At 40.5% G+C, this 72,089-nt stretch overlaps 1 protein-coding gene and 1 long non-coding RNA gene across 2 annotated transcripts; one reads left to right on the top strand and one right to left on the bottom strand.

Annotated features, from left to right (window-relative positions):
- Window positions 1-8,975: 8,975 nt before the first annotated feature.
- On the bottom strand, window positions 8,976-56,603 carry LOC109912176 (BMP and activin membrane-bound inhibitor homolog). The gene is made up of 3 exons (XM_048614633.1): window positions 56,195-56,603; window positions 29,311-29,595; window positions 8,976-9,817 (listed from the first exon to the last, which is right to left on the bottom strand). Exons 1-3 carry the CDS (start codon window positions 56,268-56,270, stop codon window positions 9,402-9,404), a joined length of 777 nt encoding a protein of 258 aa, XP_048470590.1. The 5' UTR covers window positions 56,271-56,603; the 3' UTR covers window positions 8,976-9,401.
- LOC125486583 lies at window positions 53,704-55,059 on the top strand. The gene is made up of 3 exons (XR_007265229.1): window positions 53,704-53,747; window positions 54,396-54,536; window positions 54,976-55,059. It is a non-coding gene; the product is annotated as an uncharacterized LOC125486583 (long non-coding RNA).
- Window positions 56,604-72,089: the final 15,486 nt, after the last annotated feature.

Raw genomic sequence — 72,089 nt, forward strand, 5'->3', positions numbered from 1 at the left:
GCCTAGGCTATGCAAATTGTGCTTGTACATTAACTCTTTTAATCCTGATATTTTTTCTGATGAACTGCACCCCATTCAGGGCTAATATATCGTTACTGAAGTTCAGTAACCTGAACTAAATGCAATACTCATGATGAACTCTGTCCAGACATTGAGTTCAATGAGTTGTCATTTATTAAGTGTCCATGTCTTTCTAAAAGTGTTGTCTGTAGCTAGCATTTAGCTGATTTTTATATTGGGTTAAGTATTAAAGTAAGGTAAGAAAATAAAGTAAGATTATTCCAGTCTTGGAAGGTGTAAATAAACTCTATTGAAGGATAACTGGTCAGTTAACTATTTAAAGCATTCAATCTAGTTATTGTTAGAGTTGTAGAGCCAAAACATATAAACATGACCCAGGTGCTAGTGAGGAGAGGTATAAGTTTGCAAGTAGCGTAGATTTCAAACAGTGAGTTTGATATATGGGGACTTAAGTTAAGTGAGAGGAAGGTGCTGTTTTAGTTCTGCTTTTTTTAAATTTGCTGTCTTCACCACCCACTGTTTGGCTTGTACTTCACTGTAACTGAATTGGTGAGTAACTGGTAAACTACTCATAATAATTAATACAGTTAGAATACAGCAGGGCAGTTTGGCTTACTGAACTGTACAACTTGCAGAATGTGGAATTTCCAGAACTCACTGTGTGTCCAACATGAACACATCTGCAGGATTTCACTGTCTGTGCAAGATTGAGCACAAGGTTTCAGAAGTCGAATGGCAATTGCAGTCACTGTTGAGCATCTGTAAGGCAGAGGGTTACCTGGATAATACATTTAGGGAAGTGGTCAGCCTGCAGCTTAGGCATGTGCAGAAAGATAAACATGGATGACAGTTAGACAGCACAAGAGAACCAAACAGGATCTCAGTTGCAATTTGGCTTTCTGCTTTGAAAACTGGTCGGGCCAATGGATTCTTATAAGATTGCATTCTGAGCTAAGTCTGTGACACCGTGGCTCAACTACACAGGATAGGAGGAAGAGTGGAAGAGCAGTGCTGACAGATAATTCTTTAGTTAGGGGAACAGATGGGCTTTTTCATGGCTGTAAGTGTGATTCCAGGATGGCAATGTTGCCTCCTTGGTCCCAGGATCTCAAATGTCACAGAACAGCTGCAGGACATTCTTCTGCAAAAGGGTAATCATCCCAGAGCTCATAGAGGACATTGGTACCAATGACTTGGGTAGGAGGGGAATAAGATCCTGAAAGTAGATTTCGGGGAGCTAGGAAGTACATTGAAAAGTAGGATCTCCAAAGTACCAACGTTTAGAATTATTTCCTGACCCATGTGCTAGTGAGGAGAGAAAGAATGAAAAGTAAGCAGTTGAACATGGGGCTGGGAAATTGCTGTAGGAGGTCATCAGATTTCAGGAGCGTTGAACAAAAACTGAAGTTGCTGGAAAAGCTCAGCAGGTCTGACATCATCTGTGAAGAAAAATGGAAGGGTCACCGGACCCAAATTGTTAACTCTGACTTTTTCTTCACAGATGCTGCTGAGCTTTTCCAGCAACTTCTGTTTTTGCTCCTGATTTAAAAGCATCCACAGTTCTTTCGGTTTTTATTCAGAAGCGTAGGCACGGTTTAAACTGAATTACCAGGGAAATGGGAGCCTTAAATTCAAGAGAATCCAAATTATTAAAAGGAAGTCATTGTAAGCAAAAATAGAAGATAACCAAAGTGATGGTAAGCATTAAATAGAATCAAAATGGAAAACAACGTAAAAATGTGAATTAAAAACTCTTTATCTGAATGCAAATAACATGCACACAAAGTTGAAGATGTGAATGCCGAAATTGAAATAAAAGGAGATGAATTAATTGCCATGACAAAGACGTAGCTACAGGCTGACTGAGATTAGAAACTCAACATTCCAGGATAGTTATCGTTTAGGAGGGATAGATTAAAAGGAAAAGGAAGCGGGGTAGTGCTCCTAAAAATAAGAGCTAATGTCTGCACATTTGCAAGAAAGAATCTTTGATAGAAGGATCAAGATGTAGAATCTGTTTGGGCGGGGCTAAAAAATGAAATGGGAACAAGCAATGGTAGGATTGTTGATTGAACACAAAACTCTAGTACTAATGTTGGGAATGCTATAAATTAGGAAAATTAGAGATGCATGTAACTTGGATAATACCGTAATAATAGCTTACTTCAACTTGCACACAGACTCGCTTAACCAAGTCAGCACAAATGTTGCAGAAGATAGTTTCCTGTAGTGTTATGAGATGTGTTTCTGGATCAGTATATGGAGGAGCCAACTAGGGTTTGGACTATTTGGGATTTGGCATTTTGTAATAAGAAAGGACTTATTAATAAACTAGCTTTTGGTCATAATGATCATAAAATGACATAATTTTTACATGAAAGTTAAATGCTACACAGTTCATTCTTAAAACTAGAGTCTTAAATCTGAGTGAAGGAAACTGAGACTATAAGTGGAAAGCTGGTAAGAGGCGGCATGGTGGCTCAATGGTTAGCACTGCTGCCTCACAGCGCCAGGGACCTGGGTTTGATTCCGCCCTCAGATGACTGTCTGCGTGGAGTTTGCACATTCTCCCCATGTCTGCGTGGATTTCCTCCGTGTACTCCGGTTTCCTTCCACAGTCCAAAGATGTGCAGGTTAGGTTGATTGGCCACGCTAAATTGCCCATAGTGTTCAGGGATATCATAGTCATCAGGAATGTGTAGATTAGGTAGGTTATAGGGGGATGAGTCTGGGTGGGATGCTCTGAGAATCGGTGCAGACTTGTTGGGCCAAAGGGCCTGTAGGAATTCTATGAGATTGCTAAAATACAATTTGACAAGAGACACACATAGCCTAATATGTAAGGAAATACTATAAGTTCCACAACAATTATTCTTTGAAGGCACAAACACCCAATGGGAAAGGTAACTCAACCGTAGTTAGTGAAAGGAATTAACAATTGCATTAGATCAAAGGAAATGGCTTTTACAATTACCAGACATAGTGGTAAGCCCGAGGATTGGGAGCAATTTAAGATCCAGTGAAAGAGGCCAAGAATCTGATAAGGAATGGGAAAATATAACGTGAATGCAAGCCAACATAGAACATAAAAGCAGACTGCAAAATCTTTGATCAATATGTGAAGGGAAGAAGATTAGAAATAATAAATGTGGGGCCTTTATAGTTGAGGACAAGAGAATTTATAGTGGACAACAGGGGAATGGCAGAGAAATGAAATAGTTAATGAGTATCCACATTCTCAAAAGAAAATACAGAAAATCTCTTAGAAATACCAGGCAACCAATGGACTTGAGTAACTGAAGATCTTAAAGAAATTTGTGTCAGTAAAGAGGTAATGCTTGAAAGATCAGCTGAATTACCTTCTCAAAAGATAATGGATGCAGATTCTTTAAAATATTTTTAAGGCAGAGTAGATTCTTTCTTACCAAGAAGATGAAAGATTATGAGGGATATGCAGGAATGTAGAATTGAGATTAAAATCAGATCAGTCATAATTTTATTTAATGGTGGAGCAGGCTCAGAGGACCTAGTAGTGATTGTTTGTGCTCTTGGACAAGATGAGATTCATCCCAGATGGATGCATTAATGGTTATCGTCCAAAATTCTACAGATCTGGCAAGGTTCATGCTGACTAGAAAGTAGTAAGTGGAGCTTCTCTATTTATGAAGGGAGAAAGAGGGAGCTTGCACAAGTATAGTCATGTTAGCTTGAAATCTTTATTTAGGAAAATGTGAGAATCTGTTAGAAAGGATGTGATTAGTGAACATTTGGAAAATAATGGCAAAATTGGACAAGGTCAATGTGGATTTAAGGGAAATGATGTTTGGCAAACTTGTTTATTTTTTTAATTTTTTGAGAATATTTAATGTAGCATAGATATATGATGATTTTGGATTTTCAGAACGCTTTTGATTCAGTCCCACATGGGAGGTTAGTAAATAAAATCAGAGTGCACAGGATTGGGAGGAATATAACCCGTATGGATTAAGAACTCTTTAATAGATAGAAGGCAAAGAGTGGGAACAAATGGATTATTCTAAGGATAGCAATTTATTAGTAATGGTGTACCACAAGGGTTAGTGTTAGGTTCACATCTGTTTACAATTTTTATAAATGATTTGGATGTGGGAACCAATTGGAACATGGCAAAAGTTGTTGATGACACCAAGCTGAGTGGGAACATAAATTATGAGGAGGATGCATGAGGCTTCAAGAGGATTTGGACAGTTTAAGTCAATGGGCTAGAAAATGCAAATGTTATATAACATATATAAATGTGAAGTTTTTTGCTTTGGTTGAAAAATAGGCAGAATATTCCAGAAATGGTAAGAGGTTGGGAAGTGCTGGTGTCCATATGGGTTTGGATATCCTTGTTCATGAGGAGCTAAAATCCAATATGTAGGTGCAGTAAGGAATTAGAAAGACAATAATATGTTGGGGTTTGAGTACAGAATTAAATATGCCTTGCTGCAGTTGTATGTAGCCATGGTGAGCTCTCACCTGGACTAATGTGTATTAATTTAGTCTCCTTATCTAAGAAAGAATATACTAGTCAGTCAGCAAATACAATGGAGGTTCACCAGATTAATTTGTGGGATGTCTTGTGCTGAGTGAGGAAACTGGGTCTGTATTCTCCAGACTTTTGAAGAATGAGGAGTGGTTTAATTGAAACTTACAAAAATCTTACAGGCATGACAGGATAGCATATTTCCCTGCATGGTGATTCTAAAACCAGAAGACATAATCTTAGGACATTTAAGATTGAGGTAAGAATTTCTTTGCTCAGAGGATGATAAATCTTTACAATGAAGTGGAAATTCAATTATTGAGCAGATTTGAGACCAAAAACAATAAGTTTCTGGTGATGAATGATATTAAGGAGTGTGGAAAAGTGGCCTTGAGGTGATGATCAGCTTTGGTATATCATGGTGGGTCAGGCTCCATTATGGGAGTGGCCAACTCCTGTTGCTATGCTCCCACATTTCTATCTGTGCAGCTGCTAAGTTCCACCCTGTCTATTCCTTAAAACCTCTTGTTGGGTAATCAAAATACCCAAATCCTGCAATGAGTACACAACTTAAACCACTGTTTTACTCAAGAAACTTAAAAAGAACCTTCTTTAAGAATCTGGTGATTTTAATAAAGTACTGAGCAATGTAAATTGATTCAAATCAGAAGGGTTTCATCTCTCTCAGGACTGACTTGCATCTTGAGTTGTCATCTGTGGGGAGAAACAGCGTTGACGTGTTGTTAGATTATGCTGATAGCCATTCTGTGGTTAGTTTAAGAGCATTTTAATGTTCTCTGGTATTCTCTGTGAACATCCTAGGAACCTCCAATTGCATTGCTCTTTGGCTTTGTTTAAACACCAGGCAGGGATCTAATAGTATCAATGAATAGAAAGCATGGAAACTCCTCTTGGCTTCTCCTCATGCTTAAAATACTTCAGTCTTAATGAAGCCCAGATATGCACAAACCATTTTGTTCATGGATAAGTGTTTGTTATAATACAGTGAGCATTGCAACAGATTTTCATCTGAATCCGAAGCTGAAACCCAGCTCTGCTGGAAAGGATAACATTTTATTTCTCTGCTTGCTGTCAGGGTCCTCGGTAAAAAGACAGCTCAGTAGTCTCAACCAATTTTCCTCCAGGCTTGAGTCAACAGCACAAAACTATCCCTAATTTTCTGGCAAAACAGCACAGTGAGGCCCAAGGAATGTTTGCAACATATTACATAGGTGCTATTGAATGTTCAACTGGACTGAAGTCTCCAGAGGAGAGGCAGTGGTAATACCATTGGACTCAGAATCCAGGGCTCCAGACTAATGCTGTTGGGGAAAGGGGTTGATTCCCACCAGGGGGAGGTTCAACAGGGATTCAGGAGGGGTAGGCAATGGCCAAGTGGTATTTTCACTACATTATTAACCAAGAACTCAGATAATGTTCTGGGGATCCAGGTTTGAATCCCACTACAGCAGAATTTGAATTCAATAAAAAAAATCTAGAATTCAGAATCTACTGATGACCATGAAATATTGTCAATGGTCAGGAAAAGTTCATCTGGCTCACTGATTTCCTTCAGGGAAGGACATCTGCCATCCTTTCCTGGTCAGGCCTACATGTGACTTCAAATCCTGCACGTGACTCCAAATCCATGTTGTTGAATCTCTGAACCTCTGAAACGGCCAAGCAAGCCACTCAGTTCAAAGGCAGCTTGGGACAGGCAATAAATGTTATGTCCCACAAGTGAATAAAAGAAAACGGCAAATTGTGAAATTCACATACAATAAACAAATTCTGAAACCAAAAACAGCTAGTCTAATCACAACCATTATTGATTATTTATAGATACCCATTCAGCTCAAGATTGCCCTTTAGCAAAAGAATCTGTCACCCTTACTTGGTCTGTATTACATGTGACTTCAGACCTCAAGCAATATAGTCAATTTTGAATTACCCTCTGATCCCATAAAATAAAGTCCTCAAGTCAGAACTCTAGGAGGTTTATTCTGCATCAATTATAATTCCATTGTATCATGATGCTGACATGAATTTGCTGAGACTATAGACCTTGGTCTTTTTACATATTCTTTTAGTTTAGTTTTAGTTTATAGACCATAATCTAGCAATTTCAATGGTTCACATCTGTTTTGCAATTGTGTTTCAATAAACTTCTTCAAATCTTCTAGTGGCATTGCATTATCAGTGTTCTGTTCACTTCCAAATTATACTTCTACTGGTGAATTTTCTGTAAACATTGAGGGGACCCACTGCAAAGGCTGAAAGTTGGAGTGGGTGGATAGCAGTGTGGTCCTGCTCCTGGGATCAGCAAGTCCTGGTGCCGCATTTTATCACTAATATCCTGAGGAGATGATGGAATGAAAGTGTCACTGGACCAGGTTATCCAGAAGACCGAACTAATGCTCCAGGGAAATGGGTTCAGTTCCCACCATGGTCGTTGAACTTAATCAATAAATCTGGAATTTAAAGCTATTCTGGCTATTGGTGACTGTGATTTTATCATTAATCATGTTGTTAAAACCCATCTGGTTCACCAACCTCCTTTAGGGAAGGAAATCTGCTATTTTTACCTGCCCTAAGTGGGACTTCAATATGGTTGACTTTCAACTGTCCTCTCAAATGGCCTAGCAAGCCATTCCATTCAGGAGAATTTAGGGTTGGGCAATGGACCGGAAGTTGAGAAGGTTGAGAGTGTCAAGTTCGTAGGAGTGACAATAACTGACAACCTGTCCTAGACTTCCCACGTTGTGCCTTCTTGACTATCCCATCTACAACACCTCTTCCTCAGATGGCTCAGGAAATTTGGCATCTCCATAAGGACCCTCACCAACTTTACAGATGCACCATTGAAAGCAAACTGTCGGGTGCCAATTGGCCTGGAATGGACCATAAGAAACTACAGAAGGTGGTGTGCAAGCTCAGACCATCATGGAAGCCAACCTCCCATCCATGGACTCCATTTACATGGCTTGTTGCCGGAGAAAGACCCTTCCCACCCTAGTACTATTCTCCTACAACTTGTTCCGTCAGACAGAAGATACAGAAGCTTAAACACTTGCGCCAGCAGGTTCAAGACCAGTTTTTTTCCCTTCTGTTATTAGACTGATGAATGCATTCTCTAACTTTAAATAATGCTGATCTTGTTAATGTTGATCTTGCCTAGCGCACATCCTGTGTGGTGTAACTTGTATGCCTTGCATTGTCCAAGTTCTTTTTCACCCTATGATGTGCCTGTACTACACGTAAACAAAGCTTTTCACTGTACTTAGGTACACATGACACAAAATCAGATCGAATCAAACAAATGCTGGCTTTTGTCAGTGATGACCACTTCACATAAAAGAAGAAAAAAGTAACTGCCACTGTCTTCCATCTCTATTAATGGCAGCGGCCTATTCCTGACAATGACAGAGGTGGGCACAGCTAGCGGCAGCCACGATTAGAACTGTACCTATGGGGTTGGGATGCATCAATTTTCAATACATGGTCAGCTAAGTGGGCTCTGGGATGTCAATACCAGTCATCTGGGCCCCAGTGAAGAGGGGAGGGTGTCTCACGTATGACAGGGAGCACAATAGCTTGGCATGGGGTGGCTGGGTATAAATTGCCATTCACAGATCCTCATCTCCATGGGCCAAAGAGTTCCTAAACTTGAAGTTATCCCATCTGCCCAAATAAGTCCTGTGAGAGGGCACCAGGGTTTACCAGGCAATCACTCCATACCACAGAGGGGGCTACCCCATCCCAAATGATTAGTCAAATGCCAACACCATCAAGAAGAGGGGAGGCAATGGCCTAGTGGTATTATTGCTAGAGTGTTAATCCAGAGCATCAGGTAATGCCCTGGGGACCTGGGTTTGAATCCCATCATGGCAGAAGATGGAATTTGAATTCAATAAATATCTGGAATTAAGAGTCTAATGATGACCATGGATCGATTGCTGATTGTTGTAAAAACCTATCTGGTTCACTACTGTCCTTCAGGGAAGGAAACTGCCATCATTACCTGGTCAGGCCTACATGTGACTCCAGACACACAGTAATGTGGTTGACTCTCAACTGCCCTCTGGGCAATTAGGGATGGGTAATAAATGCTGACCTGGCCAGCGATGTCCTCATCTTGTAAATGAATTAAAGAGGAAAAAAGAAGAAGCTTCTAATTGTCCAGTGGAGTGGCTCAATCAAGATCCAACAGGGTGACGCACCAACCACTTTCCATGTTGCTGGCAAAATGGCTTGGTGGCATGACTGTCTGGCACCTTCCAGGCTCCCAGCCTACCCTCAAAAGTTGGGAACAATTGATACCCCCACTACTTCACAGATCTTAATTGGCAGCATAAGACAATGAGGTGAAGAGTATCCACAGGCAGAATGCATGAAATGAAATCAGATAAAGGGTCTGAAAAGATGATCGCATTTACAAAAACTGTAATTACATTGTACATTATAATACATTTATTGCTTAGAAGGTGTGTGTCTGTAAATAGGCCTGACATGCTTCATCCATCAGTATTTGAAATTCTTACTCAGTATGGTGTCATTGGAAGTTTACAGTCTGGCAGTTAGATCAGAGGAAAACTTTACGCTCTATACCACATTGTCCCCGTTCGCCTCCAACCCCAGTGGGATCAAATAAATGGATATTGGCAAGTAAAAGTGCCAGGGCATCAAAAACAGCAACTCAGAAATTGGCAGCAAACCAAATCACAAACTACAAAACATCAGTGCCAATTGTTTCACTATTAATCATGACTGCATTTTTTGTGAAAACAAGTTCCCCATTTTAAACTTGCAATGGTTAGCTGTGGGTCTTGGGGGTTTACCAGGCAAGTTAATGGTTCGGCAGAAACACCCATAGTCACACCACGGTTGGCTTCTTATGGACATTGTGCACATCCCATGGAAAAAATGAGCTCTGATTTTCACTGTATGGGTCCAAGTGCTGTTGCTTGTTATGCACCATGCAGTAGTTTTCGTGGTCTCTGGCAGACATGGCTGTCGCTTCATGGTCCAAGTTCCCGACCAGGAATTTTTCAGCAGGAGGCTTCTGAAAGCTGTAGTGCAGCCGTGAGATCATTTGCTCATGCTGCCGTTGCAGACGCCTGTTTTCACTTCGCAGCATTCGCAGGGCTAGCATGACCAGCAGCACCAGGATGAAAGCGCCCGCTATGCACACAGCTATCACAGCTGCCCTGAACCAAATCTCCTTGGCATTCACCTCTTGCCGGTAGGCCAGGTTCCTGTTCCCAGAGGTCCGCTTATTGGCTCGTCGATCTGAAATAGGATCAAGAGATCAGGTTAGCAACTTATTGCAGCTGAATGACTATTTCTAATCGGTGTGACTGTTTGATGTTTCAAATGAGGAAATCACAAACCAATTTGCAACTTGTGCCTTTTACTTTGCAACATTAAAGTAGCATCACTGCTGTTAAATGCAAACTTTCTCAATCATAGAACCCAAGAGGATAATTCAACCCAAATCATTCATAGAGAGACGGTGGTGGAGTGATCATATCTCTAGATGACTAACCAAGAGGCTGAATCTTTGGTGACATGGGTTCAAATCCCACCATGGCAACTGGGGAATTTAAATTCACTTAATAAATATGGAACTAAAATTTCTGTCACTGATGGTTATCATAGAAGAATTGTCATAAAATCCCATCTGGTTCACAAACGCCCTCTAGGGAGAGAAATCTGCCATCTTTACCTGACCTGGCCTATGTGTGACAGCAATGCAGTTAACTTTTAACCATCTGAAGCAATTCACTCAGTTCAAGGGTATTAAGAGATGGGCAGCAAATGTTAGACTTGCCAGTGGTGCCACATCCCATGAAAGAATAAACGATTCTGTATCAGCTTTCAATTCAAGAGAAAGATTGCGCAGTACAGGAATAGCAAAAAAATCTGCACCCACAGCAGTTTGAACATTATGTTTGTGATTTTGGATTCTGCATATTGACTCCAGAGTTTTGCGAGGTGATTGTTTTTGAAGGTATGTGTGGATGAGTGAAAGATTGACCCCCATGGTTGAGATGCCATCACTTATCAGAGAGTCAGCTCACTGTGGCTCAATAGGTGCATAGGAACATAACAGCAGGAAACTATTCAGTCTATCTGCCTAATCTGTCATCCAGTTAGATCATGGCTATCTCATTGCTGCTTTCCTGTGTTATCTCCAACTATCTTGATGTCATTAGTCTCCAGAAATCTATAAATTTCTGTCTGAAACTTTTAAGTGATTGAGCTTCCACAGTCTTCTGTAGTAGAGAATTCCAAAGGTTCACCCTCTGAGTGAAGAAATTCATCCTCATCTCAGTCTCAAATAGTCTTCCCTTTATCCTGAGATCATGTCCTATGGTTTTAGACTCATCAGCCAGGGAAACATCCCTCCTCAAACACCGTGTAAGAATTTTGTAAATGTCAATGAGATCACCTCTCACTCTTCAAAACTCAAGAGAACTAAGCCCATTTTCCTCAATCTCTCCTCATAAAATAATCTTGTCATCCCAGGGATTATTCTGGTGAACCTCTGTTGCAGTCCCACTATGGCAAGTGAATTTCTCCTTAGACAAGTAGCACCATGTACTTCTGAATCAGAAGGTTCTGGGTTTAGGTTGTATCCGTGACTTTTAAATACAAAAGTCAAGTGCTGTAGTCAATAAGTACGGCATTCTTACAAGTGCTGCCACTAACTCGAGGCATATTCTGCCTTCTCAGTTAGAGTTAAAAGATTGCATGCTGAAAGGTCAAGGAAGAGCAAAGGAGATAGTCCTTGTGTCCTGACCGATATTTATCCCTCCATCAACATCGTAGAAACAGATTACACGGTGATTATTACGTTGCTGTTTGTGGGAACTTTATGCACAAATGGGAGTCAAAAAGGATAACCTGGAAAGTATATGTCATAATCAGATCAGCTATGATCTCCTAAAATGGACTACACGGCCTCCTACAAGGACTAAATGAATTACCCGTTCTCCTAATTCATCTGCTTGAACATACAAATTGATGATTGCATTTTCCACACTTGTGACAACACATCAAAAGAGTCTTTAATTAGTTGTCAAGATCTTCAGGACATCTGTGGTCATAGTTTGAGTCCTTTTTGCCCTTGCATGTTTTCATATGAATAATGACCACTTTTAGTCAGTAATTGATAGGCCAACAGAATTGTATCTCAGCAAGGAGTCAACTTCTTAGGATCAAGTGTTAAAAGGAACAGTTCAGCAGACAACGCCAGAATTGATCTATTATTATCAAAACAGCCCTTTCATGCAAATGTTATGGTTTCTGCAACATTAGAAACATGGGCAAGCTCCATTTAAAAGGGGTTTTCCAATAAAATTGGGTCCCTAGACTAGTGAGTTGCAGGGGCATCCTGCTCTCCCATCTTTGCAGAGTCTCCAATGCAGTATCATTTTGAAGGATATTTGAGAAGATTCAATTGGAAACATTCAAGGATTAATGTTAACATTACTTGCAACGTCCCTCACTGATATCAGTTTGCAATGAACAACATAGACACAAGCTTGCATTTGGTTAGGCACGAGTGGATGGTGTTTCATTATTATGAATTGTGATTATAGAGGATCATTTTTTGAAAGGAACTATTCTTTCTCTTATGCATGGCACAGATTAGAGGGGTGGTCTACAAAGTAAGCGACTGCATACACATGGATACTTTCACTAAATCTGTTATGTTCCACAAACCAGCAGCATAGTATTTTCAACGTTCCCCATTTAGTAAGATTAAACCTTGAAGATGTATAAGAAAATCACTTGAAAATTCCCTGAACTCTAACTATAAATGATTAAAAAGAGTCAACATGGGTTTATGGAAAGGAAATTATGTTAGACTGGAGTTCTTTGAGGATGATTTGTGGATAAAACGGAGCCTTTGGCTGTGTTGTACTTAGATTTCCAGAAGACATTTGACAAGCTATCACATTAAAGGTCACAATGCAAAGTAAGACCTCATAGTGAAGAGGGTATTAGTATTGATACAGAATTGGTTAGCTAACACGACACAGTAAATTGATCTTTTTGGGGTAGCGGGCTGTACTAAGTGGTGTGCATAATGAGTGGTGTGTCAGTAATAAATGCAAGGGTCTCAACTCTTGTACAATTCAGTTCAATAGCTTGGATGAAGGGACCAAATATATGGCAGTTGAATTTACAAGATGACACCAAGACAGGAAAGGAAGATAAGTAGGAAGGTGGTAAGAAACGAAGTTGAGAAAAGGATATAAGGTGTCCGTCTGAGGACACAGATAGGTTAAATGAGTGGATAAGAATTTGGCAGATGGTGTATATTGAACTTCTGCACTTTGACAGGAAGAACAGAAAAGCAGCATATTATTTAAATGTAGACAGATTACAGAATTCTGCAGAAGAGTAAGGGATCTGTGCGTCCTCATGTGTGAATCATAAAAGTTTAGCACACGTGTACAGCAAAGAAGACAACTGGAACATTGTATATAACATGGAAATGAGAAAAATTTAAGAAGGAAATGAGAAGAACTGTTCTCTTTCTCTCAGTTTTGTGGGTCTAAGTATATCTTTTCTCCAGAGAGTGATGGAGATGGGGTCATTGAATACTTTTAGGCAGAGGTAAATGGATTCTTGACTAACAAGAGAGTCCATGTTTATTGGTTAGGCAGGGGATGTGGAGCTGAGCAATAATCAGATCAGTCATGATTTAACTGAATGACAGAGCAAGCTTGAGGGGCCAAATGGTCTCCTTCAGCTCCTTATTCAGATGGTCATGTTTATGTTCATAAAATATTAGCAGAACACTCACACTCACTGGTGTAAGAAGTTGTCTTAGAATACTTAATCAAGGTGATCCAATATCTGAAGCCAAAATTAGATCTCACTCTGATCTTGTTGGTTATCTTACATAGTTTTGCATTAATGTGAGATCAAAACCATTTCACAGTCTGTAAAAAAATGTTGTATAACAGCTCTATAAATTCAGAATTTACAATGATTAGCTGGATCCTTCTGAAGAATTAAATACATCAACTATTGGAGCATTTATACTTTATGTATATGAGAAGTCAAACAAAGATGTGAGTTCTTCATTCAGTTGCATCCCATAAAAACACTTAAACAAAACATGAAACTGTTCACTTATGTTAAATTTGGATCTTCACAGTCAGATCTCCAATTTGGAGCTGTACATAGACCTTCTTTTAAACAGACAGCCCAATTTTCATGCCATTAGCTTTTGCAGTAATCAGTTCTGTGTGTTTATTACTCTGTATTAAGAAATGTTTGCTATCAGTCCTAAGTTGCTCTTTCACGTGTTTGAGCATGTGCTTCCCAAGTCTTATCTGTGGCAATAACTGGGAACTAAGCTGTTGGTTGCAGTGAGAACCCCATGACAGCTCTCTATGGGAAGGCTCACCACATCTTGTTCCATTCAGGCACTTTACAGGTAAGTGGGGGGCCTTTTCCTGTGATCTGGGATGCCATCCACCAAGAACTGCTAGCCAATCCGAAGTGACACCTGCCTGAGGCCTAGAATTGTAACAGGATCCCAAGCTGCATGGGAATCACGTCAGGAAGAGCTTTGAGGGGTGAGGTTTGGGTGGATAGGCAGCAAGTACAGGTTACAGGGGGGTGTGGCTTTCAGTAAGTCCCTCTCTCTATTTCAGGGAGACTTGATCAGCTGTTGATAGCCGTTGAAGGTATTTTCTAATCAACCTGTTACTGCACATCTCTGGAGCAGGTATGACTTGATACCAGGCCTCCTGGTTCAGAGCTAGGGATGCTACCACCACACCATAAGAGTCACTAAGAGCGTCTTTGGATGAAGGACCCCTTTGCGAGCTTGCAAGAGTCCCCGCAAGGATTTGCTTGCCATAGACCTTAATTTACAGGCAACCCCAGTTTCCACCAGGAGTGACTGAAAGGGACACTTAAATGGGCATTCACCTAATGATGGGACCTTACTGTAACTAAAAGTCTGATGTTAGTTACTCCATTTGCTGACTCTTGAGTTACAGGAGTTCTCTTGATCCAGTGGGTATAGTCCCTGCCCCGAATTCAGAAGTTCAAATCCCACTCAGGAGTTGATGGTCAAGGTAGGGGAGTTTATGCGGCGTATTAAAAAATTCTGTCCAGTTACAGTGGACTTCTCTAAATCAAGTAATGTCCCTGAGGGTGATTTGCTCTAAACAGTTTCCACTAAGAATTTAATATTGTGGAACTTCTGACCTGAATCCTTGTTTAATGAATTCTGTAAAACTATAGTAAAATGATACATATTTTAAATACCAAAGATGAATCATGAAGTTACATGTCAAAATATGTATTATTTCATGAACTATTAACATAACTAATAATTCTGTTGCTAACAGTATTTAGTCTGTATCTGATCAGGGAATCTGCATTTTCCTTACATTTGGCAAGCAAACCCTTTGCGTTCTGTTCGTAAACAATCATTTTCCCACCAATTCACAAAGCAACTTTCCAATGTTATTGTAGTATCCAGTCAAACAGCTCTTTAATAATCAGAAACACTTATAAACAAATAGTAAGCACTCAGGGCAAGAGATCAACTCATACAACATTGCATGACTGATGCTACACCGCACAAATTTTCTCATGTCAATATGTTTCTAAAATCCAGTCATTACAGCTGATGCTGAACTCATTGATTCAACACAAGAATGGTCAAGGACAGGACAGGATTATTGTACACAACAATGCCACCCTCCATAAAAACCAACCCCACCTCACTGCATTCTCCAAACATACATTTACTTTTCTCATGACGCTGTTTCTTCATGAGTCACTTGGTGTGTTTTCTTTTTCAAATCATGTTGTATTTGGGTGAAATGGATCCAAATGAATTTACACAGAAAATAGGAGCAGGACTAGGCCATTTAACCTTTTATGCCTGCTCTGCCATTCAATATGATCATGGCTAATCATCCAAATGACTGCCTTGCTCCTTACACCTTGGACTCTAGTTTTTAAACATCTTTGTACACCTCATTATGATTTGCACAATTTTCCTGACTACCTTTGTCAATTATGGTCATAATTTCAACAATCTAAAAGATATAAACTTCCATGCAAGCTGTGAATTCTCATAATTTCTAAGGTAAATATGAATAGCAAGTCTGGTACACAGAGTGATTTTCCATAAGTTTATTTGACTCTTACTGTCCCCAATATACTCGCCCCAATTTAGTGGGTATTTATGTAAAATACGGCGGACTGCAATTTATCTGGAAGCATTCATCCAGTGTAATATTGCAAATTGGATTATTTTTCCACAACATGGCTGGGAGTAGCAAGCAGAGAGGAATGAAATGTAAACTTTTATCTATAGTGAGTGTAGGTCTGAATAGAGAAAGAGGGAAACTTAAGTGTTTATCAAAAAGTATGCTTCCAACTAATGACAAAGTAATTAACTTGTGGCTGCATCCAGGAAGAATCCAGGTTTGATCACCGGTTTGTGAAACTGGCTAACCTCTGACAATGGTAACAAATGGGGATTTCAAGTATCATTTGATTTCTTGATAAAAGTTCCAGAAAGGAAAAATCATCGAAAACTCTTTGCCCTGATCTCATGGAAAGTGAGTGTTTGTGGGCAATGGATCAGGACAGGATTGGACTTGGCTGTGATTCACTTCTCCGCCCTTTAGTCAGCATTCCTGCCAACATGGGCCGTGCAGATCCACAAATGAAGATTTGCGTTTTCAAGCACTAAACCAGGGACCAGAGGGTTGCCAGCATTCAGCAAAGCAAACCACAAGAGTCCCACCCTCAAGGGAAAATTTAGGAAGCAAATACAGAGTATGTTGCAAACTGTGGGGCAGACTTTAGGGAAACAGGGTGTGTAATGCCCTGAAAATAGCAGGAATTAATTACTGCCTTGTTATTGTTGATGGTGTGGCTGATTTATTCTCCCCAGGGACTCTAAGTCTTCACGGTTAGAACATCTATTTGAGTTTAAAAAAAAACCCAAAGAACTATGGATGCTTGGAATCTGAAACAAAAGCAGAAATTGCTGGAAAATCTCAGCAGGTCTGGTAGCGTCATTGCAGAGAAATCAAAGTTGACATTTCAGGTCCAGTGACCTTTCTTTAGAACATCTACTTGAGTCAGATTGTAAGCCTTCTATAAGTAAACAAAAGATTTATGACATACATGGGGGCCTGATTTCCATTTCCAAGAGCATGCTACTTGCATGTTCCACGTTGCATTTGCAGGACATTAAAGTGAAAAATAGTCCAGAAACTCTTCTGGGCTCCAAAAAAAGTCAAGCTGGCAAACAGTATTCTCCTAAGGGTCTAGGCCCGAAACGTCAGCCTCTCTGCCCCTATGATGCTGCTTGGCCTGCTGTGTTCATCCAGCCCTGCACCTTGTTGTCTCGCGTTCTCCTAGGCATTTCCCTGCCATCGGAGAACAGATTTCCACTGGTTTCCCAGCTTCTCCGATGTTGTACAGACCAGTGCCATTAGGATACTTCCAGATTCTTATTTCTTGTTGGTAGCATGCTAACCTTCTCATAATGAAACCTGGTCCTCACCCATCAATCATCAATGATTTTCTCTTGATTGATACCATAACTGCTCCCCATGTTGTTACTCGCATTATGTCCTGTTCAGCCATGACTTTACAGACTTACAGTGGCTTTCCCATTAACTAATGGGTCAGATCCTTCCATGGCCTCACCTCTTCCTACCACGAATCTCCTCCAGTCCCATAACTCTCTGATATATCTACAATCCTTCAATTCCGTCTTTTGAACCTCTCCAAGTCTCTTCTCCATTTCTCTCTCCCCTTTCAAGTCGGTCCTTAAAATATACCTCTTTGAGGAACCTTTTCAGCTTGTGTGGCTCAGCGTCAAATTGTTTTTAATGCCTTTGCTGTTGAGAAATTTGTGATATTTTATTATGGTTGAGAATCTATGTTAATACAAGCAGTTGTTTTTGTTATTGTCAATGCTAACAGACAGATGGTGATCTCACATTACATCAGTCAACCATCCAGATTCTGCTCCCAGTTGCAATCTATTCCACGTGTTTTTGTAAAACTGATCTGTGCTAGTTTTATTTCCCTCCCTCTTTCCTGAGACATGAGCTAATTCCTGAGTGGGACAGTGAAGATGAAGACTATTGAAGTCCATACCTTTGCCATTTGTGACATGAATGTTAGTGGCTTTGGATGATTAGATTTCAAATTACTTTTCCCCTGAAGTGTTGGGCTTCTACTTAGCTCCCTGCCATACTCCAAAACTGTGAGGCTAAGGATCAGAAACCAGCTCTTCATTGCATAGTAATGTCACTCTGCCAGTGTATCTGGGCAACACTCCTCTGATCAGGGATTCAATCTGACCCACCAACACTTACATTCAGACAGGAGACTCTCTTGAGAGGACAGCTTCTCACATGTTAGCTTCCGATCCATGACATAGATTACGGCAGATCTAAATAATGAACCTCCATGAATGAGGCACAGTTTAGTGACTGAATACTTTTAAGCAAAGTGTGTTCTTCTTTAAGAAACAGAACAATTGGTAACAAGAATCCTGTACCAGTTAAATACCTTTTTAAACAGAAGGAGGATCAGGGTGAAGTAATTATAGGCCTATAATTGGTTCACCATGGCCTATAAATTAGTGGGTTTTCTTAAACTGTTGCAGTTTAAGCTGATGGTTAATATTCAAGTTGCTGCTATTCAATGCTTTAAACAGACTACATTTGAAAAGATTTACATTTGTAAAAGCATGTTTCTTCAGAAAAAGAGCTACATAAGCTTAGCATTTAAACTAAAACTGACAGGATGTTTGTGTTCAATATCAACGACCCATCTTAAAACTATTACAGTTTGCAACACATTAACTCTCTCCTTGAATTACCTCTGCTACACTTTGGAATCCACAGAAGTTTAAGAATACAGACATCATGTGTATGATTTGATATATATATAACAGGAATGTTATGAATATTACAGACTGTGCATGCATTTATTTAAAGTACGTATGTTGTGCATATACACAACACATGAATGCATAAGCTCAATCTGATGAGGTCTGGCACATTCTTCCTGAATCCTTTCTCAACTGAATTCAAAATCCAGCAGACGACTTTCTATTCTAAATCTGTTACAGTGCTACACGACCAGTAGCTTTAGCAGGAAAGTTACAGCTGGCAAGTTTGAAGCTAAAACAGAAATTGCTGGAAAAGCTCAGCAGGTCTGGCAGCATCTGTGGAGAGAAATCAGAGGTAACTTTTCAGGCTGAGTGACCCATCCTCAGAAGTTTGGAGCTACATTGTGAGTTTTGGTTAGTTTCAGCTCACTTTCTGCCTGCTACCCATACACCAGGCTCTATAAGTCAGTCAGGAGTTATCCTCTACACTGCATAAATCTCAAACAACCTGGGATGTCTTGACTTTGTTGCACTCAATGGGTGCCCAATTATATCATCTTTATATCAGAGATCACTCAGAACAGCAGGACATCTGTATAAAAAGGTAGGATTACTAAAGAAACAACAAGGTGTAGAGCTGAATGGACACAGCAGGCCAATCAGCATCAGAGGAACAGGAAAACTGACGTTTCAGGTCTAGACCCTTCTTCAGACCCGAAACATCAGCTTTCCTGCTGCTATGATGCTGCTTGGCCCGTTGTGTTCATCCAGCTCTACACCTTGTTATCTCAGGTTCTCCAGCATCTGCAGTTCCTACTATCTCTCTCTGGATCACTAAAGAGTTATCTTTCACTCAACCCTGCAGCAAGGTCTTGAGTTTCAATTGCCTTTTTCATCAGCCTATCCAGTCGGCATCATTCATATGATACAGAAATTGGTCCTTTTCCTATTTCTTCTCATTTCTGATTCTGTTTTATTAGTAATGGTTCTTTCTTACAGTGAAAACCATGTCCCATCTTAAGGTATAGAGCTGGAACTGACGATTAGAAATGTTGACTTTGAGTAATAATGGACAAATAAAGTGCAGAGAAATGAAAAGCAGGGTATAGCATTAGTAACCTTCCAGGATTGTTCGTGTGTATTTTGGAATTAAAGATTAATCTCCAGAATACAGCTGGAATAAATCCTGAAAGTTCTCTGGATTATTGTGTTTTCTTTGAAGACATGTGTTTGATACTTGGGAATATAGTTGGTTTGACTGAGAATGATGAATCATCCAACTGGCCATTGGAAAGCAGAGCACTGCAATGACATGGTTATGTGATTAAACCTCCAGATATGTGCCCAACACCTGTTGGTGACACTGTCAGTGAGCTATACATAACTGGTTGTTAAATTATAATTGCCCACTTGGCAAAGTAGGGATACTGAGGAAGAATGTTCAGAACGGGAATGAAAGATAGTCAGAGGGCAGAGCTAATACAGGAGCAGAGAGACAGTGAAAGCAGAAGTGTTGGAGGAATAAAAGATATGTGCAGGGACATGGAAGCATAGAATGCAGTGTTCAATGGCTCAATACATTTGTGTGGTTTGATTATGTTAACTGATATCTGGTAACTGATCCTCATAACTGTACTTGATTTCTTCCATGTCTGACTGAAGAGAAAGTGTCGTGTATTAACACCATATGGAATATTCCAAGCAAGATTGAGGCTCCCTGCAAAAAACTTTCCTGTGTACAAAATCCTATAAGTTCTAAGATATTTTAATGTTCTGTGAATAAATATTTGGATATAGAACTAGAGTCATCTTTGTATATGTTCAACATGTAACAAACTAATGAGTACAGCAGACAAACCGGGTGACGAACTGGCCTGGATTTTGTGGGCCTGCTATATCTTCTGCCCCTTGTTGTTTGGTGCTGGGATGTCCTTTGACCTGCATTTTAGAAGCACCCACATAAACCAAATTGTGTGTGTGTTTTCATGCACATGCAGATCATCCATAAATATATACACTGTGCTCTCTTCACAGTCTAGCAATCCCCCAGGCTCACTAGTATCTCCAAGCAGCTTCTTTAAGGCTCATTGGAACTAGCCCCCATTTCCTAGCACACTGCTCCCAGAGACTTACTACCGCCCACCACTACACCCCCTCCTCAACCCCACATCTGTGGCCATGCCAACATGATTTGGTCAACTTGTACAAACCATCTTGGAGAATTTGAGGAACATGATAATGAAAAATTTTGAAGTTGAAGACAAAGTCTCTAAAAGTTTCTTCTCTGGCTTTGGGAAGCTTGTGGAGGCTGATGAGGAATGCACAATGAGGGTAAGGACAGAAAATAAGGACAGGTTCAAACAACAACTTTCTGAGTGACTTGTATTTCAGGAACGAAAGTGTATAACTAAGTCAGGGTTCTAATGACACATTGTATGATTTTTCAGCATGTTTCTGCTGTTATAAACAATTCTTACAAATAATTTGTGTTTCCATGTTTAACAATTTGAAAAGGAAAGTACTGCGCAAGACTTGAATTCCCTGTTTAATTTGTAATGTAAACCAATTCTGCACTAACCTAAATTCCCTAACATCCATGCACAAAAACAAAGTTGCTGGAAAAGCTCAGTAGATCTGGCAGGATCTGTGAAGAAGAAAACAGAGTTAACGTTTCAGGTCCGGTGACCCTTCCTCAGAACCCTTCCCTAAAATCCATTGTGGGGATAGGACAGAGGGAACATTTGCAACATTGAGATCTATAATTTCTTTATTCTTAGAGAAACATCTTAGTACTGTTGAAGAGCAATGGAGAGGAGTGCCAGAAGTTGTTTAAAAAGATAAGCCAAAAAAGGAAATGGGAATATTCATTGATTCCATATTCCCTCTATTTCTCTTTGTTACAAAGTAATGTTTCCAATTTTTTGTTTATGAAGATTGGTCATTTGCACCAGCTAGTAATAATTCTTCATTTCCAGCTTTTATTTGTTTTTATTTCTACTTTGTCTTGGATACGGTATTTCTCACACCAATACTTGGCTTGGTTAATTTTAGTTAATTTAGTTACCCTTCCACACCAATCGATCTTAAACAAGGGTCTGTGCATATGGTAAAAGTTGTATGGATTTAATGAGGTCAGTATTAGTCTACACCTGACAAGATGGCTTCCCTGAATGCTTTACTTCAAAATGACGGGCAACTGTGGGTTGCCATGGATTTTAGCAGTGAGGCTCACATTTATTTTCAGTGAGGGAGGGCTGGAAGGTCAGTTGCTTCAGTAATGCTTAGGTAGATTCAACTTGGGCTCATGGTCTGGAACCTTGTGGAGCCTTAAGGGATCTTGGATGCTGCGAGAGACACAATAAGAGGCCACATCATGTCTTTCAATGATGGCCTGCAATATTTGTACCCCTCATGGATTTGACAGACAGTGGGCCTTCTCCTAGGGTCAAAGACCCCTGATGGACAGACAGTCTGCCTGCTGAGAATTGCTGGCTGTTTTGGACATGGCAGGGCTGCTATCCATGTGATACCCATCTGAGACCTTGGATCAGGAAAGGACCTGGGCACTGGTGAATGATGTCAAGTGGGGGTACGGGGTGGGTGGGGTTGCTGTCAGCAGGGGTTTGTGAGAGGGTTGGCGGCAACAGGAAGAGTGTGGCTATTAATGGCCTTCCCTTCTTAATACTGGATTCCTCAATCACGCACAGGCCCTTTGAACAACAGAGACCTCTTCCACCCCCTCCGCAGAACTGCAAGCAAATCCCAAAAGAGACTAATTGTCATGCTTCCCAAAAGGTAAGCCATCCGAACCCCTCCTCCGCCTTAACCTGGATAATTTCAGCAGCATAAGGATGTGAATCTTAAATGGGTACTGTGGCTCAGTGGTTAGAACTGCTGCCTCACAGCACCAGGAACCCAGGTTCAATTCCACCCTTGGACAACCTGTCTGTGTGGAGATTGCACATTGTCCCCATGTCTGCGTAGGTTTCCTCCCACAATCCAAAGATGTGCAGGTTAGGTGGATTGGCCATGCTAAATTGCCTGTAGTGTTCAGGGACGTGTAGATTAGGTGGGTTATAGAGATGGGTCTGGGTGGGATGCTGTGAGGGTTGGTGTGGACTTGTTGGGCTGAAGGGCCTGTTTCCACACTGTAGGGATTCTATGAGAAAATTCTATGAGAATCATCAATTTCAGGTATTAATTGCCTGTTTGTGGGCTTCGATTGGTGATGGGCAGGAAAGCTGCATATAAGCCTCTGTATCTGAGATTTACTGAGGCTGGAGGCAGGAAGGTGGTTGTCTCCATATTCATCCCCCACTTTGCACAATTAAAAGCCACCCTCCCATCAACAACTTGCTTTGGAAAAGGACACAATATTCCACCTTTGCAGAGAGCAATTGCCATTCTAATGTGGCCTGGCCGGCTGAGTGTCTCTAACCTTTCCTCTTCTCTTGTTGATTTGACTCTTATAATCTTGGAAAAGCTCTCAGTTTGACTTAATTAAACATTCCACCATACTGTAGGTGCTTTAATATTAACCAGTCTAGATGTGTTATCTTCTGGAGTAGATGGGACTTGAATCCAAGACTTCTGGCCAAAAGGTCGGGATACTGCCACTGCATCACAACAGTCCCTTCCACCATATTGTAATAATCCTAGAATGATATTGACATTGGTTAGCTCAGTTGGCTGGACAGTTGGTCTGTAATACAGTGATGCCAAGAGTGTGGGTTCAATTCCCATACCAGCTTAAGTTACCATGCCTGCTCAAACTTGCCCCCAGTGAGGTGTAGTGACCCCCTGGTTAAACTAATACCTGTTGTCTCTTTCTAATGGGAGAGCTGCCCTATGATCCGTGGGGACCAGGGCAACTTTACCTTTTTTTAAACAACACTGGGAAACTGGTCTGGTTTTGCTTGGGCCTGTACAGCACAATATTCCTGAGAATGGCCCATTTAAGTGAGTACTCTGTAACAGAATCGGAAGCAGTAAATTTGCATCTTTACGAGGACTTTTAGAAACATAATGAAACAGCAGACTGCAAATGTTAAATGACTAAATTAGACAAGTCTGATGTTATTACTGATGTGACCAATAGATGTTTGTATAGTACGAGTCTGTGAACTGCTTGGTCTCTCACCAAACACACTGAGAACAATTCAGTTGGCTTGGATTCAAACCTTAGTGGAGTCATGCTCACCCTTTTCTTCTGGTTTCCCTCATCACTGTCTATATCAGTGAAATAATCCTCACACTGATGCTCTGAGTCATTTCCTGTTTACTTAAAAACATTATTAAAACACCCTTTACAAGCTGCATTTTTATTTTTTTAATTATTACATTTTAAATGAGGATCCTTAACTATTGTTTTTGCAAAGGAATCCTTCAATCAACAAGGTTTGTGAATCATTGATATAAATAACATGAAAGGGCCGTCTTTCTTGATGCACTTATGTGTGAAACATTCAGAGCTAGCAAAAACTGCAGATGCTGGAGTCGGAGACAATACAGTGTGGAGCTGGAGGAACACAGCAGGTCAGGCAGCATCAGATTTCTGAAGAAGGGTCCTGAACCAAAATGTCAACTTTCCTGCTCCTCTGATGCTGCCTGGCCTGCTGTGTTCCTCTAGCTCCCCACTGTATTGTATATGTGAAATATGCACTGTTGTTGGGGTTTGTGATCTGGGGAGATTTTGATTTAGTGTTAATGGCACTGAATTAGCAACCCAGAGGCATGGGCTTAATATGAGCAATGATGACCAGAGAGCTACCAAATTGCTGGAAAAACTCATCTGGTTGACCGTGTCCTTAAGGCAGGAAAGTCTGTCATACTTACCTGTCTAGCCTACATGTCACTCGAGAACCACATCCATACGGTTGTTTCTGAACATGAAAAGACATTGCAAGCCATTCATTTCAAGGGCATTTGGTGGGGGCAACGAATATTGGGCTTGCAAACAATGGCCACAGCTAATGAAATGATTCGGTTTTGTTTTGTATTGCAAATAGGGTGTATTAAAATGAGAGCAAAATACTGCAGATGTTGAATATCTGAAATAAAAACAGAAAATGTTCAACAAGATTCAAGATGATTAAGGTGTTTCTTCAAGAACAGTCAGAACTGACTTGAGACTTAACTCTGATTCTCTCTCCACAGGCACTGCCATACATGCTGAGTTTCTCCTGTACATTAACATTCCTCTGACAGGCATGTAGATAGCACCTAATGTGGTTGTGCTTGGCAACAATGTGAACAAGACCAAAATTCAACTAGTTAGGGCACTGGATGGTAAATATCGCTTCATTAGTTTTTGTGGCAGTTCACCAATGGATACTTTAATATTGCCATAGTCCTCAAATGGACGTAAAGAAAGAGCAAGATAGCTTTCTTGCATGCATATGAGATTGTGCAAAAGGGATTCAAAGATTGTGATCGCAACTTGTATTTTCCATCTGTTAGCTGTGGCTCTGTGGTAGCACTCTTCCTTCTGCAACAGAAGCTGCAAGATGCGAGTTCTACACTAGACCCTTGGACAAAAACAAATTAAGTGGGCACTCTTTACAGAGGGAGTGCTGCATTGTTGGAGGTACTGACCTACAGGTGAGAAATTTAAAGCAAAGCTCAGTCTGTGCTCTATGGTATATTTGAAAGATCTCAAGGGCAGGTGTTTACATTTGACATTGGTGTTCCAGTGGAGCTGCATGGACACCAACTTTGTGAAGTGGTACTTTGTGTCCTCCACAGTACTAGCACTACATCCACAAGGAAGAACGTGCCTCAGAAATAGCACAACTGGGCATCAAGAGAGTTTGGATAACTTCCAACTAATTTCAAATTAAGCCACGGTTTCCTCCGTGAAGATTTCTGTGGAGCACAACATAAACGCATTAACCATCCATACTCAACTGTGGGAGTGGTGGAATGCTACTCCTGCAGCAGTGGTACTGCACTTGAGGTCATTAGGAAACATCAGGGTAGACCACACATGGAGTGTTGTGTACAGCTGTGATCACTGTACTTACACAAGGATATAGAAGCAGCGGAAAGAATTTGGAGAAATTAAACGATTAAGTCCCAGCTTTGATTCAATGAGCTGTGAAGACAGACTAAAAAAACTCAATTTGTTCTCATCAGAAGATATAGGTTAGTGGGGAACAGAATCTGAGATGATATATAAAGTGGATTGTGAATATAAATGTAAATGCACTTGTTTGTGAACAGCGGTACAACAAAATGGAAAAGCCGGTTAAGGGTAACACAAGGTTAATTCGTACCAAGGGGGAAAGGTACAAATATTAGCAATGTCAAAAGACTTGGAATAAAGTGAAAACATACTCAGCTGCTGGAGGTGTACTTGTTGTATAGGACGGAAGGGTGTGACAGGGTTAATGCTGAGCACTGCAGTAAAGACTAAGATTGAGGTCTCTTTCATAGCATTTGTAACAACTGGTTGAATCTTAGAGATAGTAGGAACTGCCAATGCTGGAGAATCTGAGATAACAAGGTGTAGAGCTGGATGAACACAGCAGGCCAAGCAGCATCGGAGGAGCAGGAAAGCTGACCCTTCTTCACGGTCCAGACCCGAAACGTCAGCCTTCCTGCTCCTCCGATGCTGCCTGGCCGGCTGTGTTCATCCAGCTCTACACTGTGTTATCTATGGTTGAATCTGAGGTGTTTTTGTCTAGGTGTCAGTTTCACCGAGGGTTTCTCTCTTCCAGACCTACTGAAATCTCTTACCATATCTTCCTGAACTTGTCACATTGACTACTTACCCTGTCCCTCCCCATCTTCACCAAAAGTACCAGCTATGTCACCCACTCTCATCTCCCTCAATACCTCCCATTCCTTTTCTACCCACAATACAGCACTCAAAGTGGCTTGCCCAAAATTTGGTCTGTCGATTAGCCTTCATCTCAACTCTGACAGCCCTGAGCAGCTGACTGACCATGTCTAATACCCTGGACTGGTCTCAGAAACAGCCCCAACTTACTGTGCCAGGACTCCCTGAGCAAAGGTAATCAGTTTTGGCTTGACTAAGGACAGCAGACAACCTTGACAAACTTCCTGGCTTTTCAAGGCAATGCAGTACATCAGCCTGAGCTCTCTATCTGAGAGACAAAACAAGGCTGTAAGCGTCCGGTAGGCTCAAAGTGAGTTAGCGCTGAGAGAACAAGCAAACAGAGGTGCAGCCTGGTCCAGTTTGTGAACTGGGTGAACAAAGTGTCCTTGCTGCAGCACTACAATGATTGTTGATATTGTCCTGAGCTGCAGCATTGAATCATGGAAGCGTACTGTAAGTTGATTGGAGATGCACCGTGAGGGTTCTTAGAGCCTGGTACATCCAGATGCCAATGACCCTGGATGTGGGGTTAATATGGCTGGTGCCCTTGGAATGTGTCCAGAGAGGTTAGTGACCAGGTGTTTAAAATGGAGCAAACTGTGAGCTGAAGTCACCAGGTACCTCTCTGATGTCTATATCAAGAATTCTCAGCATCTAATTTGCTTGTGGCAGGTGGTAGGATGGGAAGATGCATAACAATGAGGTGATATATGCGACTAACAAGGTCATTAAAAAGCAGTAATCTCTCCAATTAGCAATTTGCCGCTGCCTAGTGAGAATCTCAACATAATGCCTGGAATTTAGTTAAATGATGCAATAAATTATTACAGCGTTGAAATAGATGCAGTTGGACTTTACACACAATTCTGCCACATTCCTCACCATAGCCCACATTATACATGCCCCTATAAGATTTCACCCTATATTCTTTTCCTGTTTCTATATTATTCCATTTCTAAAGCTGTAAACAAATCAATGAATGCCCTTAATCTGACACATCAGAGATTACATCAAGTTCCTTGTCGTCTGCGGATGATGCAATGGCTGAAGTTTTTAATTTTGAAACAAAGGTTAACAAAAGAGCATGACCAGGAAAAATAGAGGGCAAAACAAAAACATTAATCAAAAAGATAAGTACACAAGGAAAAAGCAATAGAAAGATATTCTGATAGGGAGAGATGAAGAGAGGTGGGAGAAGGCTCACATGGTGGGTAAAGATCAACCAGTTGGGCTGAATGGCCTGTTTCTATGCTGTATGTTCTATCTAGCTCTATGTTAAGCCAAGTTGAGTCTTACAGCGGGCTTTGGGTCATACTAAATTTTTCCTGTTTAACAAAACTTCTAACCAGGTTGAAAGGGAAGAGTATTTTTCCTGGTTCACTCATTACATATCCTGAGGAGAAGGCAAAACACTTTAAAGCCAATACATACTTACTGAGGTTGTAAAGAGGAATACGTGAAAGTCAATTTGCAAATAGCAAGCTCCCACAGTCACCCACGGGATATTTACCAGAAAATGTGTTTATAGTGATGTTGGTCATGGGATAAATATTGGCCAGGATGTTAGAGAGAACTTAGTTGCTCTTCTTCAAAATAATGGCGTGGGGTTTTTATGGTTTTGTGCTTGGGAAATCACGTCTCACAAACTTCATTGAGTTTTTTGAGGACGTGACCAAAATGATTGATGAGGGCAAAGGGGAAGATGTTGTCTACATGGACTTTAGTAAAGCCTTTGACAAGGTTCCGCATGATAGACTGATTAGTAACATTAGATCACATGGGATTCAGGGAGAGCTAGCCAATTGGATACAATATTGGCTTGACGATAGGAGATAGACAATGGTGGTAGAGCGTTGTTTTTTGGACTGGAGGACTGTGACCAAAGGTGTTCTGCAGGGTTCGGCGCTTGGTCCACTTTTGTTTGTCATTTAAAAAATGATTTGGATGAGAATTTAGTAGACATGTTAGTAAGTCTGCAGATGACACCACAATAGGTGGTATAGTAGACAGTGAAGAAGGTTATGTAAGATTACAAAGGGATCTTGATCAGTTGGGTCAATGGGCTGAGGAGTGGCAGATGGAGCTTAATTTGAATTGCATTCTGGTAAAATGAATAAGGGCAGGACTTGTACAGTTAATGGTAGGGCCCTGCATAGAGTTGTCAAACAGAGAGACCTAGGGATTCAGGTACATCGTTCTTTGAAAGTTACGTCACAGGTAGATAGGATGGTTAAGAAGGTATTTGGCATACTTGCTTTAATTGCTGAGACCATTGAGTATAGGAGTTGGAATGTCATATTGAGGCTGTACAGGACGTTGGTGAGGCCATTTTTGGAGTACTGTGTTAAGTTCTGGTCACCCTTTTATAGAAAGAATATTTTTAAATTGGAGGGCTCAGAAAAGATTTACCAGAATGTTGCTGGGACTGGAGGGTTTGAGCTATAAGGAGAGGTTGGATATGCTGGGACCTTCTTTCCTTGGAGCGCAGGTGGTTGAGGGGTAACCTTATACAGGCTTATAAAATCATGAGGGTCATAGCTAAGGTGAATAGCAAAGGTCTTTTCCCTAAAGTGGGGAGTTCAAAACTAGGGGGCATGTTTTTAAAGTGTGAGGAGAAAGATTTAAAAGGGACCTGAGGGACAACATTTTCATGCAGAGGATGGTTCGTGTATGGAGTGAACTGCCAGAGGAAGGTACAGTTACAGCATTTAAAGGACATTTGGATAGCTACATGAATAGTAAAAGATTTGGGGGTTAGGGATCAAATGCAGGGAGGTGGAACTAGTTCAGTTTAGTTTGGGAAACTTGGTTGGCATGGATAAGTTGGACCAAAGGGTCTGTTTCTGTGCTGTATGACTGCGTGACTCAAAGTAGAAAATCTAGTGAAGTGTAAATTTCTCAATGCATTGTGATACTGTCCTTTGTCCCAAACCAGTGGAGTATGATGCCTTATTTATTTTTTACATTGTGACAAAATCCTATTGAAGGTTTTTCAAATAAACCATGCACTAATAATGTTTTGGTATTCATTACCTGACATGCTATTCCTAGAATGCAGCAAAACTTCCTGTAGCCCTTTATAATTACACATATCTTCCCAGCAGCACTCTAAGAGTGACCAGTGTCCTTTATGGTGGTAGGAACCTTGCGATTGGCAGATCTCTGTCGTGTTGGAGAAAGCATCCATACAGCCATGTAATAAGGGTGAATTGATATTCTGGGGGTCCAGTAGTCTGGTAAAACAGGCAGAGAGTTGGGACTTGCACATGTAGCCTGTTGCTACACACTGTGGTCCGTCACAATAACATCTGATTTCACCTAGAAACAAAAGAGGTTCACATGAGAGAGGGCATTTAAGGAGGAAAATTGAAGACAATAAGTATTTTGGAGAAAACCAAACTCATTAGTTGAAGGGTAAAAACACAAAACCCTTGAATAATATCTTCAGATCACTCAGAATGTTCCTCTTGTCTATTGAGGAACAATGAAATATTAACAATTCACATACAATGTGCCCTTCCTCTCCTTCTCATTGGTGACTACCATTAGCATTTCTACCTACATCCCTCCCAGTTGTGGCTCCCCACCCCAATCCTCTGTATCTGTCTACTGCCCGTAAAAGAACCACTCCATCAACATTTCCACCCAGTCTCAATCACTGCTCCTCATGGTGGACTGACTCTCACCCCAGCAGGGGCAATCACTCCTGGTGACATTGCTGGGGCCAGACAGCTACCTGTCATTCACTTAGCTGCAATTTTCAGAGGCAAGACATTCTCCTATTTGGGAGTGGTAGCCAAACCCGGAGTCATTTATTTGCCATAAATTCAGGTTGTGGCTTTTCATTCTTACTTCTCAGATTTTACAATCAACCCAGCCTTACCAGACGTAGCAGGAAGGTGGAATTGAGGCTAAAATCAGATCCGTGACCATTTTACTGAATGGCATAGCAGGCTTGAGGGAATGAATGGCCTCCTCCTACACTGAACCCGTGTGTTGACAGTGTTCCTAGGGAGAGAGTTCTGGAATTCTGTCACCCTTTGTGTAAAGAGATGCTGTTTAACTGCACTACTTTACCTAACTCTAATTATAAGGCTGTGCCTCTGTTCTGGCCTATCCTACACAAGGAAATAATTTCTTTCTATCTCCCCTTTCAAATCCTTCAGACATCTTAAACACCTCAATTCAAGCATATCTTAATCTTCCATATCCAAGGGAGGAAAGTGGAGTTTTTGCAACACATTCTTGTAAATTAACTTTTCAGCCCTGGTATTGATTTAATGAATCTGTCCACTGCCTTCTCTAAGGCAACTATCTAGTTCCACAGATACAGTGCCCAGAGCAATACTCCAGATGGGGTCTAGCCAGAACTCTGTGCAGCTGTGATATAACTTCCGACCCTTTGACTGCCAGCATCTTGAGACAAAACTGAATAATCTATTACCCATTGTGATTACTTTTTGTTCCAGTCCACCAGATCTCAAGTGACTTTTGTAATTCAACCTATAAATCTCCAACTCATCCACGGTTCCTAGATTCTCAACAATCCTTTTTCTCATACTCTGTGTTCAAACTGCCTCAGCATTACACATTCACATACATATCAATAACTCTTTGCAACTTTCTGTTCCCATTTTTGCTGTTTACCATGTCGTCAAGCTTTGTTATCATGAACAAGGTGAACCACACAGCCTCCTGGTCTATCATTCAAGACAATTATCATTACAGAGATCTGTGGATCCTCATATCCTAGGCATCGCTGCTTCCATTCTGAGGATTTACTGGCCACCAATTTCTACTAAAACTCATTGACTCCCACAGTTACCTGGACTATACATCCTCACACCTGCTTCCTGTAAGGACTCCATCCCACTTTCCCAGTTTTTCCGTCTCTGTCATATTAGTTCTAATGATGTCACCTTCTGCGGTGCTTGGGAGATGGGCGGCGAGTCCACATTTTTCCTCACTACTGTGAGGATTCCCCACTACTGTGGTTGACAGGGCTTTTTAGCCATGTCCGACACATTTCCGCCCTCACCCCCCTTCATCCCTCCCACAACAGTGATAGGGTCCCCCAGTCCTCGCTCACCACCCCACCACCAACGTCCACATTTAAAAGATCATAAGATGCCATTCCCACTACTTCCAACAGGATACTACCACCAGACAAATTCCCCTCCCCTCCCTTGTCAGGCTTCCACAGGGACCATTCCCTCCAGGACACTCTGTTCTATTCCTCTTGCACTCTCAATACCTCCCCACATCCCCATGGCACCTTCCCCTGCAATCGCAGAAGGTGTAAGCACCTGCCCGTTTACTTCTTCCCTCCTCAGTATCCAAGGCCCCAGACATAGCTTCCAGGTGAAGCAGAGATTTTACCGGCACTTCACTCAATCTAGTTTACTGTGTTCTCTGCTCACCATGTTGTCTCCTCTACACTGGGGAGATGAAACACAGAGTGGGTGACTGCTTGCTGAACACCTATGTTCTGTGGGCAAAAATGACCCTGAGCTTCCAGTTGCCTGCCACTTCAACAAACCACCATATTCCCTTCTCAGGCTTACTGCAGTGCTCCAGCAAAGCTCAGCATAAGAAGAACAGCACATTATTTTCTACTAGGGGACACTGCAGCCTTCAAAATTCAATATCGAGTTCAACAATTTTAGAAACTGTGTACCTCGTTCCATTTCCTTACCCTTGCTTACCATCGTCCATCCCTTTGCCTGCCCATCTTTCTGAATCTCGAGGCTCCATCTTCACCTATTCATCTACTTCCCCTGACCCCATCCAACCCACACACCCCCTTCCATCTTCAGCACACATGTCACCTTTTCATGGTTACTATCAATGCTGAAGAGGGGTCACTGGACTTAAAATGTTAATTCTGTTTTTTTCCTACAGGTGCTGCCAGACCTGTAGAGTTTATATAGCAATTTCTGTTTTTGCTTTAGAACTTCAGCATATGCAGTTCTTTGTTTTACCCTATCTAAACCAATGGGTTGCCTCAATTAACAATAAATGCATGTGAGAAATTGCATAACTATATAATAGAAATAGCCAGCAGTATGGGGATTGAACCCATGCAATTGGTATAATTGTGCACTATAATCTAAGAATCTCAGCTATCCAAGCCCTAGTTCAGCAGGTAGCATAATGTGTTTACTCAATTCGACATTGAGACCGCTCAAAGTTAACTTCAACTTTTCATCATACAAAGCAAACATATTTCATGTGCTCCTAAATCAATTAAACCTGGTTGGAAATACCACAGAACTCTCTACAACAACACTGAACATCAAACTAAAGTTCAAATAAACTTCTTGAATTGTTAGAATATTAAACTCACAACCACAAGGAGTATTTCAGTTGAATAGCAATAGATCCATTTACAGGGAGGCTAGATAAAATGTAATGGCAAGAATGAAGTAGAAAGGTTCGGCTGAGAGGGTTAGCTGACATAGGGTGGGAATAATCCTGTGTGGAGCATAAGCGTGGACAGTTTTTTCAAATGACCTGGCTCAGTGCTATATATTCTGTGAAAACCTATGTAAATTCTGATATCTCCATCCGAATACTTGAACTTCCTCGAAGACACATCGTCAGTCAGGGTGATCTGGTCTATTAGGGTCAACTACCACTTCCTTACAGAGTGCACACCTTCAACTAAGTGTATCAAATTCTAGTCTGGGTACCCCAACTGGAAAGGTGCCCAGTATTCAACACAGGAATGCAGCATTCAATTTTAAACATGTGTTTTAATGCAAGTTTGGAATTTTCACTGTTCTTATAATTGCCAGCATATCTATCTGTGATTAGTTTGAAAGCCAGGCCAGGAACTATATGCAACTATGCTTAAGGTATGCAAGTTTTCACTTTGTTGCAAAATCTTAAATTGTCAGTTTGTATTTAATAAATAAATGCAACATCTTCTACAGAGAGACTCTGGGATCCCAAATATGTCAGTAACTAGCTTGGAAAATGCTAAATATACAAGTCACACCTCATTATTTACCTTGAAGGTAAGTGGTTTTGGCTTTGTATCAACATGAATAATACAACGTAAGGATATAGGCTCACACCACTTCATCTTCCCATCAGATGTAAATCAATTCTCATGTTCCTGATCAGCCAAATTGCTGGTCATTGCATCTGAACTTGTAGTGAACTCTCTTGGACTCCTAGCAAAGACTTGCAGGTCCTCAATCTTCCTACCTCATGGACATTCACTTGCTTGCAGGAGGCACAGGGTAACTGGTTCACATTTAGAAAGTCTCTGACACGTTAGCTAAAAGCCACAGCTTACAGCAACTGGGGAAATAAACTGGCTTTTTTTGGACACAAGGTTATTTTTTACTTTTGAGAAAAGGAGAGCACCTTCCTTTCTGGAGGTCTAATAGCTTTTCACCAAATAATCACACCCACAACTTCACACAGCCACCTGGGAGCCAAGTGCATGCTTGTTGACAGGCATATGGCTATTGTCATCAACAAACCATTCCACAGAGCTGTCAGCTACTTCTTGCTGGTCGAAACTCATTTTTTACACCCCATGACTCCAGCTCACTGGCAACTAAAACTTCCCTATTGATTGAACAAACAGCACTGTAAGCAACACTTAGAATGTCAGTAACCTGCTTTTATAAAGTGCAGTAATACTTTACACAATCCTCAGTTTCCATTTTCCAGTTCAACCCACAATCAAAACTACAAAAATATAAAACGATACAGCCTTGACAATGACCTAATCTTTTAAGAACTAATTGTGGGACATGGGTGTCACTGGCTAGGCCCAGCATTTATTGCCCATCCCTAGTCACCTTTGAGAAAGTGGTGGCGAGTTGTCTTCTTGACCCACTGCAGTCCATGTTCTGTAAGGAGTGAGTTCCAGGATTTTGACCCAGAGACAGTGAAAGAACGGCGATATATTTGCAAATCAGGATAATGAGTGGCTTGGAGGGGACTTGCAGGTGGGTGGCATTCTAGGAAAGGGTGTAGGAAATGTAGCGTGATATAGTTTTTCAGCAGTTATTCTTCATATGACAAGTCGATGAGCTTAGTTAACTTGTTACAGTGACGTACTAGATGGATGTGAGATGCTCCTTGGAAGGTAAGATCAGGCAAAGATTGGTGCAGTGGGATCTAGACCAGCCATATGAATACGATAGCTACAAGTGCAGGTCAGAGGCTGAGAATTCTGTGTTGAATAACTCTATCCCTTATTCCCCAATGCCTGTTAACAATGGACAAGTCAGGAATCAGATGAAATACTCTCCACTCTCTGGATGAATGCAGTTGCATCAACACTCAAGAACCTCAACACCAATCAGGAGACAGTAATTTTTCATTGGCCAACCCTCTGTCTGTTCTATTGCAATTTCTTTTCAAACGTGACACTTAAATAGTCAAGAGCAAAAGTGACAGACTTTACGTGTCTGAAATTTTCAAGTGTGTAGCATGCATTAGAGCAAATTTGTTACATACATAGATACCAAACAGGTTGCCTTAATAGTACTTCTCATATACTTGCATTGACATTGCACCACAAGATGTTAGAGTGCAGGGCGTTCAAAGTTCTTGGCTCTGTTGTTTTCACACTAGCATCAACCTTATTGAAATAAAAAGGTTAAAGCTTCTTCCATTAGACTCGCAAGATGAGATTTGGATAAGGGCATTAATTTTTTGTAAATTGACCTTTCATGGCTCAATTTCACTTTTTATGGAAATGAACAAACTATTCATCAAACATTATCTCACAATATAAATCTAAAACTGCCTCATTTCAGACGGAGTCCTATTTCCCAGTATTTTCATTACCATTGATTTACTTCTTTGGTGACTAACACATTTCAAAATGGAGGAGCACATATTAGTTACATACAGAAGCGCCTGGTTTATCATAATATCTCATGTTATGAATATGGCTGCTGCCTTGAAGCTTCTTATTATGACTATGATTCCAATTCCAAAAAAAAATGCAGAGAGAAAGAGTCCAGCCTCAACTAGTCTGTCTTTGAACATTCTGTTAGTTGATGCTTTCAAAAAATGATATGGAGCCCTCATTATAACGCACCAACCAATCAAAACTGAGGGGAGTTACTGATTTTGATCTCCACTGAGTCCAAAAACATCCACAGAAGCTTTGCTTTTATGTAAATATTTTTAATCATTCTGTTCAGATGTGTTATGATGCAACTCTAAAGCAGGCTCACTTTAACATACTAGGAGAAAATTCACAATTTTTTGTAATTGTATGGAAGACAAATGGAGATTCTAATCATTCTGTGCTTTGGCTATTATTCGAGCCACTTTGAATGATCCAGTAATGAAGAGAAATAAAAGCATAAGACTCTACAAGTGACCCAAACAAATTCCTTGTGTTTTCTGTTGTCCACACCTTGCATCTATAGTTTCTTTCTCTCTCCAAAAGCTCACTTTGTGAAGTTATGGATAGATAACTGGGATAGCTGCTCCCTCTTCCCCTCATCCCAGCTTTTTGTATACCTTGTACAGAGAGTACAGTGACATATGGAAATGTATCACATTCCCTAATCTAAAACACTAAATACAATAACATACAGAAATGATGAGCAGGAAAAGAGCAACTGGTCAAGCCTGGCCCATACTCATGATGGTTGGAACATCATGGCTAGACTTCCTAACTATTAACTGCCCTCTAAGCCTATCTCCTTGGAGAAACAAAAGGAGAAGTGACATAATACTCTGAAAAATGTTTCCCTACTTTGTTCAGGGATCAAAACAAACCTGGATCACCATGTGTTATTTCGAAAGCTCCTTATCTTCTACATGATCCAATCTCTGCATCAAGGACCATCCAGTTCCCTCTTGAAGTTATCAGAGAGTCAGCACCAGCCACAACACATTCCATAGTCTCACTATGATCAGTGATAACACTTATCTGTCTGGGATAAGAAGAACTGTCTAACATCCAGTCCATTCTTACCCTGTTACAGTTCAGTGTCTTGTGCTTTTGAGAGAAGAAGGCTCAAAACTCTGCTAGTGTAAATTAACGAACATTTATTAACTATTTACATGGACATGGTTCAGCAGGAATTTGTTCGAAGATCATTCCCTCAGGTCACAGTTCCATGTGATCTGATAACGCTGATGATACACTCAAGCTGTGAGCATAGCGTCTATTTACCCTTTAACCTACAGTTTAAACATATGTCCCCAGATACCCCATAAGACCAATTTGCTGTTTCTATCTCATTTGCAGCCGTGTATTTTCAAAAGATACTTTTTCTTTGAATTTTATCTTTCTGTAATAAATTAATGATTTAAAAAAGGTGTTTCAAATGATGGTCAACATTTGTTTTTATCCTCCATATAAGAGGAGACAACTTTAGATGAGATATTGACCATTCAGTCCACTGAGCATGCTCTACCATAGCTGATCTGGGTGTGGTCTCAACTCCACTTTCATGCCTGTCCTTCACAACTTTGACTCCCTTAACAATCCAAAATCAATCTAACTCGCCCTTCAATAAATTCAATGATTCAGCTTCAAGTGCATTCTGGGGGAAGAACATTCCATGTACTACTGACTTTTTGAGAGAAAGAAGTTCTCCTCATCTCAATCGTAAATAGGAGGCTTCTTATTCTAAAACTATATCCCTTAGTTCCAGTTTCCTCCACAAATGGAACCAGCCTCCAAATATCCACCCTAGCAAGTGCCCTCAGGATCTTATATATTTCAAATATTACTCCTCAATCTTCTCAACATCAACATCATCTCTGTTGACTGCATTAGATCAGATATGGTCACTGATTCATGCAGTATGGAAACAGACCCTTCAGTCCACCTCATCCATGCCGACCATGTTCCCAAACTAAATTAGTCCCACCTGCCTGCATTTGGTTTGTATTCCTCCAGACCTTTCCAGTTCATATACTTATCCAAATTTCTTTTAAACGTTGTAACTGTACCTGCATCCACCACTTCCTCTGGCAATTCTTTTCACACATTAAACACTCTCTGTGTAAAAAAGTTGCCCCTCATGTCCTTTTTAAATCTTTCTCCTTTCACCTAGTTTTGAACTATCCCACTTAGGGAAAAGACCTTTACTTGTTGCCCCTCGTGGTTTTATAAACCTCAACTTGCTATGCTCCAGTAAAAAAAGTTCCAGCCTATCCAGCCTCTCCTTATAACTCAAACCCTCCATTCCCAGCAGCATCCTAGTAAATTCTTTTCTGAACTCTCTCCATTGAAACTTGACTTTTATAATTGAAAACATGTTCAAAGAGTGAAAAACAAATACGAATTTAATACAAGTCCAATCATGTCTTGTTAATCTATTTACTAATTTATTATTATCTGTTATCTAAGTAAAGTTTATATTGTCTCCTTCTGTGTTAACTTTTTCTTGCATTTTGCTTCTAGAAGCTCAGGAGGATCCTGTGAAGATTTGACATTTCACCTATGCTTCCTCCTTGATGAGGACTTTCTGGAATCTACTCTAACAAGACAGTAGAAATATACAGGGGAAAATAAGATGCAACTATTCATCTGAGCAACTGAAACAAATCAGAACATTTTCAAAGAAACATTGTTTGATATGGTCACTCTTTCCTATAAAAAAGCTTATGTGATCAGATAAGTCATTAAGTGCAAGGTGTATTCAACGCTTATGAGAGTCTGAGAAAATACAAATATAAATCAGTGATGAAATGATTCAAAATTTGAAATTTAAAAGCTTTAAAATTGTAACAGTGAGGAAGCTCACTTAATGCTATTTGACATTATTGATATAAAATAAAGAATTGTGGATACTGGAAATCTGAAACAAAAACAGAAATTGTTGGAAAAGCTCAGCAGGTCTAGCAGCATCTCTGGAGAGAAAGCAGAGTTAACATTTTCAGTCCAGTGACCTTTCTTCAGAACTTCAGATGCTGCCAAGCATGCTGAGCTTCTCCAGCACTTCCTGTTTTTGTTTGGCATTGTTGATGTAGCGGCAAACAACAAGGTAGAGATGGAAATAGTGCTGTAGGCCTTCATTTTAACTGAAACTAGAAGAGAAAGATTGCATCAAAACCTTACAATAAGAATCAACTCTATGCATGATTTTTATTGTCCAAAGACAGAAAATAATTCAAAACTTAAAAGTCAGGGAAAACGTTAAAAACACCAAAGTCACTAACTGAATTCTTTCTGTAAAATTCGCTTAAATTATATCAGTGGACATGAAGGGATCAAAAAATCCTTGGCTGTGAGGACCAACAATTGCAATGGGGTATTAACTACAGCTCATCTCCAATGCTCATACTACTGGGATTTGTGATGGAAAATACCAAATCTGCAATGGGCCAGCTGGTGCCAACCCTATTGTTAGCATATCCTGGGTACCTGCCCTGACCTTGGCTGAAATTGGCTGATTTACCACAGCACAGGGACTTTGTCTGTTCATCTCTTTTCTCTGAGCAATGAAGGAACAGTGAAAACCTCAGTGCTGTACTTGGAACCTTTCAATTTTTGGTGAGGTTACTATCACAAAGTTATCCATTACAAAGTTATTTATTAAAATAAATTAATGCCTCTTTTAAAATATCCATTGAAAGAAGGGGTTCATACAATAATGTGATAATTGTATTTAAGGAACATCTCAAGATCCTTTCTGAAAGACATAATCACCCCTATCCACCGATACATAACAGAGTTTAAACTATACTTTCCTAAACTAGAAAGGGGATTCAAGAAGAAGCATATAGTATATCTTTGTGTTTCACTTTAAAAAATAATTATAGCTAAAATGTCAAAAACCATATCTATGTATGTTGGTATCAAAGGAGATTGAAAAGGTAAAATTTTAAATTTGACATACAGCAAGGTGCAGGCCTTTCTTGTGACCTTCTGCAATATACCAGTAAAATTGATAGCTGGATGAAAAGTTTGGAGAAACCGAGAGACTCATGACCTCATGATACATTTGAGCGAATAACATAAAACTATTTAAGAAGGAGCTATAAGGGAGAAAGAAAATGAAGAATATGCTGCTATGGTTAGATGAAATAATGTAGCAGGAGGTCAGATGGACTGAACTGCCTGTTTCTTTATTATAAAGTCTAATATGATTCTATGTAATCTGAATGACACTTGTTGAGTCTTTTTTATTGTGAGGGGAACTCGTTTTTAGAAATTGTTTCTTTCAGTTCTACTTTTCTTATTGCTAGAACTTCTTTTTAAAATTCATTCATGGGATAAGGCATCCCTAATTGCCCTTCAGAAGGTCAACCCCTCAATCAAGTAAAGAGGAATTCCCATCAATTGGGATCCTGGTGCATTTTGTCAAGAGCTTATCAGGCCAAGAACTTGGGCATCACCAGCTGGCTGCTTAGAGCAGTCACTGGCAGGATCCTCTCCTTGTATGAACTGAGGAGCTGAATGCACATCTGACCATCCTTCTCAGCTCTTTCTGCCCTACAGTGGGTCATTATCCTCTATAATGAGACAAAAGGAGGAATTGAGTGAGGGATGAAAGTGGCTGACACAGTGTTTAGTGCTGGTGCAGGTGAAGGAAAGCTGGTGAGGTGTCCTGAGTGAGTGGGAGATGCAGAGGCCATAGTCTGGAGGGATTGGGTGGATGAATGTGAGCAAGGGAACATGTTGCATGCAATGCTGACAGTGTGAGGGCAGAAGCCTCGGCAAGAGGTGGGTGAAGTAGCAGAGATAGAGTGAGTGTGACCTGGCAGAGAGAGAATGGTGGCAGGAGGATCAAATTGTTGGCCGATCCTCAGGATGGTTGAGACTGCATTGATCTGGGTGCCAGCCTTGCACCAGGCAGGCAGGGTCTGGTCCTGGGGATAAGGACGGTCTTCCTCCATATCACTCCATTCATCAGGACCCCCGGGACCTTGTCCACAAAGTGGCACACCAATTCACAGTTTGTCAGGGCAGTTGTAACAAGCTGTGGAGGACAGCTCAAGACTGCCAGCAGTTGATCAGGTGTACAATAGGCTTTTAGACTTAACGCCAATGTCAGGAATCCCAGGATGTCTTGGCAATGGTGAGTACTGTCACTTAGTGAGCGGGAGAATCAGGAGAGCTTTGGATGAGAGGGGCATCATAGGGGCATGGTACCTAGTTACTGACTCAGGTTTGGAACAATAGTGTGCAAAAACTCATACAGAGAAACCCTCTTTGAAATTCAAAGATAATGACACTCAGCCAATTTCTAAAATAGTTCAGTGTCAATTAGTAACAGTCATCCCTTTATTCAGAGGGGATCCCTGGCCATAATAATGCTTAAAAAATGCTTTGATTCTAATGTTGCCAAAACTCCATGAAGGAGTTTTATCTGCTGCCTGCCAAATTCACACTAATTGAACAAAAAATATTCCCAGGCAATTGTCTTGGCTACAGTCATGGCAGATTTACCTTCATCTTTATGGATGAACCACGGGAGCAGAGATGATCACCTAAAATATTAAAGTAACCTATGCTCGAGCACATGCAGGTGTGGAGTAATGGATACAAATATATCTTTCAGCATTCTGCATGCTGTCCCCTGTGCCAACATTTCTGTTGCTTTAACAGTTAATCTGCAGGAAACAAAAGGGGAAATCACAATTGCTGGGGAACCAAAAAACAACCTATCAATACATGAACAGGTTAACATTTTGATTGTGATCAAATCTTCAGTTTAAATGTTTTCTTTCAAATGTTTATTGACCTGCTGCGCATTTCCAATTTTCTTATTATTTAAGCAATTGCTTATCAACAATATTAATTCTCAGAGATAAGCTGACTTGATTTTTTTCAACATTGAATTTTGGTTGCTGTGGCCATTTGTCAGATGATTGTTGGAAGACAAAATGTTCCCAATGTGAAAAGGAAATGTAATTTCAAATATATATTAGTCTTTTGTATTAGGAATTTCCATTAAAGAAGCTTTCACTGTGTGCCTATTTTCAAATATATATCCAAGATAATACCTTAAGAAATTACATCTAAAATATGCTGATATTTCTATTTACTTTTGTATTTATAGTTTTATGTATTTATATAATTTCTATGAAATGTTAGTTCATGATATCACCATAATCTTCTAATGGGTTCATCTGATTTTTATTTCAGCTTTATTTTGAAGGCAATATTTTTGTGTTCAATGAGAAAGCAAAAATGAATAATTTTCACTTAGTTTCAGTATTGTATAGGGTGTCTGTCCTCTGTGAACTTGGTTGGTTCTATCCAAACTCAATTCAGTTTGCATTTACAGTCATTGGAGAGTTGAAACATCCCCTGGTCAGTCTGACATCAAGAGTGAACTACCCTTCTAGCTCACTCTGCCAACACTGCCCTTGACATTTTATTTAAATAACTGTATTCTAACCTAACTTTACAGAATATATTCACAGAGCTAATAATTTCATATTTTGCTGCAGCTGCCTGTCTTTATCATGTTCTGTTCTTGACTTGACAGTGGCACTTTCTGACGAAAAGGTCTTCCTCAAGAATGACCATGAAAAGGCCACCGACCCAATTAAACTGGCTTCTTTTGCACTTTACAATTTCTCCTGTCGTGGATTTTGACTCTTCCCATTTAAGTTACTGACAGAAGGGTCGACAGAACCATGTCTTGTTTCCCACAATTATTCCATGAGGAGACCTTGGAATCTGAGATGGACACGATGAATGTCACTGCCTCGACACCTTTGCCAGCTGAAAAAGAGCGTGAATTTCTTCCAAGACATTCCGAGTGCAAGAAGTGAGCTACTGTGTGTTACACACTGCCCATATCCGAGGCAGAGTTGGAGGAACATGATCCGGTGCTAATACATCCGAAGAGGACCTCCAAGGAAAAGAACTGGCCTATGTCCTTGTAACGAGGTGAGCCAGCTAGACCTCATAGAATATAATTCCCTAACTGGAGCAGATTAACAGCCCCAATCAGGGAGCTGTGGCTGACACATAAGAACAGAAGTGTCAGACATCCTGTCACTCTGAGAGCAGGATCAGTGTCAAGGACTTTCCATGTGCAAATAAAGGGTGACTTGGTGATACCGGCCTCTGTGGAGTTATTTCAGTTCTCATGTAGATGTAGGTCAGCGTTGGGTCTTCAGCTCCCTGACTTGACCGTTTTACCCCATCTCATCACCACAGGATCCACTGTGTCGTCTGGAGTACTTAATTGACTCATGAACAAAAAACTTACTCAGCAGATATATTTCTAGTTAAGAAGCAGTTTAAAAAGATGTTTGATCACTCATTGTGAATTTCACATCTTAGACAGACATTATATTATTTGTTACACGATGTATTATTCTGCTGCTAAAGTGCAGCAGAGTCACTGTATTCAAAAGATAAATGTGAACATAGGTTGAGATCAGTTAGGATTCAACTATTAATTGATGAGTGTGGTAGAAGGTGGGAAGGTGCTTTCAAATATCAGGCTACAGTTCCAAAGAATGCAATAAATAGAAGACCGATCTCTTGTTGAGGTTTATTTGTGAGACTTTAAAGTATGAAATGTGACAAATATAGGGGAGGTGATGGCCTAGTGGTATTATTGCTGGACTGTTAATTCAAGATCCAGGTAATGTTCTGAGGACCCAGGTTCGAATCCCGCTAAGCAGATGGTGGAATTTGAATTCAATAAATATTTGGAATTAATCATCTAATGATGACCATGAATCCATTGTTGATTGTCGTAAAAACCCATCTGGTTCACTAATATCCTTTAGGGAAGGAAACTGCCATCCTTACCTGGTCTGGCCTTCGTGTGACTTCAGACCCACAGCAATGTGATTGACTCTTAACTGCCCTCTGGGCAATTAGGGATGGGCAATAAATGCTGCCTGGCCTAGAGATGGCCTCATTCCATGAATGAATAAAAAAGACTCAGTTCCAGGGTTTATGATAAAAGAAAGAACCTGAACAAGTTGAGCTATAACAGCAAAATGGACTATCTTTTAAATGGTAAAAAATTGCAGCACACTGCTGTGCAGAGGGACTTGGGTGTCCTTGTGCATGAATTGCTAAAAGTAGGATTGTAGGTGCAGCAGGTGATTAAAAAGGCAAATGGAATTTTGTCTGCCATTGCTAGAGGGATGGAGTTTAAAAACAGGGGGGCTATGCTGCAGCTGTATAGGGTCCTAGTGAGGCCACACCTAGAGTACTGTGTGCAGTTTTGGTCTCCTTACTTGAGAAGAGATATACTAGCACTGGAGGGGGTGCAGAGGAGATTTACTCGGTTGATTCCACAGTTGAGAGGGTTGGATTATGAGGAGACACTGAGTAGACTGGACTTATACTCATTGGAATTCAGAAGAATGAGGGGAGATCTTGTAGAAACATATAAGATTATGAAGGGAATAGATAAGGTGGAGGCAGGGAGGTTGTTTCCACTAGCAGGTGAAACTAGGACTAGAGGGCATCGCCTCAAAATAAAGGGTAGTAGATGTAGGACTGAGGTCAGGAGGAACTTCTTCAGCCAAAGGGTTGTGAATCTGTGGAATTCCCTGCCCAGTGAAGCGGTTGAAGCTACCTCGCTGAATGTGTTTAAGGCAAGGCTAGATAAATTTTTGAACGGTAAAGGAATTAAGGGTTATGGTGAGCGGGCGGTAAGTGGAGCTGAGTCTCAAAAAGATCAGCCATGATCTTATTAAATGGCGGGGCAGGCTCGAGGGGCCGGATGGCCTTCTCCTGCTCCTAGTTCTTATGTTCTTATGTTCTTATGAAAGGTATAGTATGTCTCTTACAGCTTCAGACCATCTCAATTTCTGCACATCTACTGAATTACTATTAAAATTATAACTGTAACATTGGGAAACACAAAGGGCAATTTGTATATTTCAAGCTTCTACAAATGATATGGAGATAACTGAGCAGATAATCTGCTATAGCAGTGTTGGTTAAGAAATAAATATTGTCCAGAACACCAGGAGAACAGACTGATTTTTGATTCTAGTCAACTGATTACTCTGAAAGATCCTAGGTTTATGATCTCTCCTGATCTCCAGCAGCACAGCTTTCCTTTATGACTGCAATGAACTGCCAGACTGGATTATGTGGTCAGGTCACTGGCATGGTGCTGAATGCACAGGCTACAGGCTGAGAGGTGAAACAGTTACCAAGAGATAAGGTTGTCTGTAATCTTTAGTGACATTGCTCACAATAGTGAGGCTGCAATGCTGCTTTAAAATGATTTACAGATATATGAAGATAGGCAGAAAGATGTAATTTCAGATATTTCAACCTATATTTCTCTGTTAGCTATGAACAATGCAATATTGATTTTATTCCTGAGTCAGGCAATTCCTCATAATCTTCTCAGATCTCTTAATGTGGAATAGCTGTACACCCCTGCCTCCTTCTAAATGGTGAAAACCCATGTTTCAACTATGGCCAATCTGAAGAATTTACCCATTCTCCCACAATATTCTCCTCTGGATATAACATTGAGTTACATAAGGATGTCAGCTGAGTTCTTTCTAAATCAGACCACTCTGAGCAGGAGGCTGTGGAGAGGATCACATCTGCCAAATGTCTGCCCCTCTTCCCCGGTTTTGTTTGTGCCCAGCTGTCATTAGAGAGGGAGCACACATTGCCCACCAATGCTGTCGAAGGCTGAAAGAGAGGTGGGCATTGTGGGGGTTACAGTGCCTTATCGTGTCCTCCAACACCATTTTGATTAAGTCCTTTCATGTTCTCCCTACCCCCATTCTTTGCCTTGATGGTTTGCATTGCCCAGGATGGGCTTTGCATGTAAATGTTTAATTAGTTACATGGGTGATTACTGGTGGTAGTTAGGAGCTAAGAAAGGCAAACAAAAGTCACAGTGATTTGGTGGTGGGAAAGTCGTTCAGTTGTGTGTGATAGCACTTCCAATATGAAGAGAAGAAAAACGATAAGGCAGACCCAGTACCCCTATTCTGGGTTACGTTTCTGCCGAGGGAGCACACAGTGTCCACCTACGCTCTCGATGACTTAAGAAAAAGGTGGGCCCTGTGAGGATTAGAGTGCTTTATTTCCCCCTTCAAGTCCTTTTCCATTTAGCCCCTTCCTGCTGTCTCAACCCCTCCCTCATTTTGATGAACTGCATTCCCTAAAATGGGAGTTGCTTGTAAATATCTAATAGGTTAAGTGTGTGATTTACTGGTGGTGTTGGTTCATAGTTTAAAACAAGAAAAAAAATGTCATGCTGATTCAATGGTGGGAAAGTCGACTTCTGGATATAAAAAAAATTCTTAAAGCAGACCGAAAGCGGTCTTGTGGTGCAGTGGTAGAATCCCTACCTCTGAGCTAGGACCCTGGGTTCAAGTCTTGCCTATGTAGAAGTCTTGCCTAGAAGTGTATAATAACAACTCTGGAGCAGGTTGATTAGAAAATATAAAGTGGATACGTGGAGAAACCATTCAGTTGTGCATAAGAGCACTTCCGGATATAAAGGTGAAAAGTTAAAGTGGACCCAGAAGGCTCTTGTGGCACAGTGGTAATGTCCCTACCTCTGAGCCAGGAGACCTGGATTCAAGTCCCACCTGCTGCAAAAGTGTGTGATAACACCCCTGTGCAGATTGATTAGAAAATATATAAAGCAGACCCAAAGATAGATTTGCAGAACTGTCCATCCTAGGCTTGGACTGGCCTATGTATGCGATTTGTGGCTCTGTTTTAGTCATTGTCATAGAATCATATAGCACGAAACAGACTCTCAGTATAACTATTCCACATTGACCATGTTCCCAAACTAAACTAGTCCCACCTGCCTGTGCTTGGCCCATATCCCTCCAAACCTTTCCTATTCATGAACTTATCCAAATGTCATTTAAACACTGTAACTGTACTTGCATCCACCAGTTCTCTAGCAGTTCATTCCATACACAAATCAATCTCTGTGTAAAAAAAAATTGCTCCTCATGTCCTTATTAAATCTTTCTCTTCTCACCTTAAAACTATGCCCCCTAGTTTTGAACTCCTCTACCCTGGGGAAAAGACCCTGGTCATTCACCTTACCTATGCCCCTCAGGATTTTATAGACCTCAATAAGATCACCCCTCAGCCTCCTACGCTCCAGTGAAAAAAGTCGCAAACTTTCCAGTCTATTTTTATATCTCTGGTGTTCAGCAATAAATGATGTTCCTTTTCTGCTGTGTTTCCTGAGTTATTTTATGGCTACTATTGAACTAGGTGGGTTTTTACAACAATCAAAATGTTTGCCATGAGCCTAGCTTTTTATTTCAGATTTTTATTGAAATCAAATTTTACCATATTCCACAGTGGAACTTGTCTCAGACAGTCACATGAATCCATGGGAGATGACATTTTATTACAACTTGTCTCATGTCAGTCGAAGTTTCTGGATTACTAGTCATTTGATATTACCACTGCTCCATCACTTCATTCATGGAATGTGGCATTAACAACAAGGCCAGCAGCTATTTTCTAATCCTGAATGCCTTTGAGAAAGTGGTGGTGAGCCATCTTCTGTAGGTTATTTGGGTGTAGGCACACCCACAGTGTTGCTAGTACCCAATGGGTTAAACAGTGCTACAGAAATCTGGTGTCCTTAGAGTCACAGTTGCTGTTGAAGGAGCCTTTGTTGTCTTTAGAGCCCCACGTTTGGAAGGTGCTATTGAAGCATTGCTCCAATGCACCTTGTAGATGCTACACACTGCTGCCATTGCACATCGATAGTGGAGGGACTGAATGTCTAAGGTGGTGGAAGAAGTGACAATTAAGTGGGCAGTTTTGTCCTAGAAGGTGATAAATTTCTTGAGTGTTGTTGGAGCTGCACTTATCTGTCACACTCTTGACTTGGGGCTTGTTGATGGCGGCCAGGCTTTGGATAGTCATGAGGTGAGTCACTTGCTGCATAATTCCCAGCTTTGGCCTATTTTGTAGCTATAGTATTTACATAGCTAGTCCAGTTCTGCTCCTGGACAAAGTGAACCGTAATGCTACTGAATGTCAAAAGGTGATTGTTAATATTCTCTCTCATTAGAAATGACCTTTGTCAGCTGGCACTTACATGAATGAATGATCTTGTTTATTTGAAACTGCTCATATGAAATGTTTCTGCCAGTTTACCTCCTATTTTTCCGTTATAACTAGACACGAGAAGGTACTGAAGGGTGAAGAAAGATTCTGTGATCTGAAAACTAGAAATAGGGTCGCCAGTCAGCAGAGTTTGAACAGTTCACTGGGCAAATTGAATAAATAGGAAGCTATTAAAGGTTGCCTACACACTGCATTTCTTTCATCCCCTGAAATTTTCTCTCCCTCTCTCCCAACATTAACAATTTCTTACACTCCTTGCCAGAGATCAAGATCATAGACAGTAAAAGAATCCATGGGAGATGGCATTTTATTACAACCCAAATATCTCTTTCACTTTGGGTCTCCCATTTCTAAAGTTGTTTAGGTTTTCTTACTATTTATCATCGACTTTCTCCTCACATACACACATTGCATGGTTAGAATCAAGTCACATGATATCGTTTATTTTCTATTCATTTATTGTAATGTTAGCATCACTAGCAGTTACTTTCTATTCTTGAGAAAGTGGTGGCGAGCTATCTTCTGCAGCCTATGTGAATGTAGGTACACGCACAGTGCTATTAGTACCCAATAGGTTAAACAGTCGCTACAAAAGTCTGCTCTCCGCTCTTTAGTAGAAGTGTTAACTGGTCTAAAATGCCTTTGTTAAAATAGTGGAATTTTATATGAACGAATTAATGCATCTGTAACCAATATCCCACAGCATGACTTCGTTCTAATCATCAGTGAACTTCTTGCACAGCTTCTCTTCATTAGTGGGTGTAATCAAGGGCACTACAAGATGTGGAGGAGAAGTCATTGTAAAAGCTATCCAACTTCCTGCAAAGTGATGTTCCTGCAGAGTAATTTCTCCTAAGTGTATCTCAGAGGAAAACCACTTTGATATTGGAAGCAAGCCCTGGGAATTTTATTCTCTGCTTCTCATTGCATGTCTATCTCAGAAAGTGAAAATGACAGCAGCAAAATCCTCCGAAATTCCAAAAGTATTCTGCCCTGACTTCAGATGCCCCGTCTACCTCAGCTAGCACTAAATCCATTCTAAGTCATAGTCCGCCATCTAAACAATGAATTGTCCAGAAACCTGAACATGGTTGCTCGTTACCTTGGTCAGTAAATGGTACGAATCATACTGACCTAGAAAGTTCTTGTTTTGATACCAACCAGCTCTGACTAAGATCTCAGTCAGGGCAGCGTTGGGATGCTATAGTCAGTTCTCATGCCTTACAGGAATATATTGACATCTGTGGGTGTGCACTACAAAATTCACGAGAATGATCTTGAAGCTAAAAGGGTTAAATTCTGAGCTACATTTTGTGAATTAGCTTCATATTCCCTTGAGAAAGAAGATTAAGCAGTAAGCTTGTTGATTTTTTTTTAAAAAAGACAGTTAAATAGTTTTCGACAGAAGACAGAGAGAAACTATTTCCTGTGGTGTGGGAGTCCGGAACAAAACAGCAGAACCTTAAACATGGAGCTTGAGCATTCAGAGTGATGTCAGGAAGCACTTTGTTGCATAAATCAGTGGAAATGTTAGCATTTTAACAAGCAGGTAGTCAACAAATGCTCTCAAACAAGTAGGGCATGTAGGGAAGTGCCAGGAGATGCATGGGAGCCATAAATGGATTCAATAATTGACTAATTATCTTACTGACCCAGTTGGCCATACCAGTTTGGAATCGTTTACGGACGTTTGAATCCATCATTCTTATCTTGTTCAAACCTGGAGGCTGCTGGCATCACTGCAACAGTAAAGCAAACAGACTGATGCACCTCTAACCTTTTGTTTATTGGACAGATAACAGGCAATGATATTAATGGAAACATTTACCCCATGCAATTTGACGCTTGTTCACGTTCACAGTGCCTTGAAAATCCACTGTTTTAACTATACACTGCTCACTTAGCAACTTGTAATAACAAGACTAATCATTTGGTTCAAATCTTCAAGAATGTCATTTTGAAATTTATACTCTCTGTGTACCATCACCTAAAGTGCAATGATATAGTGTGAGTACTGAAAATTCCTACGTTAGTTTGTAAAATCCTTTGGAATAGATAACATCTTTCCAAGCATGTCTTGAAAGGGAATTGGGTGGTGTAGTGTAATTAGATCACTGCCCTGGGATCCGATTTCAATTTTTCCCCAAATGGATAAATAGTGTCCTCTCCCAGCCAACCATAAGGGTCCTGATAAAAATGAGTTTGAGTCATCTGTTTCACTCCAGTTCCTTGTGGGGTCCACATATGCAATCTTAGCAGATTCTCCTGGCATTTGAACAAGGCAGCATTCCAAATTTCCTGCTCAATCTAGGAACTTGGCAATTAGGAGGTTATAAGTTTGCCAAGAGCAAACTGGAACGGACTCCAGACATCCCTTGGTCAGTCTTCGCCAGTGTTGCACAGAACACAGTACAAATCAAATACTATTTCACCACTCTCATTTAGGTTAGGATCATATGAAGTCCCTTCGATTAACAGCAGGTTCCAAAGCCTGCGCATGAGGAGTTTGCAACAGGTGCCAGACCTATAGAACTGTACATTTCATGCAGTCTGCTCCTGGTAAAGATTCAAAGAATAAATGCCAATATCTTTGCTGCAAAATGAATCAGTTATGCCAACACTTGCCAGCTGAATATGTTTACTCATGTTAAACACTCTGCACAGCCCCACAACCTGCAGCGGGGGGTCCAGGCAACAGTTGGATTGATGGTGTGACCAGACAGGAAAGCATCTTCAGAAGCTGCTGTGCATCCCAGAGACAGGCACTTTACAGCTGATCCATACTCTGCCTGGTTTGTAAAATATTTCATATCAACCAATGTAAATATTAAAAATGCTTTCTATACCCCAAACACTAAAATCTTTCATCTTGATGGGGACAAAAATTCATAAACTAGATGCTTTAAATTAATGCAAAGTATAGATATGGCTAAAGTAAGCAAACTATTTAATTTGTATAATGATTGCAGTACTAGAGGGTGCTGTAACATCATTTAGAACATTTTTGGAGAGGATTAAGATTAGAAAGCCTGCTTTATCAGAGACTCCTAAAGCATGTAGCTGGTTTTATGAAAATTAGTATTTTTTTTAAAGGAACTCAAATCGATAACGGTCGAGAAGTGATTTTGCGATTTTGCAGATCAAGTATATGTTAATAGTATTACTGCACTTTTTTAAAGCATAATAATGGACAGAAATTAGGGATCTAAATTTAACATCGTTGTAGGCCTAAAGTGAGACAATCAATTTGGCAGGAGAGAGGCCTGCACCCTGTATTCATGGGTATCAGGGCCACAAGTAAATTGGGTCAGGGGCTTTCTTTATTCAGAAACTTTGTTGACTGCCCAAAATTATTTCTGACCCATGATAGTAAATTGGTTTGCCCCAGTCAGATCTAATTATGAACAAGTTTCTATTGACAGTGTTTGGCTTGGAATTGCTAAATCCGTGGTCCCTAAATGGGGCACCAGGAGAAAATACCCCAAAATGGTTGTGTTTACAGATTTGGAAGGAGCAAGAGGCCTTCTTCAGACCCAACATACTCTGGGCCAATGCCAACTACCATCACTCCATGGCCTTGCCTCCACCCACACCCAGATTTACTTCTGAATACTGGCTTGGAGAGAAATTGGCCAAATTCTGACAGAAGAGATTTTTGGGTGAACTGCACCCATAGCCCATCTGATTTAGTCGATGAGTCTTGTGCTTGAATTTACTTTGATCTTCAGTTCTGTGTGTTCCAAATGCATTAGTAGAATTGCAGTCAGTTTGGGCTGGTATGTTATTTAGGTCCCTTCATGTTCTTAATAGTAGGTTATCCTGTGGTTGTGGTAATGGAAAAGAGAGAGAAGGGTCAATTAATTCCATGTCAGGACACTTCAGATGAAATGGGATTGATGAGCAATATGATCTGTTTTTTCCTGAACCAGTTTCTAAAGAGTGATTGCACCACAATGACTGGATGAAATCCGTGTTCCTTCTGGTTAATATTTTCCTATTTTTTTCTGGATATTTTTCCTTCAATTTGCCAATGGTGGCTGCACATCACTGTAAAGTTGCTCATGAGTGAGGTAATTGGACAAAATAAAGATAACAAACTCTTCCAAGTGAGCAATGATCAGCCATTTGACTGGAACAAGAAAGTACATTACTCCAGTTCCCATTAAATACTCCAATTTGAAGGCTTTTGTTTCGTGACCTTTCGATCTCATATCCCACCTTATATCAGCCTGGCCTGCACATGTTGCAATACTTTTATTACCGACTAATTAAACTGCATGGGTAGAAGTTCTTGAGCTGGCAAGGAGAAAATCCTGGCCACCCTTCCGGGCTCTGATATGTGATCAATTTTCAGGTCTCTGTTAATGCCATTCTCCAATCTGTAGGGGGAATGTATACAAGAGGTGCCAGCATTGATCAGCCGTTTTTGTTTTCCCTCTCCAAGGACGAATGCTGGGTCTTTCACTCAACACTCCAGTCAAAGAGATGCTGAAATCAGGAGGTCACTGGAAGTGCCAGCCATATCATGGATATAAAGTGTGGCCTACCTTCCAGCCGCTGACCTGACATAATCACACAGTGAATGTCCACATCACTTAAGTGACTTATTTCCAGTTTTATCCTCTTCCACTCCAGCATGTTTCAACTCACAGCCAAGTACAACCCACATGGACATAACCTAAGACTCAGTAATTAAATCTCATTCGAATGTACAATCTAAGAGTAGGAATAGAACATTCAGTCCTTCCAGCCAGCTGCGTCACTCATCTAGATCATCATCAAAATGCTGAAGGCCTCAATGCCACCTTTCTGCCTATGCCTGATACCCTTTGACTCCCTTGTTAGTCAAGAATCTACTGGCCCTGCCTTAATAATATTCCATGCCCCTGTTTCCACTGCTCGCTGGAGAAGGAAAGTTCCACCAATTTATAACCCTCTGATAGAATATCGTTTTCCTCATCTCTGTTTTAAACAGGAGCCCCTTATTTCTGAAATTGTGTCTCTTAGTTCCAGTGTTTCCCAATAGGGAAAACATCCTTTCAGCATCTCATTCTCAAATTTGCCAACAATTAACCATTCCGGCAATTTGATAAATAGTTTAAATAATTATGAAAAATAAAGCATTCTCCTATTTATTGTTAAAAGAGTAGTTTCAACCCCTTAAGAATGTGACTCAGTATATATTTCAATATGTAACATAAGAACTGATGACTGTGAACTGAAATCTTTTTTCTGCTAAACGCTACCAGGTATGAGCTTTTAGCACATAAGTATTCTAATTCTGCTATTGCCTTATCGAGCACTTTCGTTATCACAAAGGTTGTTACTATTTCAATCCAGTCCTCTCCGTTAAGTGCTTTCATTTTGCCAGTTTTATTGCATTCACCAACACTGTAACCAACTGCTCCATACCCTCCTGTTTTTCACTTTACTACACTCCACAACCAAATATAAGCACAAACTAGTCTTAGTTTTGTGCCAATGTGGCTCTGAACTCCTCTACTAACATGTACCTGTGAGACACTAAGTTAAACCCCTGCTAGTTGAATGGCCTTTGAAATGATGATAAAATCTATGCTGAAGATTCCATGTACAGGCCATTAAACAAGACAAGCAAGCACAGCAGAAAGAACTGTAAGAAATAACATCTAGAAAAGAAAAGGTCAGTAGTTTGGCCATTTGAGTAAAGTTGAAAACTACAGATGTCTCTTCCAGAGGGCAAACCAATAAAATCAAAAATATTCATTAGAAATGAATGTACAGCGAGTAAATTTGATCTTTCTCTGCACCATCTCTTGTAGCTGTACCGCTATATTCTGCATTCTGTTCTATTAGCCTGATGAATTATGTAAGGTATAATTTGTCTGGATAGCATGCAAAGCAATACTTTTCACCATGTCTCGGTACATGTGACAATATCAAATCAAATTTTTTTAAAAAAGCTCCATTTTGAGGTATACAGGATGAGTCAGTATATGTTATTTGCAAGTTTCATTCATTTTCTCTCTGGTCAACTTCGACATATTGGATGACAAATATCACAGAGCAGTTTACAGAGTTATAGTGGATGCAGGATGGCAGCACAATACAGATCTGTTAGCAGATCTGCCTGGCAGGAGTAGTTACAGCTAGCAACAACATGTAAAAAGCTCCTAACTCCATTCTGTGGCTCCCACATCCCACATCATGGTTGAAATGGAAAAGCCAATATATGGCCAATTGCAGATGCAGGAAAAAGAAACAGATAGCAGTTTTTAAATAATGCAGATGCGAGCAGATTGTTTAACATGGACTGTGAAGATACAGCTGAAGGGCAGGAGTATGACATTAATCAGCTTCAAGTGAGAATAGTGAGTAGGAGGATTGTTTTCCCAAAAAGAGATTAGAAACTGCCGGTTGGCTCACTGAAGAGAGGAAAAGGAACAGAAGTCATATGGAGCACAATGCCTATTGGAAGGTGCGTAGAACAATGTAATTGTTTGGATTATATAAAAGAATACACTGTTAAGATGCATGGTGGAGGCAAAGTCTGTGCACATGCTCAGTCCGAGACAAGATTAGAAATAATGGCAAGATGCCATTTTTTTTCAATTGGACATTTCATTATATCTTGGTCCCACAACTCAATGACGCATGAGCATTAGAAATAAAACATGCTGCCTGCTGTACAACTCCACAGTTTCAATGAAAACATATTTACAACGTCACATCGACTGCTGCATAGAATAAAAGCCTCTTTCATTGTTTTGATCCTGTAATGCAGACTTTAAACTTGCATGATACCCAATGCAGCCAGAAATTGCATGTGTTTTAGAAACCAGACAAAGATGATCAGTGTTAAGAAAGCCTATTTTTGTTATTTCCACAGTTGCTGGAACATAAATGTGTGGTTAGCAAAATCCCCACAACTCTGGGAGTCAAGGTTAGCAGCACTCCAGTTGGGAGTCAAAATTAAACAAGTCAGTGAGCTGTTTCTGGGAATTGAAGTTCTGTTATTTCCTATCTTTCAAGAAGATGCATGCTCTTTTGCAAATCAAACTTCAGTATTTCCATCAACATTAAATAAAGCATTCTTAAACTAAGCATTTCAATTATTTCTCCACAGTCTCTTGAGTTTTGGAAGTTTGGGAATCTCATTTACTGAAACTTCCTGATTATGTATCATCTTCATTTATTGAAGCGTCAGACATTTGATTTACATACTTCGGAATGTGAAAGTAGATCAGCTACATGAACCTGCAATTGGGTAAGAATTACACAAACCTGAAAATGATGTAACTTGAACTTTATTGTTTAAAGCTAACACAAGGAAAGTTGCACATCACCATCTAAACATTCAAGGTATTTTTAAAAATAAAGTGAAATGCAGCATACCTTTCCAAATTGGTTCACTTAGAGGCACAACCATGTTTAATGAATCGGGGAAGACACTGGGCATTTATGGCATTTTGAGTGGGAGGGAGGGTGGAAAATTAACCATTTAATTAAAATGGGTGCACATTGTCTTGCACCCCCACCACCAGTGGTTGTGCCATGATTTGATACATGTTGAAGTATATTATTCTATAGATGTAACAAATGCTTTTAGAATACGATAGTTTAAGAACAGTAGCAACCACATGCGTTTACATTTGTGCCTTTTTATGTGCATATAATATAGAAAAATTGTAAATATCATTTCACAGAGCACAATCAGAAACCAAAGGCTACCGTCAAATAAAGGAGAAGAGGGAGGTGCGACAGCTACAATTGAACTTAATGAACATAACGGCTTATGGTTCAGAATTGACTCTCAAGTTTGAGTGCTACTTATTTCAAAAGCTTAACATGTTCCTAATAAATTACTTTTGTATTTTAATAGGGTGGTTTAAAAAAAGTTTTCATTAAGCTAGTAAGTAATTTCACATAAATATGTTAAACATTAGTGTGCATATATCGCAGCATGCAATTTCTAGGCTGTTATTAGTGACTATAAGGAGGGCTCAGTGTGTAAGTAGCTGAAATAGGAAACGTTAATGGTTCGTGTCTTTGACCCACTTTTGTCCACAGGCTTTGTAAACTTGAATCAATGTTTATAACAAAGCCTGACCCCAAAACAACCCCTTTCATCAGATCATTGCCAGCCTAGCTGGCTTAACTCGGTCCACTGGAAAAAGCCTGAATTAGTGAGGCTTTCATCTGTAACAAATTAGGACTTTTTTTTTCGATTTCCTCAGAGAATCAGTTGAAATTAACAAAAGGGAAGAACAAAATTTATGATTTCAGTTTCATTGTTAGAGAGGGGGAAACGTAAAGACACATATGAAAAGAATCAAACGAAGAAAATGTGGGGAAAAATTGTTGCCTGTATTTTGAAAGGGACCTTTGTTCTAATTTACTCCAAGAACCTCTGACAAATATTCTCATGCAATTAGTGCAGTTCAAGCTCCTCTTGGTCAATAATCTAATCGTGTTTTCTTTTGGCTCCACACTCCAGGAAACTCGCTTAACATTCATTAATGAGTTTCTACAGCCAGCCCCTGTCACAACTCATTCCATCCCTCGCTCCTTAATCACTGGCGTCCGGGAAACACCGCAAGACTGGTTAGAGCCACCGGCAAAGTGGAGTTAAAGCTCCTGTATGCTGTCAGGTTACACTTTGCATTAGAGAAACATTGAGCACTTCGGTAAGGCAGCTCCCTGCTATATTCTGTGCATTCCCCACTTAGAGAAGAAATTTCGATACGAGGCAAATATTGAAAACGGAAAACCAGAAGAAATTGAACTATTATGAAACATAAGCTTCTAAAATGCATTTTGATAACTTTTTCCAAAAAAAAAGAAAATGGAAAAGTTTGTTTCCTCCAATCTGTTCTCAAACTTGCTCAATCTGAAAGATCTGGTTTGTCAGTAAAAAAAACTTGCCTTTTGTGAACAGGATGGTGATGACACATAATTTCAATTTCAGCCACACAGCCATCAAGTTGGGATGGCGATCCATTGATTCTGTTTAAGTCACTTTGCCCCCACTTCAGTGCACTTCTATCCGGTCGGAACAGCGCCTCAGTCCCCAGCAGGAAACCCATGTAAACACCAGCTCTACTTTTATTCTCAACTTTCTCTTTCCCTCCTCCAAGTCACTGAACTTTCTCTCTCTCTCTCTCTCTCAATTATCTCTTTGCCTCTTCCGCTGAAAGTCTGGCTAATTGCCACGCCAGTCACATTCAAGTCCAGAGCACAGCAGATCCACGGATGATGTCGAGAGAAATTCACCTACAAACAGTCCATCTTTCCCCCGGTCCTTGTGAATATGCGGCAAACAGCAGCGAGTGGGATCACTGTTAAAACTTCCTGCTTTCGCATTGAGGCTCGCTGCTGCCCCCTCCCTTTAGAGATCGGTTCTGCTAATAACTTGACTGAGCTGCCCCCGAACCAGAGATAGCAGGAATTGCAGATGTTGGAGAATCCGAGACAACAAGGTGCAGAGCTGGATGAACACAGCAGGCCAAGCAGCATCCCTGAGGAACCTTATCACATCTCGCAGGATCTCCTGGAGTCCTTCCAAAAGGCAAGGAATTTAAGGTGTAACAGGAAATTTAAAAAGTTGCATTACTGAACTGAAAAAAGTCTTTTTCCCCATTTTTTTCCTTTACTTGATGCGTTTATATATATTTATATATATAACGTTACATTTTGCCCCTTTATGAAACTGAAATTCACTTTTTATTAATTTTGTTCTTTTATTAATTTCAGTTGATTCTCTGAAGAAATCTAAAATTTTTTAAGAGGATTTGGGGGAATCTGTGGAATTCCCTGCCCAGTGAAGCGTTTGAGGCTATCTGGTTGAACGTTTTGAAAGCAAAGGCAGATTTTTGAGCAGTAAATGAATTAAGGTTATGGTGAGTGGGCAGGTAAGTGGAGCTGAGTCCATGAAAAGATCAGGCATGATCTAATTGAATGGCAGAGCAGGCTCGAGGGGCCAGATGGCCTACTCCTGCTCCTATTTCTTATTAATCATACCAGACGTGAAACATTGACTCTGTTCCTCTCTCCACAGATGCTACCAGACCTGCTGAGTTTCTCCAGCACTCTAAGTGTTTGAAAAAGAGTTCTTTTAACAAACATATAAATAACCTTCAATTATATACACAGAGTACAATTATTTCTTGGAGATAACGTGCACTTAAAAGGGCCATTTTGTCACTTTTATCTAAAAAGTATTATACAGGTTACGTTAGCTGGAGTGGTCACAGTAAGACCATAAGATGTAGGAGCAGCATTAGGCCATTTGGTCCATCGAGTCTGCTGTGTCATTCAATCATGGCTAATCACCTTTCTGTACTCTAATGAGTTGGGTTTCCATAACTGACAACTATTAAGGGGAAATTCTACCAGGCCAACTATATAGGAGGTTTTCAATATGAGGAAGCTCTACTATTGTAAGTTAATGGGAAGGCTAAGTCAGAGATGTGAAAATTGAATTGGCTGATGCCTAGAGAATTTTTTAACTCATTCATGTGATGAGGGTGGCATTGGCTAGGCCAGCATTTATTGCCCATCCCTAATTGCCCAGAGGGCAGTTAAGAGTCAACCGCATCGCTGTGGGTTTGGAATCACATGTAGGCCAGACCAGGTAAAGATGGCAGTTTCCTTCCCTAAAGAACATTAGTGAGTCAGATGAGTTTTCTCCAACAATCAACAATGTTTGAGAGAAAGGTTGAGCGTGCGCATGTGGCGCCGCATGGCACTGAGTTGGATCTCAAGATGTGGCGAGAGCAGTTGTCCATGGAACGTTAAACATCATGGAGATATCTGTGATCCTGGGAGGATTCAAAACATGAGGGATGGAACTTCAGTTGGAATCCACATGGGGTGAGTCTGAGCTGGAGGCAGTCACTGAGGAATGTGATATGGCTGTGGAAGTGAGTTTTAACAAATAACTAGTCAAACACCAGGAGCGACAGTGAAATTAATGTCGGTGGGCAAGAAGAGAGATTGGAACGGAAATCCCGTCGGAGAGAGGAGCAGAACTTCTTCAAGGTGGGCATGCCTGGAAGAGATGTGGCAGTGAGTTAAATACTCAATAAAAACCGAAAGAACTGCGGATGCTGTAAAACAAAGTTGCTGGAAAAGCTCAGCAGGTCTGGCAGCATCTGTGAAGGAAAAAACAGAGTTAACGGTTCGGGTCCGGTGACCCTTCCTCAGAACTCTGGATCTCTAGATTAACAGTCCAGCGATAATACCACAAGGTATTTGCCTTTTATTGTTCACATAAATCAGCACTGATGAAGGGGACAGACAATGAAAGAAAGGAAAATCTACACAATCTATTTCTGAAAAAGTAGTTAACTCATGATTGTAGCTAGTAGGGTTTCTTCAATCTAATTCATATTTGGTATCCATTTTGCAGTCATTCTCCATCCGTAGTGGCAGATTTTATTTTCGAGTCCGGAGCTGAAATGTTTTTTTATTCATTCACGAGATGAGGGTGTCACTGGTTAGTACCAGCATTTATTGTCCATCCCTAATTGCCCAGAGGGCAGTTAAGAGTCAACCATATTGCTGTGGGTCTGGAGTCATGTATAGGCCGGACCAGGAAAGGATGGCGTTTTCTTTCCCTAAAGGACTTTAGTGAACCAGATGGGTTATTCCAACAATCAACATTGGATTCATGGTCATCATTGGACTCTTAATTACAGAATCTTTTCTTGAATTCAAATTCCACCATCTGCCATGGCGGGATTCGAGCCCAGTCCCCCAGAACATCACCTAGGTCTCTGGATTAATAGTCTAGCGATAATACCGCTAGGCCATCACCTCCCCAAAATCAGGCTGGTTTGTAGAATACTTGGGCGGTGTTTGACTTTCAGATGTTAATCATCTAGAATCATAGAATCCCTACAGTGTGTAAGAGGGTCATTCGGTCCATCAAGTCTGCACTGACCCTCCGAAGAGCATCCCACCCAGATCCATCCCTTCTTAACCTTTTTCCCTGTAATTCTGCATTTCCCATGACTAAACCACTTAACCTACACATCCCTGACACTATGAGCAAATTACCATGGCCAATCCAGCTAACCTGCACATCTTTGGACTGTGGGAGGAAACCAGAGCACCCAGAGGAAAGTAAGAAGCATCTCTCCTCTCTTCTCAGTCTGAAGCACCACCTCATTCTCGAAGCTCAGCAGCCAAGTTTTTACAGATTAGCAAACAGAAAAGAGAAACGCTATTTTAGATCTCTGATCACGTCAGCTCATCTTTTGATGATGATATTTCTATTTTAGTCAATCTGTTCCATCTTTTGAACAAATTGTGACTTCTTGCACAAAAATAGCATCACGTTACAGATTTTGTACTGAGAAGCTTTGGACATCATCTATCCATTTAAAATTGCTACCTCGGATAAATAGAATAAAATCAGAGAAGGCAATGGCCAAGTGGTATTATTGCTGGACTATTAGTCCAGCTAATGTTCAGGGGACCTGAGTTCAAATCACAGCAGATGGTGGAATTTGAATTCAATTTAAAAATATCTAGAATTAAGAATCTACTGATGACCTGTCCATATACTTCCTCCCTCTTCAGTATCCGAGGGCTCAATCACACCTTCCAGGTGAAGCAGCACATTATCTGCACTTCCTACAATCTAGTCTACTGCATTTGCTGCTCACAATGTGGTCTCCTCTACAGTGGGGAAATGATGCATAGACTGGGTGACCGCTTTGCAGAACATCTACTTTCTGCCTGCAAAAAAGACCCCGAGCTTCCAGTTGCCAGCCACTTCAACGCACCAACATCTCTGCTGGTCAATATCTCTGTCTCAGGTTTGCTGCAATGCTCCAGCAAGGCTCAGCACGAGTTGGAAGACCAGCATTTCGTTTTCCACTTGGGAACTCTGCAGCCTTCTGGACTTAATATCGAGTTCAACAATTTTAGGACTTGAGACCATGTTCTTACCCCAAACCCCATACACCAAGCCTTGTCATCATGTGGGCTGCTGCCACACATTACCTGTTGTCAGCTACAAATACACACTATTAGCAGCTATTCATTCCCCCAGACTAACCTTTACCCACTCCTTTGTCTGTCCAACTATTTTTCTCTCTCTTCGAGCTCTATCTGCACCTATCATTTACCCTCACCCCTCCTCCCACCCCAACTTCTGCATAAATATCAACTTTTTCCTAGCTGCCATCTGTTCTGAACAAGGGTCATTGGACCCGAAATGTTAACTCTGATTTCTCTCCGCAGATGCTGCCAGACTGATTGAGTTTTTCCAGCAATTTCTGTTTTTGTTCCTAAATATCACCAGTACTGCTGTATAAACATGCTGTTTTGTGAGGACACAGACACAGGAGGAATCTGTCTGGCTTTAACCATAAGTTCGTAAGAGAAAGGAACAGGAGTAGGCCAATTGGCCCCTTGAGTCTGCTCCACCATCCAACAGGATCATGGCCCTCTCCAGCATTCCTCATGTCCACACTCCTGCCTTTTCCCCGTAACCCTTGATTCCCCTACTGCTCAAGAATCTATCTACCTCAGCCTTAAAGAAACACAAGGACTCTAGCCCCACAGCTCTCGGTGGCAAGGATTTCCAAAGACCCACAACCTTCTGAGAGAAGAAATTCCTCCTCACCTCAGGCTTAAATTGGTGCCTCTTTGTTGGGAGACTGTGCCCTCTGGTCCAAGCCTCACCCAGAAGGGAAAACATCCCCTCAGTAGTTACCCTGTCAAGCCCCTTAAAAATCCTATATGTTCCTATGTCGTCTTACTGTACAACGTACCAAAGCATCTATCTAACACCCACAGCATGTGTCAGGCTGTCTGCATGGCACCGCGCTGTATGTTTATTCAAGCAAATGGCCATGTCAGAAACTTCTGGGCGTTCGTCCTCTGTCCAGTCCAATCTGTTATCAATCAGGGGTTCCTTGTATAGCTATAGGCACAGATCACACACAGCCCAAGGGTGAGACCATGGTCAGTCAATCTCTCAGGCTGGACACGGCCAGGGGATCTGTCCAACTCCAGTCCATAGTCAGTCCCGTAGGGCCATCACAATTTGCCAGGAGAATCGCAGGGAGCTGGAAAGGCAATGGCTAGGAGTCTGTTTAGCCACTTCTATGGGGTGTTCATTGAAATTGATCTGGGCCCTGGGGCGAATGCAGTGTTGGGATCTGAGCATTGCTTGGTAAGGATGCTGCAAAGGGGAAGGGGGGTCTGTAAGGGCAAAGAGGGGAGGGGCTCAGTGGCAAAAGTGGGAAGAGCAGCCAAGGCTGAGGCAGTAAAGCAAAAGCCTGTGTGGAGTTAGAGACCAGGAGGATAATGAGTGGAGGAGGGTATGTGGTCCAGCATCAGAGGGCATTGTAGGTGGCGGGACGAGGAGAGGTTGTTGGCAAGGCCTGTATAACTGCAACAACACATCCCTGCCCCAGTACTCGAAACCTCTCACAATGAAGGCCAACATACCATTTGCCTTCTTTACCGCCTGCCGCACCTGCACGCTTACCTTCAGCAACTGGTACACAAGGACACCCAGGTCCCACTGCACATTCCCCTCTCCCAATTTACAGCCGTTCAGATAGTAATCTGCCTTCTCGTTTTTGCTTCCAAAGTAAATAACTCACATTTATCCAAAGTATACTACATCTGCCATTGATTTGCCTGCTCACCCAAACAGTCCAGATCATGCTGAAGGATCTCTGCATCCTTGTCATAGTTCACCCTCCCACCCAACTTGGTATTATCTGCAAACTTGGAGATGTTACATTTTGTTCCCCCATCCAAATCATTAATATATATTACGAATAACTGGGGTCCCAGCACTGATCCCTATGGCACCCTACTAGTTACTGCCTGCCAATTTGAAAAGGACTCATTAATTTCTACTCTTTGTTATCTCTCTGCCAACCAGTTTTCTTATCTATCTCAATACACTTTCCCCAATCCCATGCAGTTTAATCTTGCACAATAATCTCTTACGTGGGGCTTTGTCAAACGCTTTCTGAAAGTCCAAATATAACACATCGACTGGCTCTCCCTTGTCAACTCTACTAGTTACATCTTCATAGAATTCCAACAGATTTATCAAGCATGATTTCCCCTTCATAAATCCATCCTGACTCTGTCTGATCCTGCCACTGCTTTGTAAATGGTCCGGTATAAAGTCCTTGATAATGGATTCGAGAATTTTCCCCATTACCGATGTTAGGCTTATGGGTCTATAATTCCCTGTTTTCTCTCTACTTCCCTTTTTGAATATTCGAGTGATGTTAGCTACCCTTCAGTCTGCAAGGACTGTTCCAGAGTCTATAGAATCCTGGAAGATGACCACCAATGCATCCACTATTTCTGTAGACAATTCCTTAAGTCCTTTGGGATGTAGATTAACAGGCCCTGGTGATTTATCCACCTTTAATCCCATCAATTTTCCCAGCATCATTTCTCTACTCATATTGATTTCCCTCAATTTTTCCCTCTCACTAAATGTTGCATTCTCCAACATTTCTGGTATCTAATTTGTGAACTCTTCTGTGAAGACAGAACCAAAGTATGTATTCAGTTGCTCAGCCATTTCTTTGTCCCTTAATATACATTCCCCCATTTCTGTCTGTAGGGGAACTACATTAATCTTGACCAATCTCTTTCTCTTCACAGACCTATAGAAACTCTTAGTGTCAGTCCTTACGTTCCCTGCACGTTTACTTCCGTGCTGTATTTTCCCCTTTTTAATCAATCCCTCGGTCTTTCTTTGCTGAATTCTAAACTGCTCACAATCTTCAGACATATTATTTTTCTTGGCCAATCTGTAAGCTTTTTCCTTGGATCGAATACTACCTCTAACTTCCTTTGTAAACCATGGATTGGCCCTCTTACCCATTTTGCTTTTTTGCCAGACAGGAATAAACTGTTGTTGCAGTTACCCCATGTGTTCCTTGAATGTTTTCCATTGCCAATCCACTGTCATCCTTTTAAGTAACTCTCCACAATCTATCAAAGCTAACTCACACCTCATATCTTCATCGTTTCTTTTACTAAGATTCAGCACCCCAGTCTTCGAATCAGCTACCTCACTCTCCATCTTGATAAAAAATTCTATCATGTTATGGTCGCTCATCCCCAGGGGGTCTCGCACAGCTAGATTGGCAATGATTCCATTCTCATTACATAGTGCCCAGTCTAAGATGGCCTGCTCTGTAGTTGGTTCCTCCACAAAATAGTCAATAAAACCACCCCAATGCACTCAGGAGTTCCTCCTCAACAGCATTGTGGCTAATTTGATTTGCCCGATCTACATGCAGATTAAAATCACCCATGATCACTGATACTCCCTTATCATATGCACCTCTAATTTCCTGTTTAATGCCACTCCCAACTTCACTACTGCATTTTGGGATTCTGTACATAACACCCACTAATGTCTTTTTGCCCCTTGGTATTCCTCAACTCTACCCATATAGACTCCACATTGTCAGAGCTAATATCCTTTCTCACTATTGTGTTAATTTCCTCTTTAACTGGCAATGCCACTCCACCACCTTGTCCTTTTTGTCTGTCCTCCCTAAACAGTGAATACCTTGGGACATTCAGTTCCCATCCCTGGTCACCTTGCAGCCATGTCCCCGTAATCCCAATTATATCATATCCGTTTCATTTATCTGCGCAATTAGTTCATCCACTTTATTGCTGAGATGCTGGACTTTTGACAGATACTCGGTGAGTGTTAAGATGTTCAAGGAGTGGCACATGGTAAGATGGGACTAGAAGGGGCAAAGTAAGTAGGTAATGAGGTAAGTTTGATGAAAAATCTTGTCGAGCCTCGGGGAGAGAACCCCACAGAGGAAATTGACAAACCTGGGCACCCTGCCAAAAAAACATATGATTGAGTCCGAGATCTTTTCCTTTTTCTGACATTTTCACTGAGGGCAGAGGGAAGGGAGATAGTCCATTCACCACCAACATCCCCTCAGGAGACATCACTGAAAGGTCCAGGATTGATGGGATAATGCCATCTGTCAAAGTTTCTGCCAATTTCCCTTGATTTGCATTGCAGCATAAAACAGGTATACATTTTATTTGCCAGTTTCTGATGTTGGCAGAGTGGGCAGAGTGCTGTTTCTTTTAACTTAATGGGCTGATTTCCCGATAGCATTTCATCACAGAGTGATTGATTGCAAGCAAAAACTATAAATGCAGACCAGACTGGGGCTTGTACCAAATATTTTTGCACCAATGCTTTTCTTTCCTGCAATGTTCTGTATCGCTGTACTTTGCCTCCTTTGAGTTTTTTTTTGTGTTCTAATCTCATTAAAGTCTCAGACTTGGTGAGAACACTTTCAAATGAATACCACATGAAACTTTTCCTGATCTTAAGCAAGGATTACACTTTCTCCATTCAGAATCCATTTTGATTCAGCAGCAAGGGAGGTTTTAGATACCATGGAGTTTTTAATTATCCTGGCAATAATTGGAGGAGGAATTAAGGGTAAAAGCAGGAAGAGTTGATGAAAATGCAAATGATTGGATAACATTAAGACACAGACTGGGGGAGACTTGAAGAAAACCAGGGAAGAAACAAAATTATACCAATTAACAGCCCTCCTAAGGCTATGGTGACAACACTCAAATGTATAGAGCTTTTAAAGGGGAACTTGTTGTTTTCCTGTACAGTATTTACAGTTAAATTTAGATTATTTAAATCAGTAATCTTTTAATAACTTTGCATTTTTTCAATGTATTAATAAATCTTCCATTGGGCTGTGCAGGTAGAGTCACTGCCATGTGGAGTTTACAGATGTTACAGTATCAGAGTGTAGGGAATATTTGGATCAAGACATGCAGATATGGTTCAGTCCCCATTTTAGAAAATCACTGAGTCTGTTCTTATTTATATCTATAACTGATAGTTAAATATTAAAACTTACAGCATCTGAGAAGTAGAAAGTGGAATTATATATATCTAGTGTTACAAGTAATCATTATATTTCTTAAGATATGTAGGCTAAACCCACATACCACTCATTCAAAATCCAATCTCTAAAATATATGATATTAAAATATATATAAATGGCACGCATTACATCATGCTAGGACACACAAAATTAAACATTTAATGTCACTATTTTGTTTTATTGAAGAACTACAGATGCTGAAGATCTGAAACAAAAATAGAAATTGCTGCTGAAACTCAGCAGGTCTGGCTGGTAGCATCTGTGCTGTGAAAGCAGAATTAATGTTTCAAGTCCAGTGACTTTTCATCAGGACCATGCTAACCGTTTGGTCTTCCACTGGGAAAAACTTTCAACTTTCACCTAGGCTGACTCAAAACTGGAACTTACAATTGTCATGCACATGCACTGAGATGCAAAGGACATTAATAGACCAAGAAAGTTGTGCTAAGCACCCTTGAATATATATCTAATTTCATTAACAAAAGTTGCAAAATAAATAATATAGATTTTGATGAACCATACTCCGTTTAGACTTTTCTCCCTTCTATTCACCTCAAAAGATATTTGCCCAATTAGTATTTGGGATGGTAAACTATTAATATTGAAATGAGGGAGACAGTATATGTTACTTTGGTAAATAACCATATCTGTGTCATTTACACTAGCAATGAGGTAAAGATGCAGAACATGAGGAATGTCAAGAATAAATAGTATTACTTTGAGTAAATCAGGTGTAAAAAATAAAATAAAGCAAGGGAAAAGAATAAAAACAGAAAATACTGTGAAAACTTAGCAGGTCTGGCTTCTCTCCACTGTATTTTGTTTTTATTAGAGAAAAAGAAAATTGGGTTGCATGGGAGAGGAAACAAGAGACAATCAGGAAAAGTAGAAAAAAATTAAAAATGTAAAACCTTCTATTTAGAAAATCTCTAATAATTTTTTAATTGTAAGATTGAGATGATACATGGTATATTGTTCCTTTTCTGTGTTGAAAAACTTAAATGATATAGCAGGTTCATAAGTTTCATTATTAAAAAGGTAGTTACACTATTGAATATTTACACTATTTATAACTATGAGCTAGCTACACCATTGAAGCAGAAATGTTAAACAATATTTAAGGCGTACCTTGATAGACACAAGAACATGAGGCGAACAGATACTGCGCATGGACAATAAGTAGTGGGTTAAAATAGGGATGAGGAATCAGCTCAGGCTTGGTGGGCTGAAGGGCCTGTTCCTGTGTTGTATTGTATTGAATCCATTGCTTTCTGCCGCACGTCTATTTGGCAATTTTCAAAGCAATGAAGAAATCTCATAAAACACTTTGGGGAGGTTGATCAGGTAGCTCTTCATTGATGGATCATTTACATATTAATGATGCCAAGGACCATCAAATTCACCATTAATTTATCATCAAGATCTGGGGGCAAATACTTCTGCTACATAAATAGAAATTAGTAATCTTTCTTTGTATTTACCTCTGTTAACAAAGCTATTTTAGGTGTAGACTTCTGTTGTGAGGATATTATGTTCTCAGTTTAAGAAATAACTGTGTATAGCATGGGCCAAAGGGCTAACAGGTAATGATGATATTTGACAGCTGCATGGGACAATAGATTATACAGGATGGAAAAATAGGCTGGAAAAGTTTAGAATGATACTTGTCAAGCTGCATGACCTTGAATGAGTCCTGGGAACAATCCTTTACGAGCCAAAGATGATACCTGCAGCTTGTTTTCCCAACCCGTGTTTTTTGTACCAGCCAACAGTTTTGTCTTTCTCTATCTGCTTCATTTGTGCTGGCTGTTTGTCACACTGTATAAGAGAGAGAGAGTTTCGTTGCAAGTTGTGGGACTTTGCCTCGGCTCGGAATGGTGAATGGTACCAGGAGCAAACCTAAGCCTCCAGATCAGCCATCGATTGACGGGCAGAAGGGCGTTTGTTGTTATTTTCTCTTTTCTCTTCCATTTATTATTACCATTATAATCATTTATTATTACTTAATAAACATTCATATTTAAGCAAATTGCTGTTAGTCATAATGACGCCACCCGCAAACTAGAGGAGCAGCACCTCATATTCCACCTCGGGAGCCTGCAGCCCGATGGCCTAAACATGGAATTCACCAGTTTTAAAATCTCCCCACCCCCGGCCATATCCCACATCCAACCCTCCCTCTCATCCCCACCTCCTTAACCTGACACAACCTGTCCGTCTTCTCTCCCACCTACCTGCTGCTCCCACCTCACTGACTGATCCCCATCACTCCCTACCTGCCCTCGCGATCCCCCATCCCATTCACCCCCCCCCACCCCACCCCTCCCCTCAATTAATTTCGCAGCTCCCCCCCCACCCACATCCACCCCCCCACCCCCGAAGAAGGGTCCTGCCCTGAAACATCAACTTTCCTGCTCCTCTGATGCTGCCTGGCCTGCTGTGTTCATCCAGCTCCACACTGTGTTATGTCTTATTGCTGTTAGACAAGCCTTCTTTTAATTATATTTACTCGGATCTGAAAAGAACCGCTTAGATACACATTGTGATCCAAGACATTTTTGGCAATGAGGATGGGATTCGGGAAAATATTTAAGAGAAGGGAAAGGCAACCTGATGCTCCAGAGACCTTCCGTATTCCAGGATGGAATGCAGCAGACTCCAGATTCAGGTCTGTAGCTAACTTGTTAGCACAGTTAGGGCCCCCGCAAGAATGGGGGACATTTATAACTGGAAAAAGAGAGAAAGGAGGGTTATTCATACAGGCTGCTGTACACGAGTGCTTGTGGAAGGTGGTTTTCCCCAAAAGCAAGGACAGCGTACTGCAAATGGGATGGATATTGTTAACAGCTTTGCGTTCTACATGTAGGGAATTGGAAGACTGCCAGGCCAAAAACAGGCAGCTTGAGGCTGCATTGACAGCGGTAGAACAGCGTAACATTATCCTGACAGAAGCAGTTAAGACAGTGCAGGAAAGAGCTGAAAAGGCAAAGGAGAAACAGAATCAGATAGTGTGCTATCTGGTAACAGTACAACAGAAAATTAGAGCAAAACAGCACAATTGGAAAGATGACCCAGTCAAAATGCGCGCATTATTAACCTCACAATGGGACCCCAACCATTGGGCTGGGGACATTTGGTATTCATCTGATTCAGAGACTGAATGGACGGACGGGGTAGGGGATGGTCCACCTCTGGAACCATCCTCAGAGAAAGGGCTAATAGCACCACCCCTAATAACAAATAAGGCAAAACAGGCAGGAGGACAGAACCCACAAAATTCGAGAACAGTGAGAAATTACTCTATGTCTGAATTACGGGATTTGGGCTCATGCTTTAAGCAGAAGTTGGGTGAACCCTTGGCCTCTTGGTTGACACGGTCGTGGGACCGCCCTTAATATGCTGAGTGCCACAGAGCGAGGGAATCTGGGAGCACTAAGTGTTGATCCACATGTGAATAGTGTCTTTAGAAACATAGGGCAAACTGGATCATTGTGGAATGCACTGACACTAGCAGTAGGAAACCAGTACCCTTCCCCAATGGATTGGGAATGTGATGTTGAAAAATGGGAGAGCATACCAGAAGATATAAAACATTTGAGGGATTTGGCTATGCACGCGGGTATGTATTCTCCACAGATCCAGGATCCAGACCAGGAAGCTTTCACAGCCGGAATGAGGAGTCAGGCTGGATGATAGGTGCTTTGTTAGCCCTATTCGGGCCTGCCCAGGGACAGGCAGTGGGATAGGTATGTTTGCTGTTAGGACAATTAAGTGTAGAGACTGGTGGCAGAAGACAAATCTCTACAGATCTCTGGAATTAGATATGGTGGTAATAGTTAAATTGCAAAATTAGATGAGATGAAGTAATTAAGGGCGTGAGACTTGTGTTTTTTTTCCCTTTTCTCTTCCATTTATCGTTACCACTATAGTAATTTATTATTCATTATTATTACTTAACAAACATTTATATTTAAGCAAATTGCAGTGGTCGAGCCTTCTCTTAGTTATATTTACCTGAATCTGAAAAGAACCACTCAGATACACGCTGTGATCCACGACAAACTGGTCTGTCATCCAAATCACACTCACCTTCATGACCACAAGCTGTGTAACTCCAACTGATTGTAGAATCACACTAGAAGAGTTTCGATCTCCCATTATTAATATAGGAAGCTAAAACAAATGAAAACACTCACAACATGCCATTGTACAATTAGAATCTGCACTGTCAGAATATCTAGCTGTCAAAATTGGACTTGGTAATTTTCTTTTGATAGATTCATGTGACTGAACTGCATAATTTTCCTATTTTTCTTGGAGTGACCTAAAAATGTTCTCCATTCTTCACTCAGGCACTGAGAGCAGCTATTTTTGAGATTGTTTCGTCTTAACTGTCATAGCAATTCCTGGGTTTCCCTCCATACATTCACCGAAAGGGAAAGGGACAAGGCTTGCGAGCAAGTGACTCCTTTTAATAAGTCTGCAAGTCAAGCTGTCATAGCAGCAACAATAATACGCAGTGCTGGAGGGATCCTAATTAATCCTTTTTACTGCCAAAACTGTTTAATTATGATTCCAGTTGTCTGTTTTTTTAGGAGATATTATGTAGCATTCATCTCTTCAGCTTATAGAAGATCACAATGACTGCTTTAATCCTGAACATATGAGACATTGATGCAAATGTAGGCATGTCAATTCAAATAGTTGTATATACTTTATCTCCTGATCAAGAAAATTATTTCAGTGACAACTAAACTAATTACTCATATTTTTATGCCACCTTCCTCTTTCAGATATAATAGGAATATTATTGTAAGTGTCCAACATTGTTCGGCCTATACAGGTAGATCTCCTATAACGCGATAGTTGCGTTCTTGTGCGACCTCATGCTGTAGAAAAATCATGTAAAAGGGAAATTGCTAGAGAAAGTCACTATATTGTACAGTAGAAAGTTCATGTTATCCAAACAGTGTCCACTATTCATCACGCAAGTTGGAACCAATTTGTGTTAACGAAACACGCATTATAGCAGAAATACCTGTATTAACAGACAATAAACACTAAAACAATAGACTCCAGCACAGACCTTGAAAAAACATGGCTTATAGAGTCATAAAGTCATACAGCATGGAAACAGCCCCTTAAGTCCAATTAATGCGTGCTGACCAAGTTTCATTCAATACTGATCTTGATTGTCTTTCATCCTTCAGAAATCCATCCTACTGACAGTTTAACCTATTGCACTGTTATCCAAAACTTTCTGTAATCAATTAATAATCCTCAATTAGTTGTCATGTCCAACGAATATTCACGAGAATGATGCATGTGATTTTCACACAATAATAGATGAACAGAAATGTTGTCTGATTTTAAATTGTATGTGGAGATTCAGGGTAGGGTGTGAGGAGGAAAGCACTAAAAAGCTGTGTTTGTGTTGACAAACAAATCTTAATTTCACATATTTTTAGCCTCTTACCACAGTGCAAGATATGAACTGCATTCAAAATTGCTGTCTATTGATGAATGCATTTTAACTACTGCATCATTAACAACTTATTACGATCAGCATGTTAGTGCCTCTATCCCACTTCTTTTTACTCTTTGTGAGATTTCTTCCAGCTTTTGGTGAACTGTGGAGGGTTGAACACTTTCAGAGATCACAATGAGAACAGTTGATTTTTGGGGATCTCTTGAGCAAACTAACAACAACCCTCAAGTCAGAACCTGTGACCACTGGCAGTAACAGGCCCTGTACGAAAGTACTGTCATTACATCACTCAGGAGCAATAATCTCAACACACAAACATTAAAGGTCACGTGTATGGATATGAATGGTTCACTGCGTAAGTCCCTGTGTATAATGAGCCAATTTTAAGTGGTAATACAAAGCCAATAATTTTACAGCCGCCTGATTGGAAATGGAGGAACAAATTCTGACAGAATTTCTCTGTTGCAATTCAAGTGACAATTTATATAATGTATAAACAGCAGATATTCAGTAATGATACTCATTGTGTTGCAGAGAATTCATTTTCACCCCATTGGGGGAGGTTGCCTCGTAACAATGCCAGAGGGGCTGGTTTATTGTGACTGAATATGTCAAACTCTGTTCTATGAAATTAACAAAATGTGTCAAGGAAGCGTGATATAGGGAGTAGCTATGACAAACCGATTGGCTCTGCACACAAGTAGAGTATAATAGAGATATTGTAACAAAAAGTAGTATTTTAAAACAGATACATTTATCTATATTTAACATGGAATATTAGACAGCAAATATATCTTTATTTAACATGTAATAGCAATCATTAAAAATAGGAATCAGTCTTTAAGGTGTGCTATATCAATTATATAACACATCTATCCTTAGCATGAAAAATATTACATAAACACAACTTTTTATTTTTAAAATGAAATAGCAGAAATAAAAAATCTAACCATTTTTAATATCAAACATGACTATTATCTGATAATTCTTGTAACAATAATATCTAATCATTTGTATTAATTATTATATCCATCTATTTTAAAAATATATTAACAAATGTTAAATATGTCTAAATATCTTTAACATCTAATATCAAGCAGGAATATCAACATCATTCAGCAATCATGGCTGCCAGCATCTGACTACCTTGTTTCAAACCAAAGCCGAGTTTCTCACACTGAAATTCAAGGCAGACTACCTTTCGGATTTGAAATTTAGGATAGTGACTAACTTTATTACATTAGATTCATTCCTTCAGTTTTGACCAATTGCAAAAGGTCTCCTCAGGGTGGCAGTCCTCAGCTAATTTTGTTCAAAATTCAAGAAGGATGCAATTCCAATCATCACCACTGAGTGTCAGCACCATGCAGCCCTTTCACACACT

This window comes from Rhincodon typus, chromosome 30 (genome assembly GCF_021869965.1).
Source record: "Rhincodon typus isolate 14 chromosome 30, sRhiTyp1.1, whole genome shotgun sequence".
Taxonomy (NCBI): domain Eukaryota; kingdom Metazoa; phylum Chordata; class Chondrichthyes; order Orectolobiformes; family Rhincodontidae; genus Rhincodon; species Rhincodon typus.

What these genes read in the sequence shown, in the direction of transcription:
- LOC109912176 (XM_048614633.1), bottom strand. Translation starts at nt 56,270, where the DNA reads ATGGATCGCCATCCCAACTTGATGGCTGTGTGGCTGAAATTGAAATTA. An exon ending in CACCATCCTGTTCACAAAAG is followed by an intron (nt 29,596 to 56,194) that starts GCAAGTTTTTTT and finishes TTTTGTTTCTAG; the next exon opens with GTGAAATCAGATGTTATTGT. An exon ending in TTCTAGGAATAGCATGTCAG is followed by an intron (nt 9,818 to 29,310) that starts GTAATGAATACC and finishes ATCCTATTTCAG; the next exon opens with ATCGACGAGCCAATAAGCGG.